General features: G+C 29.8%; 2 protein-coding genes across 3 annotated transcripts; both read right to left on the bottom strand.

Annotated features, from left to right (window-relative positions):
- Positions 1 to 20037: 20037 nt before the first annotated feature.
- Positions 20038 to 30340, bottom strand: LOC111310452 (heat shock 70 kDa protein 17-like). The gene is made up of 14 exons (XM_022909928.2): positions 29510 to 30340; positions 28387 to 28619; positions 27152 to 27311; positions 26131 to 26376; positions 25891 to 26027; positions 25236 to 25575; positions 24934 to 25095; positions 24558 to 24632; positions 24377 to 24477; positions 24184 to 24253; positions 23248 to 23304; positions 23089 to 23150; positions 20767 to 20839; positions 20038 to 20658 (listed from the first exon to the last, which is right to left on the bottom strand). The coding sequence occupies exons 1-14, from the start codon at positions 30266 to 30268 to the stop codon at positions 20461 to 20463; spliced, it is 2673 nt and encodes an 890-aa protein (XP_022765663.2). The 5' UTR covers positions 30269 to 30340; the 3' UTR covers positions 20038 to 20460.
- A 1320-nt stretch (positions 30341 to 31660) lies between these two features.
- LOC111310454 (ABSCISIC ACID-INSENSITIVE 5-like protein 2) lies at positions 31661 to 38390 on the bottom strand. 2 transcript variants are annotated; one of them, XM_022909929.2, is made up of 4 exons: positions 38309 to 38390; positions 36467 to 37425; positions 36259 to 36330; positions 31661 to 32107 (listed from the first exon to the last, which is right to left on the bottom strand). In XM_022909929.2, exons 2-4 carry the CDS (start codon positions 37277 to 37279, stop codon positions 32027 to 32029), a joined length of 966 nt encoding a protein of 321 aa, XP_022765664.1. In that variant the 5' UTR covers positions 37280 to 37425; positions 38309 to 38390; the 3' UTR covers positions 31661 to 32026. The 2 variants fall into 2 exon arrangements, with proteins under 2 accessions (XP_022765664.1, XP_022765665.1); XM_022909930.2 differs by having other exon boundaries at positions 36467 to 37433; positions 38309 to 38386.
- Between the last annotated feature and the right edge of the window lie 19821 nt (positions 38391 to 58211).

A 58211-nucleotide genomic window follows, 5' to 3' on the forward strand; every position in this document is an offset into this window, starting at 1 on the left:
TTTGGTTTCCCTTTCGATAAATTGAAAATTCATTTTCCTTTATAATTGTTTCACCTTGAAATTGTTTTGAAAAAAATTTAGAACATTTTCCTTTCACTATACATGGAACCTAATTATATGCATAACCATATAGGCATGCATCATGAAATTGGTAATAGTCTTATACACCACCGAATTAAAATTTTCATATGGGATTTCAATTGAAATAATCTTGTTTATAACTTCAAAAGTAGAGCACTTACCATTTAGATGAAGCCATAAAAAAATGTGCACATGTGGAAGACTTCGATTTTAAATTTTGATTGTATCTATCACTATAAAGAAAAAAAGTTTTGAATTAATATTATGAGAAGTTCACTAATGTTTTAATAAGAAACCAAACAAACTAAATGAAAAAAAGACAAAAATCAATACAAAATATATCACCAATAGCTTTGCCACAATGATCATGTTTCATTAAATCATCCATTAAATATCATATTTTGATCTTAAAAACTCTGCACATTATATCCGGTTTATCCTTTACTTTTTGTTCAGGGATTAAACTTAATGTTTCTCGAATCTCTACCCATCTAGGATTACATATAAAAGTTATAAACAAATCTGGATAGCCAAAGTATTTGTAAATGACCATAGCATCTTGGTAATTCTGAAATAAACATCGAAGACTTCTTGTGAAAATTATTGGTAGAACAACATGTTTTGCGATAGCATATGCTTGTTCTTTTTTTTTTTTTTTCCATTGCATCCCTTATTCTTTTGCATAGTTCATACCTCAATTGTTTATGATTTTATTTGATATATTAAAGCTTAATTTATTTGACATTGCAATGTGCACTTATAATGCATTGTTGAAAAAACATGCCTCTCATTGAACAATGTATTTTTCTGTACAGACCGTTGTTGAATAAGATAAGCATAACACTCTTATATAGCAATCATTTCCCTTTCAATTCTACTCTTATGAGTAATGTATGAATAAGAGATACTGAGACTAAAACCATTTTCCCTATAAGAAAATAACAATGGATATTGCATGGCCATAAATGAAAGATGTAAATCAAAAATATGCTTTAAATCTTTTGACCTATGCTTAACCACAATATTTTTTTTGCCTATCAAACTCTCTTATATTACCAACAAACAAACCAGCAATTTCATATGTCGTAAGAGCACTATAATTCTGGTCATGTTCACTCTACCTCCTATTAATTTCAAATGCATAAGAACATAATCTGAACTTACAAACCTATCTCATGTCATCCTAAAAGCCTTTACTATTTCATTTTTTTTATCAAGCATCTTGACTAAACCATCAACATTAGGATTTTCATTATTCTATCTCAAAGCTAACGTTTTATTTGATAGTTTGTTTTTTAGTATTATATGTATAAAGTTGAGCAAACCTCTGTCTCTGACCCATGATAGGCAAAAATAAACTAATTCGATGATAATTCTATCTATTAATTTTAAAAACATAAAGTTCTTGTGAATGATTAACAAAATCATCAATTTTACCCCCTATTAAAGTAATATGAAACAAAGAATTATAAAATCTCATTTTCTTTCTAAAACGCACAGCTTTACTACTCCATTATAGTCAAGTAGCTTATCTAAAAATATTGGAATAGCCTTAAAAGAAGGTAACTTAACCATACCTTATTTACAACAAAGAGAGAATGCAGGATGAGATGTATTTTTTTAAATGTCAATCCTCTCTTCATATCACGTATGTGCTCTATAAAAAGGGCAAACACAATGAGGACATCCAAAGCTATAAGGTTTATAACATCTTCATATTAAAGAAATAAAATATGCAAACATAAAAAAGACATTGGTTTGTACACTATTTTATTCTATACTATAATAGCAATATATTGTTTTAAATTCAATTCACTCACTTAAATGACCTCGATTGCTGTCTTGAAGTAGCTGCACATTTGTTTTGTTTGATTGGTCAATACTAGTATTCAATCAACTACCATAACATTCATATAACAAAATAAAATATTTATAAATATTAATAAAAAAGTACAAACCAAAAAAACAAAAGAACAAACTTATCGTTACAAAATATTTACCATGAGATCTTCGGAATGATTCAAAGAAATCAACAATTGCTGTAACACTTTCACAATCTAGATAAAGTACAATGCTATAACCACTGAAACTATGATCAATGCATAAAGGCATGGTTAAAGTATTCTCGCCTACATGCCTATAAATAGGAATTGAACTACTTCCATTTACATTCATACTATGGCTGCTAAAACCAACAAAAAAATCATAACTGTGTGGTCATTAATAAGTAGATTAACAGATGCATCACCTCTTAAACATTCAAATGAAATAATGTTTTTCTTGCCATCATTTCCCATAATAGAATGAAATATTACATGACTTACATTCTAACCAAACATATCAAAAGTAAGCATAGAACCATGGTGAACAGACTAAACAATAACAAAATCTGGTAAATCATCACTGTTGTTGACTTGATCACCAACAACACTAATAGTATGATAGGGGATGTTATCAGCTTGATCGAATATAACATTATTCATATGAGAACTTATTAAACTCTTCTGTCATCTCATTCTATTGGACCTAAGTATATTTAACATTATAAGTCTATTCATGGTCCACTAACTCATAGGGATCAACAAAAATAAGAACTTCATAAAGACTTGACTCATTGACTTGCATTTTTGCTAATCTTACAAGTATATTTTATCTAAGACTATTCTGACTAGCCATTTAACTTAACATTAAATCCTTTCACAAATAGCAAGCAGTAAAAGCTAGCCTAAAAACCTGCAAAGTAAGAAGAAAACAAATCATGGAAAAACCATAAAACTCTATGAAAAAAAGAACTACAAAATTCACCATTTTTAACAACGAATCTAACTTTGAACAAATTTTACAAACACAAACATAAATCATAAATCAACTATTCTATAAGCACTTGCTTATCAATTATAGCAACATGAACAGGTTAATACATAAAACTTTATAAAAGACAAAACATTGAATTCACCTACTTTAACAACTAAATCTAACTTTAAACAACTTTTACAGACTAACATCTATATTTAATATAGTATCTATCAAAATAATTTATACAACTCTATTTTGTATCAAGTAATAAAATTACAAAAACATATTAACAGGTAATTAAAAGAAAAAATAAAATTAAATAACTAATGATTAAACCTCAATTTCAATGTCACAGTAAAACTTCTTGAATAACCTTAAAATCAACAACTTTTTACAAACCACAAAACCATGAATAAAATGAGAAGAAAACTAAAAAAATAAAGCAGAAAACATATAAAACAATCACTTGATAGAATGAAGATAATAACCGACCAATTCCATCAATTACAAAATCATATATCAAATCGAGATAACTATCACAACAATTCTATCAATTACAAACTCACATATCAAACCTTCAATATAGTTAAAAGTAAGTTCCTAATTGAAATAGTATAATTTTCTCCTTTTTTTGTGTTTGAATGATTTCAAGAAGGAAAAAAGACAAATTATGAAAAATGATAATAGCATCAATTCACAACCCACAAAATAGCATGCGTAAAAAAAAATCAAATATAGAACTAATACCCATAAAAACAAACTGAGCAAATATATAAACCAAAGAACAAAAAACTAATTCCATCAATTCACAACCCATAATTCGGAACCCAAGTAAAAAAAAACACAACTTAATAAAAAAAATCATGCATGAAAAATTATCCAAACACAAAACTAATACCAAGAAAACCCCATCACCACATAAAAAGAATAATCCTCATGAACATATATAAACAAACCAATGCGTGGAAATAGAAACAATTAATCAAACATGTATGCCTAAAAAACAACGATGTCAAAAAAAAAAAAAAACAATAAGAAACCATGAACAAAAAATGAACTATGCAAAAAGAAGACCAAAAAAAAAATGAAGAAATCAAACAAGATGAGTCATTTGATCAGGAAAAAAATATAAATTCACCTGAAGGAACAAAAAAAAAATAACAAACAAACTAAAATCATAAAGAGAAATAGATTGGAGAAGCAAAGAAGAAAGGCAATCCCATACTAAAAAGCAAGCTTTTATTCCAAAATTACCCATGCAATTTTTTTTAAGATAAAAATTACCTGTGATTTTGTTAACAAATAAATGACTATTTTTATTATTTGTATTTTTTTTGTCTTTTTTCAATTTATAAGACATTTTTTTAGAATGTTTATAGGAAAAATTTATCTAAAAGTAAAAAAATAAAATTTTGACAAACATAAATCACTTTTCAAATTTGATTTTGTTAACAAAAATGTATCTAAGTTTTTAACTTTAATATTAATGATCAAGTAATTAAACTTAAAAAGATAAATTATAATGTTGACATTTCTTATGGGTGTTAGTAATTTGATATTTAGTAGTACATATAGAGTAAGATTCACTTGAGTGTAAGTATTACATTTTTTATCATTAGAAAAAATTAAATTTATAATTAATTTAAATGGAAATAGTACTTTTAATTTTAATCATTTTGATATAAAAAAGTATAAATTTATATTAATATAAGTGTAAGTGAATCCCTTTTCATACATATATAATTCTAAATAAAAGACTTTTACTTTTTAAATTTGATTTTGTGATAATTATAACAAAATATTAATATGATTTAATTATTATCACAAAATTTCTACTCATCATAAATAAATAGATTTTATTGTAAATATTTTTAATTAAATAAATAGAATTTTTATTTCTCAACTCATGTCAACTTTCCTTAATAACCTTTGTGGAACCAATTCCATAAAATGAGAGACAATTAAATATGTTTGTAAATTTTCAAATTTTATTGTTTATATATTATGATAGCATTTTTTTCTTATGAAATACATATTATAATAATCTAAAAGACTAGAGTAGCATAAATTGTTTTTGAGGGGAAGTATAATAAATTATTCAGTTTATTTATTATTAGTTGAGAATTAAAATTACAACATCAATTCATGAGATGAGAATATTTTATTTTTTATGAAACAATAATTGAGCACAATAAACAAAACTCACAAATCAAAATGAATATACAAACTTTTGAAAAAAAAAGGGTATGCTTGAAAATAAAATATATTATATTTATACTATTTTAAAATGTTTTTACTAAATTAGTGCTACCAATTAAATTTACACCAACTTAGTGAGTGAATAAAAAAAAATTTTAATAAAAATTTATGTAATAATAAGGACAGATTAATATTTTTTAAAAAATAAGATATGAATTTTTATATTTTAAAATTAGAAATTTTGTGCTTTTTTTTCTTTTAAAATCTAAATCACTTAAATTATTGTCACTTATTTCTCTTCATAATTTTAAATAATTGTAATTTATTATCGATATTTCTTTTAACCTTTATTTAACTAAACATATTTATTATTCCATCCCCATAATAGTTGTATATTGGACTAATATATAAAAAAATTTTATGTACATGACATAAGTAAAATAGTTGTGTTTGATAAAAAAATCTGGAGTGAGCATAGGCACCTGAAAAGGGTAACAATGATAAAAAATAAAAGTTAAAAGTAATTTTAACGTTTATACTTTAACACTTAAGTTATGGGGTTGAAAGAGGAGATAGACAGCAACAATAGCAAATGAATCAAAAGAAATGAGAGAAATGAATGGCTTGGGGTCATTTGGTGGAGAAAATGATGCATTTATACTTTGGCTGACTTAGTTGAGTTTAGTCTAATAGGAAATAAGTTTGATCTAATGTGGCTTTGCTATTAGACTTGGTAATTTATGTACTTTTGTCATGTAAAATATTACAAGTCACAATTTACATGAAAATTATGTGTCACAATTTATGTCGACACAGAAAGTGAAATACATTTTAATATTTTGTTAAATTCTTATATGATTTTTGCTAAAATTTTAAATTGTATAACATTTGTATCTTTTTTTCATATTGTCTCGACGTCTCGAGACTTGGAGGCAAATTGACTTGAAAGCCAAACAAATGAAAAATTTTTGGAAAATCGAGGGTTAAAATAATATTTCAATAAAAATAAAGAGAAAAATATCGTCACCGATCTTTTTTAGGGTGTGATTGATCATCAAAAAATTTTTACTCTTTTAATAAAATATTTTAAAGCAAGTTTAAAATTTTTTTTAAAATGAACAAATTTGTGGTCTGCGAAATAAGAGTTGAGTTCGCAAATCGATTATGCATGGGAAAGGAGCAACCTCGCAGCGCCCGTCGAAGACGATACTAATTGATTGTATGTTATCCTTTAATTTTAATTAAAATGGTCATATTTACTTAATGTTTAAAATTAATTCTTTTTCTTCCTTTTTCTTTTCTTTTTTCTTTTTTTTTCCTTTTTTTTAAAATAAGAAATAAATCAAATTTAAAACAAAATTTTCTTTTCTTTTCTTTTCTTTTTCTTTTTTTCTTCTTTTTTTCGAAACAAGAAATAAATCAAATTTAAAACATAACATTTTTCTTAAAAAAAAAAAAACAAACAAATCAAATTTAAAACAAAACTTTTTTTTTTAAATTTTTGGATAAAAAAGAAAACATTTTAAATATTGATATACTTTTTCTACTCTCTTATAATTAGATAGAGTTTCAAAAAAATCTTTAATTTAGAAGTTTTCAAATTTTTCCACAATATCAAGATAACACCTCTCATAAATAATAATTATCAAGACTCTTCATATAGTTAGGCAAGACCACAATGATTATATTTACTTAAGGTATTATCTTATTTTAAAAACATTTTTCTTTCGAAAACTAATTTTTTTTAAAAAAATATAAATGCATGAAATGAATGAACATAATAAAATGATGAATGCATGATAATATAATATGAATAAAGTATAAAATACATGATCATATAAGAATGTATGGGATGACAAGATAATATGACATGCAAATGCATGCACGATTTAAAGCCTAAGGGTTGATTTGGGGTTTAGGTTAGGGTTAAGGTTTTAGGGTTTGAGGTTAGGATTTAGGTTTAGGATTTAAGGTTTGAATTTGGGGTTTAGAGTTAGAGTTTAGGTTTAAGGTTTGAATTTGAGTTTTAGAGCTTGGATTTATGATGGAGTTTAGGGTTTGGATTTAGGATTTGGGGTTGAGGGTTTGGAGTCAAGGTGGGATTTAGGGTTTGAATTTGGGGTCTTACAAAATTTTTTTTAGTTTTATGGAAATTGATATAAAATGAATGTAAAATTACTAGAATGCTATAAATGAATGCATGTGCCAAATATATGACTTAGAAACATAATTACAAAATAGAGTATTTTGTAACTTAATGACACAAACATGTAATACATAAAAATTCAAAACAAAAATGGATCAAACATGGAAAACTTTAAATCTTGGTTTGAATGTCCCACTATTGTTCATCCTTTAACATAACTAAACAACAATAAAAAATTCAACAAAAACTACTTTCAAACAACATATTTTTCTTATGAAACTTTTTATCAAACATGTGAGAAAATTGCCAAACGTCATAAAAACATAGCATGAAGCATGGATTAAAGAACCAAAAATCCATAAAACAAAAAATATGGTTCGGCCAGCCCAAAACCTACCATGGTCAAACCTTTTAATCTATTTTCTTAGTATTTTACTTCATCTTATTTCATCCAAACAAGCATGATTTATGTGAAATCAAAGTAACAATTTCATCAGACACATAATGAACTAATATAGCTTGGAAATCTCATGAACAAATATATTATCCAAATAATAACAAAATCTTCATTAGAAACATGATCTAACCATATGGAAACTTGGAACCCTTAACTAAAACATTATATATCAATTATGAACCAAACAACATATATTTAACAAACCAAACACATTCGACTAAAAGAAAATTTTCAATGGTTGAACCTTCTTTGGATTTTCTGTAAGCATACTTTCATTCTATTTCATCCATAAAGCATCATTTACTCATGCATTTATCATACAAAGCATTTGTGTCACCAAGGAACATGTATCAAACATGAAGTAAACTAAAAAATCCAAAGAAAATATAAGAAACTTAAACATGAACGAAATACGCACATATTTCAATCACCAAACAAAAATCTATACAAGACTTAAACTAACCAATCATTTAAACATCACAAATAAGATTAAGAAGCAAGTGAAATAACCAAAAAACCAAGAGTAGGTTTAAACAATAAGGAGGATATCATGGTCGAACCTCCAACTTAGTTGTTTCAATGGTGGATTTGATGTTTTTGCTTGGTTTCAAACCAACTATAGATTAATTAGATGAAAATTGGTTGAAGCTTTTTACAGGAAAAGTAAACTACAACTTTTTAAAAATCAAACAAGAAATCAATGAAATATGATGTAGAAAGCAATGAAAAAAATGAGATGGAGATGTTGAAAATGCAAAGGATGAATATGGAATGGATACCTTCAAGCCAAGCACAAAAAATTTTTCTTTTCTTTTTTTTTCTCTTGTTTCCTCTATTTTTTCTTTTTTTTTTTTTTTTTCACTTTTTTAGCTCTTTTTTCTCCCCTATTTTCTACATTTTTTCTAGCCTTCTCTATTTTGGTTTTCTCACATTAATGGCACCAAGAAAATGATGAAAATACCTCCCATGCAAACCAATGTTAACCTTTAGATTAAAACACATCTAATGGCTCAAATTTCATCTTTTTTTGGTTGTAAAGTGTGATTTTTTACCATTGGATTCATCTTCTTAATATGATCTAATGGTCTAGAATAAACATTGCCAAGGTAAGATTTTTACAGCCCCTATATCACATGAAAAGACTATTTTACCCATAGTGCAAATTTTTTGTATTTAGGCCAATTTCTTAGAAATCAATATTCTCATATTTATTTTTTGGATTTTCAAGCATAAAAAATCATGAAATATTACGAAATTAAGATTTGAAAGTTTTTGTGAAAATTCGACCTTCAAAAAGTCAAACTACGAAAATACCTCTAAAAGGGTATTTCAGTAATTTCATATCTCTTGGCATACTGTTGTGATTTCGAATGCACTAAAAATCATCAAATATTATAAAATTATTATCTGAAAGGTTTTACAAAAAATCAATCTCGAGAAGATCAAACTACGAAATTACCCTTAAGAGCATTTTGGTAATTTTATATCTTCTGAGGTACAATTAAGTTTTCAAAATTTTAAAAATCATCAAATATTACAAAATATGATTTGAAGAATTTGCGAAATTTCAACCTCGAGAAGGTTAAGTTTCAAAAATACTCCTAGAAGGCATTTTAGTAATTTCACACTTTTCAAAGTATGATATGGATTTTCAATGATCAAAAATCACAAAAAAAATCAATTATGATCTAAAAGTTTTCACAAAAGTTTGACTTTGAGAAGGTGAAATTACAAAAATACCCTTAAAGTGTTTTGGTAATTTTACACTTCTCGAAGCTCAATATAATTTTTTAGTTTTTTAAAAATTACCAAATTCAATTTTAAACCACATTAATTTCACTTTGGTTGTGAATTTTGTGGGTTGGCTTGAGTTCTATCCATTTGTATTGAGTATGACTAATTTTAACTGTTGATTAAGTTTGACCAAAGTTGACTTTAGGGCATTTCGATTAAATTGGTCCAAATTTCAATTTTAAAACCTTATCAAAATTAGAGAGATGTTGAATTTGAATCGGGTTGGAATTTAAGCACTTCACAAATGGTCAAAATTTTATTGGAATAAAATTAAGTATCTAAAAATATCATATTTGTGTCGTATCACCATATAGTATTTTAAGTTGCTAAGTCTACTTGCAATGACCAATATTAGTGACATGCATGCATGGTCTAGTAGAATAAGTAAGGTGTGACGTAATTGTCCATGTTAGCCCCTTGGGAACCGTAGGTCCAAGAATCTCAACTAATTCCTTCTTAATAGTTTTTTCATGTCAGGTCGACCAAGATACTAAAATATCATGGAACCTTAAAATATGTCAGATCTATAAAATTATATTTTCCTTTGAAGTCTAAAATATCTATAATTAATGAAAGAGTTAAATACTCATTTGCCTCATGTACTTTACATTTCTGTTAGTTTGATACTTAAAGAAATAAAATTATCAATTTGATACTCAAACTTTTATTCCTTTATTTTTTAAAATTTTTAAAAAAATTTTAGAATTTTTTTAATTTTTTTAAAAAAATTTAGAAATGCCAACATGGTAATTGATTATATGGCGTTGACAAGATTTTTTTATAGTTGTTAGCATCTTATTAGATGTTCATACCACGTTAGCAAGCTGATTGACGATATTAATCTTAATTATCAAAGTAGATGACGAAATGAAAGTTTAAGTACCACGCTGACAATTTTATTTCTTTAGATAGCAAACTGACAGAAAATGTATAGTACAAAGGCCAAATGTGTATTTATCCTTTTGTGAAAACGATTTGTTGGATATTTTAATGCTTTTGGAGTTAAAATAGTAAACTTTGACTAAACTTTTAATAAAATATTTTAGTTGACAGTTTTTATCGATTTTATTAAGATTTTATAGTTGATATATCAAGATTTTATGACCATTATTTTTTATTTTATTTAAACCTTATAATCATTGGATATTTGATTTTACCTTCGAAGAAAAAGAATTATATGAAATAGTTACTTCATATCACTATATGTCCCTTCTATTCAAATCATATTACATAATCACATTAATGAGAAAAGTTAATCATTTATTATACACCACATAGATGAGTCTGTTGAAATAAATATTTATCATTTAATTATCATATGTGATGTATAATAAATAGATAACTTTTTCTAATAACATGATTATATGGTACAATTTAAATGAAAGAGATATATGCTGACATTGAATAATTGTTTCATATAATCCTTTCTAATTTTATTTTTCTTGATTTCCAAAAGTTTTTCTCTCCATAGCTCTTTTACATCACCTCCTTAGCCTAAAAATAAGGAAATCCATTGTCATTCCAAAGCATACTAACACAATTCTTTCTCATCTTTTAATATTGTCCCTTTTTTTTTCCTACTATTTACCTTATTTTTTACTGCTACATTTTTATTAGCTATTTAAACTTTTTGCACCAAATTTCATACTCTAATAAATGAAGTTTATCTTTAAGAATAAACTTAACAATTTAAAACACAACACAGTCACTCAACATGAATGCAATATGAGAAAAAGATAAAAAAATAACACAATTTAAAATTTTAGCAATAACTATATATGCGTTTAGCAAAATAAAAAAATGCATTTCATGTTTTCGTGTTGACACGAATTGAAACATGTAATTTTGTGTAAAACATGGTATGAGTATATGAATTTTAATATTTTACATGATGTAAATACACGAATCGTTAGTTAACTTAAAAGTCATATTTTCACGCCACACTTGGACAATTTCATGTTTGTAACTTTTTGTTACTATTTATGCAACATTATTAACTTTTTCTTTTTACCAAATATTTTTTTATTGTTAAAACAAATTCTTATTAATAATAATACAACATTTTAACAAAGTGATGAATTTTAATAAAAACACTTAAGTAACATAATTATCTTAGCAAAATAATAGCTTGAATAACAACTAATAATTAATAGAGTTCATTATTGATGGTATTATTTCATTAAAACAATCCTCATTTATAAAGCTAATTAATATGGTTTTTCTAAAAATGCAAGATAAATTTTAAAAAAATAAAAAATTTTAAAGAGGAAAAATGGAAAATAACTTTTAAAACATTCAAGAACATTAAAAGCAACAAAATGGGTATAACCCAAGGGCAACCTAAGACATGACACTACCTAACTTGTTATTACCAGTAGGGATGGTAAAATAATATGTACTCAACAAGTTTTGACCTATTCCGATTTGATCGGATCGATTTTCTGAACTTGAAGGTTAGATTTGAGGCGGGTCAATTTTTTTCTTAAGTTAGGTTTATGTTAGAATCAGGTTTTAGATTACACCATCACAACCCAACTCAAGTGTATATAAAAATATATATTTTTATTATTTATTTAATTTTATATTTTTATATTTGTATTATATTAATTAAAGTATTATTTAATACTTTAATTTAAGATATTAGCTTGCTAAAATACTATATTACCTATAATTAAGATGTAATTTATATTTAAATGAATATTATATTAAATTAATTTTAGGTCAACTTGGTTGTAGTTTAAGAATATACGAGTCGAGTCAAGTAAAAAAATAATAATATTTTGATGTTGAAGTTGGGTGTAAATATTAAGAGATTAGGTCAAAGTTAGGTCAAGCAAAAATCTACCTTGCCTCGATTATTTGCCATCTCTACTTGTCACACATGAACTTATGGTTGTGCCAATCTAGGCTAAGCATTTCTTGGCCAATGGTTTGGCATTACATAACCCATAATAGGCCACAGACCTAACAAAACACAACTGATGGCATAACATAGCTCATATTTTGGATGCAAAGTAAAATGATTGATTCATTTTCAAATAAAGTGTTCATTTAGTTGCATAGCTAAAATGGACCAATCTTTTTCTTAAGTAAATCAATCATTTTTCAAATAAAATGCTCTTTTTTCTCGTATGTTGGTTGCAAAGATAAAATGATCAATCTATTTTCAAATAGAACTTTTTTTAGTTTTAAAGCTAAAATGGGTTGATCCCCTCCTTAAGGGATCAATCCTTTTTAAAATGCTCTTTCTTTATTGTAAAACTAAAAGTGGTTAATCCCCTCTTGATATAGATCAATCCCTTTACCTTTTAATGTTCAAAAAATGTGAATTGCAGCTTGATAAAATAGATCCTTTTATTAAAAGGATCGATCAATTAGTCTTTTAACATTCAAAAATGAGAATTGTAGCTTGATAAGATGGATTTTTTTATTACAGGGATCAATCCATTTGTCTTCTAACATTCAAAAATTTTGAATTATAATGTGAAGGGATTGATTCCTCATAAGAATGGATCAACCCATTGAACAACCAAGGAATGAGATGAATATTTGTGTATGACGAGACATTGGAATGATAATAAATGAAATGTGCAAAAAAAAATTTTTAAGTTTTAAGAGCATTGGTTGATTACATACTGAAAATGTTATTTCTAATGCAATTGTTCAAATCATGAAAATATATATGAGATTAGTGTTTATTTTGTAAAATACAGAAAATATGATATTTTCAAAAATGCTAGTAGTTTATGAAAATAAAATTGTAAAAATTATTGAAAAATATTCCTTCTTTAAATTGATTGGCTACAATTATGGATCTTAGATTAAAATTATAAGATGTAAAATATACTTGAATTTTATTAGTCTAATATGCAAATTATATTTACATAAATGAGATAAAAGAATCTATTAAAGAAAGTTTATTTCTACATATATTTTGTATACTCCTAAAAGTTTAGATAAACCTAAAAAAGAACAAGAAAATAGTTTTACTAAGAATGTAGCATGCTCTTTAATAAGTTAAAGAAAATAAAAATTTAATATCTCTTTTAATGGTGAAATTAATTTTTATTTAGAACAAAATGTTAAGTTTTTAAAAGAATAATTAAATAAGTTTGATATTTTTGTTTGCAATAAAATGTGTGCTCTTTTCAAAAATTGGTTAAATGACAAATATCACTCATAAGAAATTGTATCTTTGAAAGAAAATAAAGATTAATGATATACACTATTTATACTTATAAAATTTATTGTTTCTTAGTTATTTAGTCTATGTAAAGTTTATTAAAAGCTTTCATTTTCTCATGGATGTAGACATTTTAATCAGAATCATGTATAATAAATCGTATCACAATTTTTATTTTTTTTCATAATTATGACACTATATATGAAACACATAAGAAAAAACTTAAAAACTTAAAAAAATTAATATATAAATGAAAAAAATTACTATTAGTCTATGGGTGTTATGGGCAACGTTAAACATAAGAACAACCGATGTTCTTGTCAAGTCATGAGTCATATTGCCAAGATTTTGAAAATATAGACTATTTTGACATGATCTATATTTTAATTAGCCGAACACAGCCACTACAATGCCACATCAAATATTATGACACCTATCTCCACCAACAAACTCATGTTTATAAGCAAAGGAAAGTTTATCCCCGACTTCAATTTGCTGAGTAAATAAACTCTTAACATTTCACATTGGCTGGATTAATGGGAATTTGCTATGTTCACATTTGTTGAGTTAAGGTTGATTAAGAGATTAATAGATTGGCTGTAATTTCTTAAATTTAGAGTACAATTTCTATATTTAAGGAAATTGACTTCATTTCTCTAATTTAAAGGGTAGATTTCAGCAATTAAAAAATATAATGAAAATTCTTTAATTTTAGGTACAAATCCGGCATTCACAACAATATGAAGATTTTTTTATACTTGGAGAGTTATTCCAAGTTATCATATTTATTTTCAATCTTGGTTAGTTCTTAGGCAGACTTTGAGTACTATTTTTAATTTTACAATCTGTTAACAGACTATAGCTTTTAACTTTTTATCTCTTAGGTAGATTTTCCTAAAATAGTGAGTTTTATTTAGTTTTGTATCCTTGATTAAAGTTCTTAGGGTAATGTTTTTATATCCCTTAGTATCTAATATTGGTTGTGAACTTTTATCTATTTATCAATCAATAAAATATCTTTTCCTTATTAACAATTTCTATAAGCCCATATTCAATTTGTTGCTTGTTAATTTTCTATTTCAAACAACTTGTGAAACACTAAACAACATTGTCGACATTACAATGGTATTTGAGCTATGGTTGGTCATTATCGTCAAGCCCAAAAATTTATATTAAAGTAAAAAAGACTAAAAAAATACTGTCATTAAAGAGATATAGCAACAAATTCTATAGCTTGAAAAACAGCTTCATAACCATAAAGAATGTGAGAAGGCAAAGTAGCATGAGGAGAAGAATAATGATGAAAAAGATGAAGTTAACCTTTTCATCATACAAATAGCCATGATTCAAACGATAGCATTCTACCACATTTTAAAAATGTAAAAGATAGCCATCGGAGAAGCCAATCCCTTTAGAGTATGTTTAATCTAAAGATAAAGATTCTTGAGTTTGAAAAGAAAATATAGCCATAAGAGTTCCTTGATTGATTGCATATGGTGAAACGTATATTTGGGTATCATGATGCTCTCAAACAACACAAAGTGAAGTTGGTGGTTATCAAGCTTCAAAAGCATGACTCATTTTTGTTGGAAAACTTGAAAAAACAAAGAAGAAGAGAAAAAAGGTGCAAGATCGCAACATGTGACAATATAAGACAAAAACTAAAGAGGAAATACCTTTTGGACAATTTTTGCCAAGTTGTCTTCTTTAAACTCCATAATTTAAAGCAAATGGATCTTTTGGTATAAGAATACATAGCAAAATTTGATCATCTCATGTTGAACTATGAATTGGTAGAGTAAAAAAAATAAACCCTTGTATGCTACCTTGGTGGCCTAAAGTATAAAATTTCCAACATCATGTTGGACCTTTAATGATATATGTAAGCTTGCCCTTAGGGTGAAAAAGTAACAAAAAGGGATCTGTAACAATGGTTTGAGGTTTAGGTCACGAGAAAGCTACATTAATAAGGAAAACATCTTTAAGGTCAGTGTTTTTATGAAACCCCTTTCAAAGCTACCCCTAAAAAGAAAAAAGATACTTCAAACAAATCACAATCTAGTGCTGCCAACACTCAAACCTGAAGATCTTTCAAGGGGCCAAAGATTTGGGCACATAATTTATTAATGTCTAAATAAGAAGACAGTGATGTTAGTTAAAAAATAAGATCTTGAAAATGCTGAAGAAGAACATGTGAAAGAATTTCAGGATCTTAAAAAATATGTTGAGGTGACCTATAGTGTTACTAAATCTTTACTTGTTATAGAATGTAGCTTGAGTGTAGCGCTTGTAGAGGAAGAAGATTAGTTGTGTAAAAGTACGTTTCACATTAGGTGCATTATTCATGAAAAGATATATAATGTGATTATTAATAGTGGTAGTTTCGAGAATGTGGTTCCCACTCTTATGATGCAACGACTAGATTTCAAAACCATGAAACATTTTTTATTTTTACAAATTATCATAGTTACAGTGAAGAAATGAGATTAAGGTCAACAAATGATGTTTAGTGTCATTCTTTATGGAAAAATATTATAAGGATGAAGTATGGTGTGATATAGCTCCCGTAGATGCTTGCTATTTATTGCTTGAGAAATCATGTCACTATGATCGAAAGATTTTGTATGATGGGTTCAAAAATACATACACTTTTTTCAATGATAATTGTAAAATCATATTAAATCCAATTAAACTAGTGAATACTCCCAAATTTTTTAAAGGAGAGAGAAGCAATTTACTCATTTAAATCAAATGTAGAAAAGAGATTGAGGTGGGTAACATTATGCGTGCTTTAGTTCTAGTGGAGAAAAATGAAACTAATAATAAACCATCTCTGGTTGTGACACCAATTGAAGGAATTTCATAATGTTGTCTAATAAAAGACACCCATAATTTTACCCTTAATAAAAAATATTCGACATTACATAAACTTTGCTCCAGGTAGGATTTTACTAAACAAAATAACCTATAAGATGTGCCCAAAATAACATGAAGAACTATAGCAACAAGTTGATTATCTTTTGAAAAAGGGGAAGGTGTGAGAAAACATGAGTCCATGTGCCATTCTTACCCTTTTAAAGCTTAAGAAGGATGGTTTATGGCATATGTGAATGGATAGTAAGGAAGTCAACAAGATTACAGTTGATTACCACTTTCCTATCCTTCAACTTGATGATTTGCTAAACCATCTCCATGGTGCTATTATCTTTTCTAATATTGATATTCGCAATGGTTACCATCCAATTCAAATAAAATCAGAGATGATTGAAAGATAGCCTTCAAAACACGAGATGATTTTTATAAATTGATGGTAATGTCACTCGATTTATCTAGTGCTCTTAGTACTTTTATGCGATTCATGAATCATATACTTAGACATGCATTAGCAGATTTATTGTGGTGTATTTTGATTATATCTTAGTTTACTACAAAGATGAAAAACAACACTTAAAGCATCTACACAAACTCTTTAACATATTAAGAGAACACAAACTTTATGTTAATTTGAAGAAGTGTAGGTTCTTTACTTCAAGCTTTATATTTTTAAGTTATGTTGTTTCGCGTAAAGGAATCAAGATGGATCCTAACAAAGTGGAAACAATTTTGAATTGGCTAACATCAACTTTTCTCTATGAGATCGACTTTTCTTTATGAGATTTGAAGTTTCATGGTCTTATTTCATTCTATAAATGCTTCATTAGGGGATTTAGTTTCATTATTACCCTTATCACCAAATACTTTAAGGGTAATGTGCTCAAATAAACCAATGAAATTCAACATAATTTTGAACTCATTAAAGGGAAGATAACCAAAGCTCTTATTTTTTCTTTATTAGATTTTGCCAAGGTGTTTAAGGTAGAATGTAATGCTTTTAATTTTGGAATTGGTATTGTTTTAAGTCAATAGGGTAAGCCAATTGCCTTTTTTGATGAAAAGTTCAATGATTCCCAATGAAAGTACTCAACTTATGACAAAGAGTTTTACATTATCTATAGAGCTTTGTTCCATTAGAGTTAGTATCTCCTTGCTAAGCAGTTTGTTCTATATTTTTATCATGAAGTGTTAAAGTTCATTAATATCCAATATAAGCTCAATCAAAGGCATGTAGCTTAGGTAGAGTTTCTCCAAACTTCTAACTTCACCTTCAAGCACAAATTTGGAATTCAAAATGTGGTGGCAAATACCTTAAGCTAAAAGCACTCTTTATAATTTACTATGCAAGTAAAAATGGTAGGCTTTAAAGTGCTTAAAGAACTTTACGAAGAGGATCTTTATTTTGATAGAATTTGAAAAGAATCTAACCATAGGTCACATAACCAATTTATGTTACTTAATGACTATGTCTTTAAAGCTAATTACCTATACATTCCTCAATGCTCTCTAAGCCAAGTCCTTATCTTTGAAGCTCATGATGGTGCATTAAAAGGACATTTTGGATAAGGATAAAACCTTTGCTCTTTTACAAGATAGATTCTATTGGCCAAGGATGGAAAGGGATGTTGTGAAGCATCTTAAGCAATATAAAGTATGTCACCTTGCCAAAAGTCATGGCCAAAACACTATATTATACACCATACTACCTATACCTTGTGCTTTTTGGAAATATATCAACTTGAACTTTGTAATAGGATTGCCAAGGACTCAGTGAAACAAAGACTCCATCATGGTGGTTATTGATCAGTTTTCCAAGATGGCACATTTTATTATTTGTAGTAAAATCATAGATGCTTTTTATGCTTCTGACTTGTATTTTAGGAAGATCGTGAAGTTACATGGTGTTCCAAAATTCATGGTGTTTGACCGAGATTCCAAGCTCTTAAGTCATTTTTAGCGCACTCTTTGAAAGAAGTTTGGCATTAGTCTTAATTACAGCTCATCTCATCACCCCCAAACCAATGGATAAACTAAAGTTATCAATCATAGCTTGGAAAATCTTTTGAAAAGTTATGTGGGAAAGAATATCAAGCAATGTGATCTTATTTTACCACAAGTGAAATTTGCTTATAATCTTTCACTTAGCCAAACTAATGGTTACAGTCCTTTTGAGGCTATTTATGGTAAAAATCCAACAAGTCTTTTATTTAATTTCAGTTCTTACTAACCAACAATTTAGTAGAGATGTAGAAGAAAAAAGCAAGAGTATCAAAAAGTTGTATGAATAGGTTCGAACTAGGATTTTTCAGCAAAATAAGAAACACAAAAATGTAGCAAACAAGCATAGAAAACATGTGAAGTTCAAAGAAGGTGATTTGGTGTGAATTCACTTACATAAAAAAAAGTTTCCACCAAGGAAGTTTAGCGAGTTACAACCTAAGGTAAATGGTTCATTAAGTTCTTCAACGCATTTGAGAGAATGCCTACAAGATAAATTTTTTTGACACTTATGGAGTATCTTTCACCTTCAATATTGCTAACTTATCACCTTAGTCTGGTGAAGGCATAGATTCAGACTTGAGGACAAGTTTTTTCTTTTTTCAACCAAGAGAGATTGACACTGGAACATTCCCACCAACAAACTCATGTTTAGAAGCAAAGGAAAGTTTATCTTTAACTTTAATTTACTAAGTAAATAAACTCTTAACATTGATTGGATTGGAGATTGATTTCATATTGACAGAATTAATAAAGATTGATTTCATATTAGCTAGATTAATGAAAATTTGTTATGTTCACATTGGCTGAGTTAAGGTTGATTAGGAGATTGATGATTGATTGTAATTCTTTAAATTTAGAGTGCAATTCCCATGTTTAAGGAAATTGACTCATTTCTTTTATTCAAAAGGTAAATTTCAATAATCAAGCAATCTGATGGAAATTCTTTAATTTCAAGCACATATTCAATATTCACAATAATCTAAAGATTTTTTTATATTTGAAAAGATGTTCTAAATTATCCTTTTTATTTTCAGTCTTAGATAATTCTTAGGCAAACTTTTAAATGTTATTTTTCAATTTTACGGTCTTTTGAAATTGTGACCTTTATCTTTATCTTTATATCTCTTAGGTAGATTTTTTTAGAGTAATGAATTTTATTTATTTTTGTATGCTTAATTAAAATTCTTAGAATGATATTTCTATAACTTTTAAGGTCTAATTTTAGTGTGAACTTTTATACATTTATCAATCAATAAAATAACTTTCCCTTTTTCACAATTTCTATAAGTTCATAATCAATTTGTTCCTAATTAAGTTTCTTTTTCAAACAACCTAAGAAATACTAAACCACATTGCCGGCATCCTATCAGGCCAAGCCATGTAGACCCATTTGGCCCATTCTAATACCTCCAAATAATGTGAGAAAAAAGAAACGAAAAAAGTCAGGCTTGCATTACAAAGGTAACGAGTGAACCATCTCATTCACCTGTAGTTTGACATAAAACATTTGGCACGAAAAAAGGTGTTATAACTCATAAACCATTTAGCATCCAATAGCCAATACAACCTAGTTCCAAAGGAGATTGGTCCCTTGTGTTTTTCGCTTGAGAATCTAGCTATTTCGTTATAAGGATGATAAATTGTAGTTCCTTGTTCATAACAAAATCCTCTTAACAATTTTTCTGTCTCCAAAACTCTTATAGGGTAACTAGATTACTAAGAAATGCTCCTCACCTATCAGGGAAGCATCATCACTCTGATGGAAGGAACTGAAAATCCTTCGGCACAACAGCATTTCAACAACCGGTGCTGTTGACCATACAAAGCTATGATTTATTCCATAGAGTAAATTCGCTGGAATGCATCATCTCTACTAAGTCAGAAGACTGATAATTAGTTAAAAGAGTCCTGCTTGTTGTGTTAAACTGATTATAACTCGTCATGGGCCTCTGATTCTACACTAACTTCTTCATTGGTTGAGCTATCTGAGTCTCCAGGAGGTTGGTCATTTTGAGAGGTATCCTTCTCAGGAGTTGAGTCAGCATTCTCTGAATTGGTCTCAGTCTCATTCTTTATGGGCTTCTCAACTTTAGGCTTTGGCTTGGGGATTCTGTTAATGCTTGCAGCCTAAACAAATAGCAAATATAGTAAACACAAGTTATGCAAATTTAATGAAGCTACTTACTAAGAATATCGTCATTTCCAGTATTAATCAACTAGAACTGGCAGCCATACCTTGTCTTGCAAACTGAATACCTTCTCATATACTTCTTCAGATGTGAAAGCCGGTGTGCTGAATCCAGACGTCCTGGAGGGATGGTTAGCATGTAAGTCATTAAGTTGAACATGTAAGAACATGATTGGAAAGTAGGACTAAAATAGGGAACCTTGATAGGTGACAGAAAACATATGTTTTACTTGGAGCATGTGATTAACAATTTATCGCTTTATGTCTCAGATACAGAAAAGAAAATATTCAATGATTAAATGGCCACAAAAATTCTTTGCCAACAATTAATTTGAATGCTTGGCAAAAAGAAACCATAACCAGAAAACTATTGACTTTGACTACTTTTAAGCACTCAAACAAAATAATCTAGGGGGGAAAAGAAGACAAGGGGTGGGTTATATGGTTTCATTAAGGATGGGTGTATAGGCAAGTCGTAAATGTGCTGGGTTATCACAGCCCATTTTATCATTATTGTTATTGTTTTTTTACCATTAAAAGTGTGTCCAAAACTCACGTGGAATTTTCAAACTGTCAAGGCCATTGTTTCTATTTTTTTTTTAATTAAGTGAAAAGAAAAAGGGAAACAGAGTGGAGGCAGGAAGAGAGGGCAGGGGTGCTGGCTTGGCAAGGGGCTGAACTGGTCATCCTGGCGGTGATAGTACAGTCGAAGGAGAATCTGGCTTTTCACAGGCCAAATCTGGGGCCTTATCTCCCCCACTTCCATTCTTTGTATCTATTTCTTTTGACTAAGGTAAAAAGAAAATTCTTCGTATCTTCTCCATTAAATTAAAAAATATATAAAATGGAAAAAAAATTAAAGGCCTTGATAATTTAATGACAAAAAATAAAATACATATTAATAAATAAAGCTTTTTAGTTGTTTTTATACACAGAAAAAGACTTCTTTTAAAAGAATAAATAAAGCTTTTAAATTGTTTTAATACAAAAATTTTGAAAATAATAAATATTAAGTAGGCAAGTTGGAACGGTTAGAATTTAGGCTCCATTAATTTCATAAAAAATAATTTTTACATTTTCTTATGTTTATTTGGCAAAATACAGATTAGTTAATGAAAATATTTTATTGGTTAATGAAAATATTTTATTGGTCAATGAAAAATGAAATTATTTTTTTGAAAATTACCTTTCACTTTTATTTATATAACTAATAGTATTTAATTTTAAAATATTAATATAACTAATAAATTGCTCTTTTAAAGTGTTTTTTATATTAATATAATATTTTAATATTAAACACTATTAAAATATAATTTTTTTAATATTAATAATTTTAATAATAAATAATTTTAATATATTTTAATTATAAATAATTTTTAATATTTTAATAGTTATGTTAATATTATTTAAAAAAATATTTTTCAGAAAAACCAAATAATAAAATATATTTTCATTTACTCATCCAGAAAATAAAAAGTCCCTACTTTTTAAGAAAAATGTAAATATTTTCCAAAAAAACAGATTATGGATTTCACAAAACAAAAGGAACCTTATAATACAACTTACACTATGTTTGGATTAAAGTAAAAAATGATATCATTTCCTTCTATGAATAGTTAAAATTAGTAAAGGAAAGAAAAAAAATTATAAAAATCCTCTGTTCATTTAAGGAGTACAAAAGAAAGGAAAGAACATATTATATTATATTGTTCTAATTACATCATTTTTAAATTAAATGTTTAATTTATTATGTGAATAATCTTGAAATTAATCGTTATAAGTAAATTAGAAAGTTACTAAAAGGAAAAGAAAAATAATCTCAATTAAAGAAAAGCATCTTTTATGATATTCTTAGAACATTGAAAAAAAAAATTAAGTATTAAACTCATTTCATAATTATAAAATTTTAATCCTTTCTTCTTTCCTCCATTTCCCCAATTTGAGATAATTGAAAAATAGAATAATTGAGAGAAAGGGAGGAGGGTTGAGCAATCCTCCCTTTATTTTATTTTAGATATTATCCAAACAAAGGTTTCTATATTTCCCCCTCCTTTCCTTTCCTACTCCTCTACCCTGCCCTCAATCCAAATATAGTGTTAGAGAGGTTAGTGTGTTTATTCTATCATGCATATATTTAATAAAAAAAAAAAAGAAGTTAACCAATGTTCATTGTGAAGATCCTATATCTAGACATGCCATATAAATGACTTTTAGCATCATATTGCTAGCAATGTTAGTGTGTTTATTCTATCATGCATATATTTATTAAAAAAAAAAAAAAGAAGTTAACCAATGTTCATTGTGAAGATCCTATATCTAGACATGCTATATAAATGACTATTAGCATCATATTGATAGCAATAACTTACTTGTTCTGCTCAGCCTCCTTCTCATCCAACCAAGTCTTGAACTTGTCCATATTGATAGACAACTGACAAGCAAAACGTTTATAAGTTTTTGCCACAAGCATAAGCAGACACCTAATCTAGAAAATATCACAAAGAAAATTTTAAATGTGAAACAAATACCTCATCTATTCTGTCTTTTGGCAGCCATGGTTTGTCTGTCTCCCACCCACGAATAGTCTACACACAGATACCCACAAAAGTAAATCAACTATATCTTAAAGCCAACTAATGACTAATCCATGTGGCAAACATGACAAGTGTAGTCAAATGCAGAAACTTAATCTAATAATCAATGCGGCACTATGAATTCATCAAAAAGATAATATACTTGAACAAAAGTAAAATAATGCAATCCTAACGGGGAAATTGTTTTCTAAGGGCAGAATGCTAAGCAGCACCATTAATCTGAACTGATGCCAGAAAATTTATTTCATAATTTACAATATTAACTTCTGTTTCTTTTTGGGTACAAGGAGCACCATGGCTCGAAGGTATACGCATACTCCACCCCATCTTTATCACTTAAGCTAAGCTGAAGTGGCTATAAATTCTTTAACATCTATAGAAAATAATAAATCTTTAACATCTATGAAAAGCAAAGCATGGGCAAGGCATAGACAAATGCTATTGTTTAGTGATGTTATCCGATAATATTAAGTTTGGGGTTTGTTATTATATCCATGTTGGAGCTCTCTGCAGTGTCGAGGTAACTTCTTCCTGGAAACTGTTCCAATGGTTGAAGGAAATATGAGAGAAGATTCTGAGTGGAGAGGAGCAAGATTTAGAGGGCGTATCAATTTCTAACATTTCTTATATGGAAATGGACAGTGAAGATTTTCAGACTAATAAGTCAGAATAGGTTTAAAAAAGTCAGATTGGTGAGTAAGGCCATTGTATAAAAATTTTGGATTTTGAACCTAAGATCTGTAACAAAATTAAGGAATTAGTTATATTGAACCATAGATCTCTACCCCCTGAATTGTAACGACTAAATCAAAACTAAGTTGCTAGATAACCTTAGTAAAAGGCATGTTACAGATAAACAATCTGAAGTACCTGTTGCAATTCAGTAAGGTATCGTTGAGCAACTTCTACTGCCTCCGGCCGAGCAGTCAACTCTTTAAATCTAAACATTAGTCACAATAATTGTTTCAGTCCACAATTCTTAAGCCCTTATAATGCATGATTGATCAGAATATAGTTGGCACAATTAAAAAAGAAAAAATAATCCCAAGAAAATAGAGGATACCGGAAAAATATTGGGTCAGCAGTTGCTTTTAACAAATTTTGGCGTTCCTGAAACTCTGGGGCAGGAGCATCTTCACCATCAGTATACAGCCATTCCTGAACCTGAAAAAATAAAAAATTACCTATGTTTAATTTTAATCAGAGTAAACTGACTAAAACAATCTCTGTAAGGCAGGACTAACCTCATCAAGCTTTTTGATAACAGATTGGCGTTCATCATTTGAAGATATTTTTTCATAGTCTTCAGATGTTTCAAGCTGGTATAAGCAATAATGCAACAAAAAATAAAATTAATGTGATATCAGATTAACTAAAATTACTTTTTGTTCTCTAAAAGAAAGATCAACTGCTATGGACAATGGATCACTCATACAATCAATCAAACATGATAAGAATTAAATAAACAAGTGCAGAAACTACAACAATTTCTCGTTATGCAGAAAATCTGAACAGTTTCATTTTAAATAAAAAATGTTCAGGCATAACTCAAAAAACAACCATCATGAGGGAATGCAAATATAACAACTAAATAAAATTTAACAAAACAAAATTCTGCACCTTCTCTTTCGTAGCATATATATATTCTTCAAGGTTATTTTTTAACTCTGCTGTTCTTCTACGCTCAGCATCCTTCTTGTCCAATGCTTCCAATTTATGTTTAGCATCAGAAAAAGATTCTTTTGAAAGAGTCATTCCAGGTCCCATTATTTTCTCCACTATCTACAATGAAAAGAAAATAGCGAAAAGGATAAGATAGATATACAACAAGCTAATACAGAAATATTTTCTAGCACAAGCAAGGCAAACAATGGCATGTAATTGAATGAAGAAATGTTCTGGCATAGTCTGCTTGTTTGCACCTTCAGTGGAATTTTGAAGGTCCGTTTCTTTAGCTTTCGTTCAGTACCAAGATCCACTGTACTTGGTTCTTCAACAGTACTGTTAGATGCATTACTACTCCCACCATCTGACTCCAAGTTATTGTTACTTTGTTCGAAAGTGTTTTTAGTACCAACATCAACAGATACATTGGGGGAAGCACCGGTTGTATTCTCTACAGTCAAATTCCTTTTAGGAACTTCTATCCATTCTGTTATTTGAATAACAGCCTCTGCTTGATCCAAAGAAAGAATTCCACTTCTACTAAGAGAAAAATGCATATTTGTTTTGATGGAAGAAGACAAATTCCGAGATGAGTACCTATGCAAGGCAGATGAACAAAAGAACTTGATTACTTCTTGCAGAAGGGGTTTGCTATTAATTGATAAACAATATTAATAATAACCATAACTGATAAGTTAACATTTGACCCTCCCACTCCAAAAAGTATGAACTAATAAATCTAGAGCAAACTAATAATCAAAAAGGTTTCCATGCCTGAATTCTTTTTCATTTGTTTCAAATATTATGATATTGGAACTTTTATTTGGTTTCAAATCCCCTTCAAAAGAAACTAAACCAAACCATTAACACACCAAGCATTTAAAGATGACAGAGATCTGCATAGATCCTTACTTCTCGGCTGCATCTGTTAAACCAGACACTGCATACTTAGCAAATACAGGGGAGGAAAGTCCTGGAGGTAAAAGATCTTCATGATCATAGGCAAGTGACAATTCAAAATCTTTGCTATGATTAAAGGACTTGAAAATCTGTAAATGGAGAGTTAGACATTACCATTAGTGAAACTACAAAGAAGATGAGCAGTCCAATTCCTACCTCTAAAACAAGGGTTCAAGCAACACATTATTTTACCTTACTGGGAAGCTTTTTCATCCTTGGCACAAGTAACAGCCTGGTGGGCCCATCTTTTGAAAGATCAAGCCCATCTAATTCAATGACAAAACTGTAGGAGGAACCATCAACCATCCCCAGCTTACGATTCAACTTAATTCCATCACTTAAATTTGCAGCTTGTAGGGCTGCACCAAGAACAATAGCTTCATCAGCATCCAGATGTTTGTCCAGATCTTTCCTTCCAAAATATTCCTGGAGCTTAACCTGTTAAGGAAAAAGAAGTTTGCTTTCACATTGTCTTTCATCAACTAATCATAATTCAATCTAAGGAATTGCACAGCAGAGATCCTTTTGGCAAGATCATCTTTCTTATAATTAATTGAGTAACATTGCCACAAAGTACAACTTATTATTATGCAGGTCTCTGAATTTATACCAAAGATGCATCTTGCTTTTGTTGCTTTTTCTTTGGTGGGGGTTGGAGTGGGGTGGACAGCACAATGGTGAACTGTCTATGTAGGCAGATATTTCAAAATGTTAAATGTACAGATATGAACTGAAAAAAGAAAAGAGAAAATAAGATCTCTAGTTATAGCTACAGAAAATTGATAGCCATGCGGTACATTGCAACATTTGAATTTTTCATTTCATGTTGAGAACTCCACCAAACATGAGTTATTTATTTTATCAGCATATAATATATTAATGGAAATGGAAGCTTCCTAAACGTGAAATGAAAACTTCAACTAGCTAAAAGTAATTCCGAGGAATTTCTTGTAAAATTTCCACCAAGATTGACAAGGTTAGACTTGGTTTAGTATTTGTACACTCTTATTAACAGGACTTCAATTCAAACAGGTCAAAGGAAACAAGAGTAAATAGATTTTATATTGCACTTGCACAGGCATAGAAATGTTAACCTTTAAATAAACAAGTGCAACTAAGATAATCCTAAATACACAAGGAAACCCTCTTTCTATGCTTTCTTACCAGATTTGTTTCTGCATATAAGCAAAAGTAGGAAAATTGTAGTACAAACCTGCAACTTTGGAACTCTAGTAGCACCTCCAATCAACTCCACAGCATATATATCATCAGCTTGCAAGCCTGAATGCTTAAGCACTTCTTTCACAGGTATAAGGGATTTATCCCAAAGGTCTGCACAGAGCTCTTCAAACTTCTCACGAGTTATGGTGCTCCTGAAGGGAAGAAAAAAGAAAGAACAAAACCAATTTCAGAGAAGCACATGTATTACACCCAAAGATTACCACAAATTCCAGATAATTTTCCAGCTTATTTCTCTGTGATTGTGTCATGAAATCAACCCTAGGCACAACAATAGGCACCCTTTCTAGCTTAGAAATTGTTTCTTCTTCATTAAAGTTTCTTCATTTTATTCAGCATTCAAATCCAGAAGCTGCCATAACAATAGACACCTAGCTGTCCTCCATCACTTATTCGACAAGAAAATGCAAAACAAATCATAACTTCTAAGGACTGGATGAAAAAGAAAGGGCAAAGTAATTAGGGAGAACTGAACAAGGAAAAATAATGAGCACAGCATCATTAGACAGCCAACTGATTATGATGAGATACAAAAACACAAGTACCATATTCCTTTTTCCCTGCATAAAAACATAAAGAACAATTAATAGATATTTGTTGTTTCCCTGATCATTTATGCAAACTCTACAGAAACTATAATATTTTTTGCAAGAACAGTCACAGGCCCTAAAGGGGAAGATAAAAGAAAGCAACGTTTATTTTAAATTGTCCAGGCTCTAACGTGATATCCTGGCATTAATAAGATAGAAATATGAAGAATGTTACATGAGAATACTGGAAACAGGAACAATTAAATGCTGATCCCAGATAGTAAGCATTGAAACAGCTGAAGTTACATGCAGCTAAGACTAGTCAACAGTTTTAGAGAAACATTTTAGTCTCAAAGCTTGGCATCAATCATGAATTTACTTTTCAGGAAGAATATGTAACAATATGGATCTTGTAGATAGTAACTCAAAATGTTTCAGTTATTTAAAGTGGCTATTTGGTTCATAAAAGGAATTCCTAAGTTACCTCAAAGCACAAATACTTGGAAACAGAAACCATGAGCCCTTACAAAATATACTTTCCCGGATACATTACCGAATTGTACTCCACCTCAAGTTCTCTTTCATGGAACAGAAATATACAAATCTATATAATAACAGGAACATGAAAAGTCAAAAGCATGCACTAAAAATTAGATAGGATGATTTAAAGACTACAGACCTGAAGTCCTGATCATCGTAGAGGGATTCAACAGATATTGGAGCCGCTGTATTTGCACTTAAAATTTCTTTTGTACGCTTAACCTGTTTCTTCAACTTAGCCATTGCCTTGGGATACTTCCTCACATCAAACCCATTTCCAAGTTGTTTATTGAACTCATCAGCAAAGTAATCCACCAGCCGTAATTCCATGTTCTGTCCTCCTAGTTCTGAGTCCCATCTAACATCCTTCACCTGGAAAAGATGTTAAATGTTAATTGCCATGATAGCTAAAGCCAGCAGTAGTGTAATGTCATATTAAAGAATCAAAGCAAATCTGAAAAACGAGCACCAGCCAGTTTGTTACAGTTATTTGAAGAGTAAATACAAAGTTCAATTGATTATTATCATGGGCATAATGAAGATGCAGGAGCACTTTTCCTTTAGGAACAGCTATCAGTTCAAAATCATTTCCAAAAGTGTTGGTGATGTGAAAAGGTTTCGTATTAAGTGGAAACATAAGCCAGCCACAAAGAGCATATGGATTACAATGATGAAATTGCAGCAATTTGTAACTTTAGCAAATATTTTGCGAGTTTAAACGCAATCAGACCCATGTTCTTCTCAGCATGGAAGGTGTTGGAGTCATAAAAAAGGAAAGCCTCATCACAAGAACTTTTTAAAGCAAGAAGAAGCTATATGCTTGCTAGAATATTAGACAAGTCATTATTTGTTTAATTACAATAACTAGTTTACTTATTTAGAAGATTGATAACTATTCTTTTCTAATATTTATCAAGCAAGGTTATAAAAGAATAGACTAAAAGAACCTTTTGAAACATTGAAGCCTAAGAGCAATCTAAGTTTTTAGTCTCCTGGTATTTCTAAATATAGAATCACTGGTTAACAGAATAAAGAAATCAGTGAGTAATCTAATTCACTGATTTAATTACAGATTGTCAACTATTGCGATTCTATTGCTAGCAAATGCATTCATTACAATCCCTATAACATATTAACATATATACCAACTAATGCCAATTGATTTCAAGTCGTATGCTTAACAGAATAAGGAAAATAGCGAAAGTAAAATTTTAAATTGCAAGGAAATTGCCATTGAAGATTTTTTTTTTTTTTCTGTTTACCTGAAATTGGTTGACAGAAACAGTTTTCCCAAACTCCTTAGCATTATAAGCCGAATAATAAACAAGAGCTGCATAAGTACTACTCGAACCCATATCATAAAAAATCACATGCCTCGACTCATTCGAGAAATCCTTATCGATCCCATACTGCAATGCCGCCCCCGAATGCTCATTTATCAACGAAATCACGTTTATTCCGGCCAATTCTGCCGCCGTCAACAACCCTTTCCTCTCCGCTTGTCCAAAATACGGCGGCACCGAAATCACCGCATCTTTAACCTTCACTTTCGAATGAAACACCGCTAAATTCGCTGCGTACTTCAAAATCATCCCCAACAATTCCTCAACGGAGTAACTAACGTCGTTCGAAACTCGAATCCTTGCGGCGCCTCTAGAATCTTCTACTATATCAAACGGAAGGTACATTGAATCGGCGAATCGCTTGACGTCTTGATAGGGCTTCCCAACCATGTCTCGAAGATTGGAAAACACTTTATCGGGATAACGAGCTACGATTCCGGCCGCTTCTTCGCCGAGTAAGCGAGTTTCCGACTGGAATGCGACTAAGACTGGGGATTTTCGCTTGGACATCTCGTTGATGGCAATGGTGATTGGACTTTGGCCTGGCTTTAGATTCACCACGGCGACTTTCAGCCATTCTGAACCCAGATCTATGCTTGAAACAGCAGATTCCGACTTAATTAAGAATAACGATAGTAGGGATAAGAATATCCCTAATCTGAATAACATATTCCTCATAAGAATTACTTAAAATCTTGTTGAAATAGAGGATCTGAATTTTTGTAAGAAATAGAGAGAAGAGGCGAAGGTACTTGACTCGGGGGTTTTGGCTTTTATATAGAGCTGACGAGGGAGCGATCTGAGGTGGAAAGTACGAGAGAAATGACCTATAAGAAGAGGCCACGTGGAAGAATGAACACGTGGCGAGTTTTGAGAAGCTTAGAAGTGTTGTGCTTTCGTGTTTGGTACTCGGTTGTTTAAAGTCAGTCAGTCATTTGCGGCTTCGTTGGGGCAAATTGATTTTGGCCAAAGTCTACCTTCTAATTTCATTAAATAAACTTTATTTAATATCTTTTACTTTCATTTTCTTTTACATGCTCAAGAAAATTATGAATATTAATGCAATAATAATATGATTACCCATTTTTTCTTTATAATGCAGTCAGATTATTTTTAAATTTTGTCGAATTTAATCTTTTCTTAAATAATTTTAAAAACCTATTATCCCATATCGATTTAATGTATTCATGATTTTATTTTTAAAATTTTTTCGAGATATAATTATTTTATAAAAAATTTTAATTAAAATTTTTAAATAAAATTTGTTCAATTTTATATTAAAATTGATTAAATAAAAATTAAAATCTAATAAATAGATTGAAAATTTTTATTGTATAAATCAGTAAAATTTATAAATATTTTAATAAATTTTTATATATTTTTCAGATAAATATTATTACTAAAAATTTCTGTTGAATTTTTATTATTGAATAAATTTTTATCAAATTTAAATTATAAATGACATTTTTAATAATTTGTTTATATATTATTAACTTTATTTATTAAACTCAATCAATCAATTAATTATTTTGAATTTTAAATTAAAATTTTTATTGAAAAAGAAACTTCACAATCTTCAACCAAAAAATTTCATTCAAATTTTAATTTTACAAAAAATAAAAAAATAAATAATTGAGGTATGTATAATTGTACCGTTAATCAAGAGTAAAATGCACCAATGATCTTTAATTTTTAGACAAAAAATTTTACATTCATTCCTAATCTCTTAATTGTTTTATTTAAATTACAAATCTTCTTAAATTGATTTAATCCTTTATTAAATAATTCAATTAAAATGAACAATATATACTCGAATGAACAACCATTTTTTTTAAACAATTTAGTTTATTTCATTTATTTTAAAGGAATTATTTAGAATTATTTAACAGTAAGATGGATTTCCAAATCATACAAATCTCTCATCAGTCTTTGATATTCATGTTCAAATCGAATAACCTACATCCACTCACAAATTGTATGACAAATCAAACCCAAAATTATTCTTTCAAATTCATGTTCAAACCAAGCACATTAAAATTTGTAAATCGGGGATGACTACGATCGATAATGTATACATAACATAATGTATTTATGTATATATGTGTATGTGTTTTGTTGTACTATAAGCTTCACTAAAGTGGCGAAATGTTCATATCAAAAGAGGGAATAAAAACTCAAAACCTACACATTTAGCTACAAATCTTAACACTCAATGGTTAGAGAGTAGAAAGTGACATGAAAATTTCTAGTTGAATTGATTTCACAGTAAAAAGGTAGATACATGAAAAACCTCTAAGAAGGGAGAAGCAACCATCACCAGCATATGAAACAACAGCTGCCTCTGGAAGATGCAGATTGTGGGTGGTGCTCACTTAACTTATGCCTCAATTGAAACTAGAAACAAAAGCCAGAAGCTCGTGGTATATGCAAAACTTGTTAGAATGGGGCTGATGTCGTTCTACGAAGCTGATATTTCGGCTCGGGAGGTGGAGTACATGGCAGCATCTGCTCCAGCTCCTAAGAATATATAACAAGAAACCAAGAATGACAATGAATCTTATGTCGAAGCACCAACAAAAAAGATCGTATTTAAGACTTTTGAATACGTAAACATGCATTATACTTAAAAAATATTTATATATGAAACCATGAACGAAAACTTTATGAGAACCAAACATTGAATTGAAGGAGAAGGCTTTTGGAATGAATAAACATGCATCAAACACCTTCAGTCTTTAGTTCACCAAAACCTTCTTCCGTATCATTTCTTCTTGTCTTACTAACCAAGTGATAGGAAAGCTATGTCTTACAATGATGATCAAACAAGAAGAGATAACATCAAATAGAAATTGTGGTGACAACAGAAAGAGGGAAAATCTTGCTTTTACAAGAGGAAATCTGAACGAGCATTGGAAAGCATATACTTCTCAAAGTGTAACAGCACCCCATGCCTATTTGAGGTCAGTTTCTATTTTCTTTATTTATTTACTTGCTAGACAGAGTTTATGTAAAAGATATAAAAGATAGATGGTATATAACCAAAGTGGAGTATGGCGAACAACAAAATATGGCACACCATCCCTTGAACCCGCTCAGATTCAGAGAATGATACAATGTTCAAATGATGCTGGCATGATATAGCATTGCCGAGGCTAATTATCAAGAAAATCCTAAAATGACATGGGTATGAAGGTCCAACCCACCAAATATATGGAAACTTCAATAAAAAGTTTGAACATCCCATGTCGTACAGATCCTGTATATGACACTCACCCCCAAATCCAAGTAACATAGTTGCCAAGAGCTATGAGTATAAGACTAACTACTAAGAAAAAAAGATCATAAAAAAAGCCGGTTCATTCACGGAATCACTAGTTTTAAATCATCACAACTCAAAGAAAACCATGAACAAGTGAAGAACATTTGGAAAATGAAGATACAAACGAATTGAGAAAGAGTATCTGAATTTACCTTGCTACTGTTAAAAAGGATTTGTCATGTTTCACTGACAGCAATACTGATAATTTGAAAGCAAAGAGTTGCAATATCACGAGATTATTCTACGGGTTAGCCTTGTACTTGGGTTGGAATCCAGGGGGTGCCTCTTTAGTGCTTTTGTTTGCTCATTTATCAAAAATACAAATAGACATTACGAGATCACTAAAACTCTGAATTCTAATCATTTCAGTTGATTGGGCCAATTTAAAATGCAAGTTAAATGAGGACAGCTTAGGCAGGAGAATTGTGCAAGAAGAATGAAAGACAGGAATAATGCAAATCAACAAGTCATCATATTGTCCATTAACAAGGCCATTTATCAAGCCAAAACCCCCAGGTAAAGAAGCTGTTTCCACACAATTGATGGAAATTGTAGTTTTCAATGATTTTATATTTCCAGGGAGCAAGTGCAATAGGACAGCTGGCAGGGAGTGGGGTGCCTCAAATCAAGGAAAGTTGATTATACAGAGTGTACTGTTCAGTATGGTTTTGAGCTTAATTGGATGAGAAGAGAATATACAAGTTTGGCAGTAAACTTAAGATGGGAAAGGTTGAAGTTTGAGGGCTGAAAACACACAAAAAAGAAAACAAATTCAATTGCTGTCTGGAGATGTTTCTTATACTTTGCACAGTAAATTAAGGATCTCAGCGTTGTCTGTTGGCAAATTGATTTGAGCAGCATATAAGGGTTTATAGGAGGGATTCAAGGTCAAGGAATTTCTGTATGATGGTGAAAGGTTAGAAGATAAGAAGGTTTGGAGAGCTTTAGCAGGCTTCATGTACCGTTCCAATCCCTTCCTTTCCATTAAGATGTTCTCCAGACAAGGATATTCTCCCTCCCTTCCCCTCACAAAGCATAAGACTTACTAAGGTCTCAAAGGGTTCACAGCTAGGCTTACAGTTGCTTCATATGAAACCAAAAAGTATATTAGCTACTGAAATTCTGATAAACCTGTTTGCCATTAGTTGAAATAAATTAAATGCTTATTTATTGTCCTAACTCCTGAGTATCCTAACCTTCCATGGACTTGAGATTTGAGATTCAAATAGGAAATTAAGCCTAATAACATTAAAAAAAAAATTATATCCATTAGACTCCAAATTCGCAAATTCCAACAACCTAACATTAAAATTGACAAGATGCCTATTTCACATAAAACTAAAAAAAATGAAAGCAGAACAACACCTACAACCTTGAATCCTAGAAAACAAAAGAACATGACTCAGATGGATTTAGCGTAGCTTAAATGATGTCATAAATCAGTCCAATGGATTGGCTGCACATAAGATTTGGGACTTTAGAGTTTGAGACGGAGATTAATAGTCCATGAAGGAAGACCAGGTTAGAAAATGTTTACAGCTGATAGAAGAGAATAACATTTCACAGCAGGTTTGGCTGAGCCTGGTAGAGGATATGATTGAGGGTTCAGAAATGTTTCTTTTTTATGGACTATGAGGAGTATCCTTTAACATTGTCAGAGAACAGTAATTAGGATTTAGCAAAAGGTAGGATTAGGACCCAATGAAGAACATGATTATGGTAGAGTTCACATCTTTAGACCAATCAAATCATCAGAAAAAACTTTGAATTCTCATAAACCAACAACCCTAGCTAAATTGAAGAATGCATCAAACTTAAGTTAGGATACTAAGATACAGCATTCTCAACTAGGAGTAGAAGCCCTACATCAGGAAGTGATAAAACAAAAATAGTGCACTAAATTGATCACATTAATAACAGCCATGTAAATTAGAGTACTAAACCTATCAAACAACTCATTTTAGAGATGTCATAGTTCCTGAAACAACAATGCATACAGAATAAAAAAAATAAAACTAAGCAATTGGCAAAATGCTGTCTTGCAGCAAGATTATCAATCTTCTGGTAAAATTCATCTAGGAGTATCTCTAGCTACTTTTAAAGAAACAGTTCCTGCTAAATCATCATGATAAAGGTCTCTATTAAGTGGTCTATCCACATTAGCTTTTTTTGGCCAAATCCATATTAGTTTAATTAGTGGTAGGCCCTTATATTCACCCCCCCCCCCTTGCTATTTGGTTTTAAGTTGAACACTAAAACATGAAATCACAGCCAAGATTCTTCATTGCCTCGTTTTTTGCTAGTTTTTGCTGCCTTATTTCTGTAGTCTAAATGTAGGCCTATTTGTCTCAATTATTAATTTTGGGCCTACATGTAAAGGGGGGTGTTGGTGTTAGGAACAGTAGTTAAATTTGGACATTATTCTGGCCTTATATTCAGGTTGGTCTCTCCACCTATACAAAATTGGTTTGAGGGACACCAAGCATGGGAAACTGACTATATTTCTTGATAACAAATGCACTGACTAAAATTTTTCACTTCCCTTTAACTGGCATCGGGATTTATATTACAGAATGGAACATATTTGCTAAACTAGCTTTCTAACAGAAGTTTTCAACATAATTATTACACGCATAAGAATTGAAGATATATGGATAGAAAATGGTTAAAAACCTTGCTCTTATACCACACACTAGTTTATCATAAATGAAAAGTTCTACATCATGCGCACATCATGATATTGAGAAGCAACCTTAGATATAACCTAGCAACAAACAAGCTGGATGCAAAGACTTTGCAGCTGCCAGGTACTATATGATAAGGTAATGACAAGGAATGTGGGATAGTGTTTGCATAAAAGCAGGTTATTTGTGATTTAACTGCAACCTGAATCTTAGTTCCATTCGGGTTTCAGGCTGCAAACCAACTAGGCAATCCCAATAATATCATACAACTGATATCACATACATAGACAAGGAAATCATAGAGTGAAAAAGCAACCATTCACCATATTTAAGTTCTAAGTGTTATGTACACATTTGCAAGAGCCATGGAAATGAAAGTACTTCATGCAATAAAATAGTTTAATAGTCTATGACTCAATTTAGAATAGAGAATATGGACATAATGTACACAGGCTATCAACTTAAAAACATAAGTAAATAGATTTTGTGAAACACAAACACAAAAATATTAAATTTGACTTTTGAGTAAGATAAAGTCTTTCCTCTTCTTCAAAGAACAGGATGAAAAAAAGTTCAACTATTATACTTCAAAAACAAAATGGTGTTTCAAGATAGTTAATTGAATGGAAATGAATCAGGAAAGTATCTTATAAGACAGATCTAACCTTTCGTTTCCTCAACCTTTTATTTTCCTCTTCTAAACACGAAACTTTGTTCTCCAATTCATTAGTGTAAGCCTGTTTATGAATATCATTCACGTCATAACATAATTTAGGAAACAAGATCGTAAACATTTAAAAGAAAAAAAAGAAGAGATACAAAACGAACAGCATCACTGTCAATTTTGATAGATAGAAACAAATGAAAGCTGACCTGCTTCCTCGCTCGTGAACGTGCCGCAGATTCCCTGTTCTTTATCATCCTCTTCTGTCTCCTTTCAACATTTTTTTCAATCATGTCCTCAGGGGCACCCCTTTTCCTTCCAGATGCCTGTGAATCTGATAATGTTCCCATCAAAGGTGAAGGCAATGGCACCTGGTTCTCTGGGTACGAGACATCCATTACAGCTGTAGCCCCTATGGCTAAAGGTTGTGGCAGAGGCTGGGTTGGCATATAAACCCCCACCATACTTTGTTGTGGATGCTGATATTGTGGCTGTGGGTACTGCATCCACTGACCTTGTTGTGCAAGCTGCGGTGCAGCACTTAGATCAAGCCCAGCAACATAAACACCACCTTTTTTATCCATAGATGCTTCAGCAACAACTCCTGCTTTCACAAGAAAATCCTCCAATGTCATTTCTCCGAGGGTAGGCTGCCTTTCTCTAGATTTCTTTTCCCCATCATTTTTGCTTTGTTGAATATCTCTCCAAACCTCATCAACTGTCTTCTTGCTCAAAGCACTAGTCAACGACAAACTCGCCTGATGCTGCAGAGCAGTTTGATTGGTCAGTTCAGTCCCTTCAGTTTCCATACCAAAAGCCTGGTTAGCCTCAGCTGTCCATAAATTCTTGAGAAGCTCATCTAAGTTCATGCTACTTAGAGGCTTTCCTAAGTCACCCAACTGATTTTGAACCTCATCCAGTGTGAGACTATACATTGAATTTTGCTGTGTCAACTGCTGAAACTGCGACTGTTTGCCATTACTATCACTATCACCTTGGGACCCCATTGTCTGAATTCCCATGTAATTAGTTTTACTTAAGCCACTTTTTCCAAATTCCCAGACAAAAATTCCTTGGCCAGTGACTATATAAATCCTAAAGTCCACCTGATACCCCACCCCAATGGCTGAACACCTGAAGCTTCACCAGTCAACCCAAAAACTAGAACCTGAAACACTGAAATCTGAATTAGACCCAGCCACTCAATTCAACTCCCCTCAGTTCAAATGATCCAAAAACAACTTTATCATGTACCTAACAATATTATATGAAGACAATCTAAATAATTCCCTTCTTCTCTTAAAGGTGAATGAAATTATCAAATACATTTTATTTCGAGAACAAATGCACACATGCATAGGGCAGACCACAAACTACCCTCTAATTCAAAGTTCTTCAAACCCAAACGCTCTATTTGAATAAACTAGAAACCCCAGAAGCCTAGTATAACAGATCCCACCTCAAAAAACCAATAAAAAGTACATTTTTCCCTAGAAAACAAAGGAAAACAACACAAAATCCTAAAATTACAAAAGGATCTACATTTGAACAGTCATTTGAAAAGAACACAGAAGGCAGAAAGAGATTAAAGAAGCAAATAAGACCCAGTAATTTACTGACATAAGATACACTAAAAAAAAGACTAAAGAAATAAAATTAATGTGAAAAATACTAAAAAAATTTTTTACAAAAATGAGATGATTAAAGGCTATAACGTTATAATCTGTTCCATGCAAATGTAAATGAATCGTAGGATTATTACACCATTAAACAGAAAAGGATAAACTTATTGCATGAAACAAATATCAAATGCTTTAAAATGAGAGGTAAAAAGAAAAATATCGAAACAAATCTGAATGGAAAGACTAAGACAAACCCAGAAGAGGATCAAAGCTGAGGATTTTTCTTTATTACAAGACAAAGACCGAGAATAATAAAAAGAACAAAGTAAAGCAACTGTCAGCAACAAAAACAGAAAAAATAAAACCTTAAAAAAACAAAGTAAGTAAAAATGGAAGGGAGAGTTTAAAAGAAAAAAAAGGAAAGCTTACTTGGATTTAGAGAGAGTGGAGATTGAGAGCATGTGCATTTGCAGAGGAACAAAGCTTTGGTGAAATAAGAGTAAAAAGGCAATTCCCAAAAACTTAAATAAATAAATAAATGCCAGATTTTTTTAATTTTTTTTTATAAGGGCCCAAAGTGTTTTAATTGGCCCAATTTTTTTTGTTTTCTTTTTAAAATATGATAATTGTCACGCTTAGCCAAATGGCAGTTTCAAATGCAATCCCTTAATATATATATTTTTTAACTTTCCTATTCCCAATCTAAAAAACAATCCAAAAAAAATTAATAAATTGAATTAATTTAGAGTACACATGGTGATTTAAAATGCAATGATAGATACGAATAAGATATGAAAAGATATAAAAATAATATAATTTTAATTTTAATAATAATTATATATAAGTTTAATAAAATTAAAAAATATATATTTTAGATTTTTATGTTCATATAAATTATGATAGATAATTTTTATATAAAATATTATATAAATACATAAACTTAATATTTTATATAATATGAATATACAAATGATTTTAATTCATATAATTATTCTTAATAAGTGATATACAATAAATTTAAATTTTAAATTTTAACACTTACAATTTTTTTTAATCTAAAAATAATATTCATTGTACAAAAAATTAAACAATTATTTTATTATTTTAGTTTTTAAATATTCAAATTTTATTTTTTATCTACAAAATTTGGGAATGGAAAAGGATTTATTTGATAATTCAAGCTTTTTCTTACTTTCTTTACTCTTCTTGTTACCACTAAATCAAGATATAGAAAGTTTTTTATTATTTATTTTTATGATTTTTTTATTTTTTAGCATTAAAATCTTAAAAAATAAATTTTGTGAAAAATTTTATATTTTAATATAAAATACAATAATATCAATTGTTTTAACTCCGTATAAATCAAATGAGACAATGAATTTTTAGGGGGAGTATTACTTTGCTGAAATTAAGAATTTTATGGAGCAATTTTTATTAAAAGTGATGCTATTTACAAATTAACTACTCACAAATAATACCAAGATAATAAATAATAATTTTAAATATAATTAAATTTATTAGCTTAAAAAATTAACAATTAATAAAATATTCTATTAAATTTAGTTATAAACTTTTGAAGAGATAAGGTCTTTAAATATAAATATTAAATTTGATTAATTATTTTAAGAAAAGCAAAATTCAACCTTATCTTATTTTTAAATTTCAATGTTTACTATATAGGATTAATCTTTGCATTAAAACAATATAAAATGTTAGCTTCCTTTGTTGGCATTCATGATTGGAATCAATCATATGTATGAAAAAAGAAAAAGCAAAGAAAGCATATTTTATTACTTATATGGAGTAACATTTAAGTAGTGCATAATTTCCATTAACTTAAGACTTCCACTATTTTAATTATTTTAAAACTTTCTTTTCCACTTTTTCTATGCAATTAAAGTAAATAATAGAGAATCATATTATTTTAGTACTTACTTCATACTATATTTCTCTTTCGGCTTTCTTTTCTTTTTTTTTTCAATTATCATGTAAATGTGGGCATGTGGTATAAAAGTATTTAATTTACATGTGGTATAAAAGAATTTGGATTGAAAGTGAAAGATTAAAGAAAAGAGTGAAAGTGGTACGATGGAAAATGTGATATTGTTGAGATGTGGTGTATTTAGAAGAAATAGAAAATTATATTTTAAATGTGAGCTGTATTTAGTAATAAGGTATAAAGAGTATTTTCATGGGTGTAAATAAAATTTCCCTTCAACTAAAATTACTCATCACAATCAAGTCATTTCAAACAAAATTACCCTCTAACCCTTTAATCTCTTTCATTTTTCACTTTTGCCAAACCTTAGCTTTCTATCCTTTCATTAGTTTCCATTTTCTTTTGATCAAAATTTTAAAATCCTTAATCCCAATTTTGAGGTAAGGTTAGGACAAAATCGACAAATTTGAAGCAAAATTGAGGTATAAAGTAAGGTTAGGACGAAATCAACAAATCTAAAGCAAGATTGAGGCATATTTTTTCTTATTTTGAACTATATGTGGCTGAATTTGTTGCAATTTTGCAAAATATTATACAATTTTGAAACCATAAAGATGTTTATTATCGTAATACTTAAAAAGCATACAAATATGCATACTTTTATATCATTAAACATATGAAAATTGTGAAATGAGGGTATGAAAATGGTAGTTGTGAAAGGGGATGTGAAAACAACTAAACTAAACATCCCTAGAAGGCCACCATGTTAGAGAAGATTATATTTTAGTGTTTCAACATGTTAGGCACCTTAATTTCTCATTTCTAAATGTATTCACAAGATACATACTTCCAAAAAAATTTTAAACTTTTTGAAAATACATATCCAAAAAGTGTAAATACTTTTCAACAATGCATATCCCAAAAATTTAAAATTTTCTAAAATTGTATATTTCAAAAATGTTTTTAACTAACCAGATATGCATATTTGAAAAGTCTTTAAACTTTTCAAATATGCATATCCATATGCATTATAAAGTAATAATAAGTGGTACTGTTAAGGCATAAAAATGTAATTTCAATGAAAATATAGTTGCATGAGCAATTTTTAGGATGCATTTAGAACTTCCATTTATTTTGTTGTTCTTTTTTATTATCCCTATCACTTCATTAATTATAAAGACAATTAATAATTATCCGCTGCAACTATCATTCTTTGTAGCATTACTAAGTTTTGAATGGAAAAATAATATTCATGTGAGACAAAATAATACCCAAAAAACGATCAAGAAGATGATATATATAATAAGAGATCAACTTACACAACATAACTCATTTTTAGTTTTACATTTTTTTTAACCATTGATTTCAATAGACCCAAGGGATGAAATTAAACTATTTTTTTATTTGTACTTGATCCAAAGGATGATATTAAACTATTTTTTTCTATTTGCACTTGTTTTTTCATCCTTTAGATTTATTAAAATCAATGGTTAAAAAAATATGTAGAACTTTTTTGGTTTTACACTTTGTAAGTTGATTCCTATATATATATATATATATATATATATATATATAACCATATCAAAGTAGCATAAATATAAAAAAAAAGAAATACAAAAACAAAAACAAAATTTAACACAATAAAAATTATTGAGGCAAAAAGTCAAACACCATAACAGCTTCATTATATCATTAAAACTTAAAATCATCATTAAAAGGAACTCCTCTTGACCAATTAAAGCTTAATTATCTCTGGAACCAATACTTCAGTGTGTTACTCAAACCTTTATTGTCATTTTTTCTAAACCCCATTCTCTCTTAATTAGCTTGATGATTATCTCTCTTTTTAACTCGTTTTTTCATATTTCCAAATTATTCCTTCCATCACCACTTGTTTTTTTTCCTTCTTATCAATTCCACTGATTTTTTTTTTTTTTACAATTGCAACAATTCATGTAAATGGAAATCTTCATTGACATAAAAAGTTTCATAAAGCTAAAAAAAAAAATCCTAATTTACTTAAGTAAATTTTAATGATGGTCATTAAACTATCACTAAATTCTCAAATCAATCACTAATTTTAATTTATTTCGATAAAATTAGTAAAATTTGTTAAGTGTAGTAAATCTGATATCCAAACCAATAATGAAAAAATGACATGGTTACCACATAAACTACCACATAAATTATCATGTCATCTAAAATCCATGCCAAAATATTATTTTCCTCATTTTCTCTTTCTTTTTTTCTTTGGTTAAATTGCCACTATTAGCCAAAGCCTTTCTCATTAAAAAAACCACTATAATATAACATAAACATTTTTTTTTCATCTTTGCATGGCCATCATTGGTTTTATCTTTTCTTATCTTATTTATCTAAATGAGCTATTATTAGAATATACAATACTTAAAGAATACAAAACAATGTTTACTTGATGTTTAACTTGTAATATACTTGTAGCACCTTTCTTTTGCAAGTTAAGTAGAATAAGTGGAACCCTTCAATCATGAATGTAGATGGCTTTAAGGCACAATACAAATGTCATTTTCCTTAATGATTATTTCACCTTTACCAATTACAGTATGCAAAAAAGGTTGAATCAAAATGCCTCCAAGATACAATGAAACTTATGTTTAGTTTACTTTGCACTAGAAAAACCAAATCACTAAACACTCATTGATAAAAAATGAAAATATCTTTTCTTTTTCAATAGCAAACAATGCCAAAGAAACAAATCTTTAACTTGAGTAAAATGAGAAAGGATAAGAAGAAAAGTAATTGTGAATTATGTTAACTGAACTTACAATAATCTTTGTTTATAAAGATTTAATCCTAAGGTTATAACTCTTTGATTATGTTGTTTCAATCAAATATCACTTTCTTTATTTACAAAAGTTTCTTTTATTTTACTCTTGTGAGTTATCTAGAGTATTGTGCAAAAGCTTATTGCTACCCATCAAGAGTCCCACAAGTATACAGGTCTCAAAAGTAATAAAGATTGAAAGTATTTCAAATTATCGTCTCCTCAGGGATTGAGAGTTTCAGACCTATGAGTAATTACCAATACTGACACTTTGGATATATCTGATTTAAAGAAATTTTTTTCTAGTGAATTAATTAACCTAAATTAATCTAAATAAAATTACCAAATATATTAAACCTAAATTACTACAAATTATAAAGAGAGTAAAATACCTAAAGATTAAACCTGCCAAAAATAAAACATGCTAAAAATGCGAAGTTTCTAAAAATAAAAAATTTAAACAATTTCATAAAATTTAACAAAGAATGAAAAATAATTAAACAAACTTAAATAAGACATTAAACATGAAAGCATAACAATTTAAAAGCAGAAAAATAAAATAAAACAAAAAATTAAACTTGTAAGTGAACTAACTAGAATTCCTACATGACTTATGTGACTAATTACCACCTAAACATGTGTTAAATGCAAATAAAAATAAAAATTGTTTTACATGGTTAATCTCGACCTAAAATGGAACCAAAAACCTATAGAAACCTTATGCGAAAACCAAACATAAATGAAAATAAAAATTTATGCAAACCGAAATACTAAAATGCATGAAAACTAAGACTTATAAACAATATGCTAGGAAAATGCAACCCTACCTAAGGAATTTGTAAAAACTGTTTTACTAACTTAAAATAGACATGAAAACAAGCCAAAAAAGTATAGGACAGCTTTGCCTAAAACTAACCAAAATTGCTTAAAAAAATTACACAACTTGGAGCATAAAACATAACCTAAACTATGGATCTAATGAGCTAAATGCATTAAATCTTAAAATAGTTATGTGATAACTAGAAATCAATGACACAACATTAAAATAGACTAAAAAATGAACAAGACATATGTAGGAGACCTTTTCAAAACCAAAGGAAACATGCCAAAAAAATTAAATTGAAAACTGAACATGGAAATGAAAGAAAAATGGCTTGAATTGAAACATTTCTATTTAAACATTGCATCAAACATTTAAGGAACTTTTAAGTATGAAATAAGAACAATAATACAACATAAAATAGTAAATAAATAGAAAATAAATGTACAAAACTGAAATAAAATAATCTGAGTAGAAAACTAAATAGCATAAACACAAAGAACCATAAATTGAAGCACACAAAGATCAAGCTTTTGCAGCCTTATGATGAAACCGTCACATTAGCATTCGAAGCCATCCTTTCCAAGATTCAAAGAGCTTGAATTCATGCAAAGATTGCTAGAAAATAAATAAGAAATAAAACTAAAATCTAGAAACAAAAACTGACAGCGTCAAATGTAAATCGAACTTGTAATATAACAAGAAAATACAAGAAAGTTTCAATGTTTGCAACGAATGAAAATTAAACAAACTAAAGAAAAACTTAAAAGGCAATAAAAGTGTTGTAAAGTAAACTAAAAATAAGAAGAAAATGGTGTCTTAATGAAGATTTGTTCAATCAGCAAGTTTGCTACTAACAACCTTGGAAAAGATACCTAAACTAAGAAGAAAAATAAAAATTGAACAAGCTTCCTACAATCATTCTCCCGAGCATAAGTCAAGCCTTATTAAATACATGCAAACAAGATGAAATCATTCCCCAAAATTCATAGCAAAATCAACAAAGGTTGCATGCTAATCACATTGATGCTGGAAAATGCAAGAAGAAAAATCATACTCTAAACAATCAGGTTCGGCTCCCCTTTTTTATGCCCTTAAATGTCCTATTTTTCAAGCCTTATCCTAGGTCTTTCTTAACCCATAAATGATTTATTGTGCCATACAAACCAACAACCATGCTTGACATTTATTTTTCATTGTGTTCCCACTTATAGTTTGACTTACAATTTGTTTCATTTGCTCTCTCCTTCTTGCCAATTATTCTTGGTCAAATTTGCTTTTTTTTTTAGCTAGCTTTTATCTTATTTCATATCTAAACTCATATTGAAGCTCCTCCAAATCAACTTGTACAGTAGCTCTTCTCAAGCAAGCCATTTTATGCAAGAAAGAAAAGCTCCACATGTCTTTGTTGATGGCTCACAACTAGGGCTTTATGATCATTGCTTGTCATTTTTTTCCTTCTTTTTCATGGCTCCATTTTCTCAAAGAAATTAGCTCTCATAATCTCCTAAAGGTCCTTGAATTACCTTGGCAAATTTCTCACTAAATATAGTCATTGCTTACATGATGATACTAGGTGCGGGCATGGTGTTTCGATTTTTCCTACACTTGAAATTTGAAGAATTTAGATGGATAATGAAGCAAAATTAAATCAAGTTAAAATTTAACCAATTAAGTGCATGATAATTCTTAAAAAATAGAATTATCACACCCTTAAACTTGACTTTTTACTTGTCCTTAAGTAAAATCAACTTATGCTATGAGTCAATTTCACTTCCAAAGATCAAATAGAAATTATTTTCTAAAAAATTCCATAATGATTATAGCTAAAGGTAAATTTTAAACAAGGGCTAGTTCATTGTGTGCATCATACATCATATATCACCACATGTCATTTAACTATGAATATGCAACTATAAAATTAGCACAACATAATCGAAATGCACATACATTCAATAAGTTTGCCTTTCACACCTTTCTCCATTAATGTTGGACAACACTAAACTCAAGAGCCTTAAGTTTTTGCTTGTTAGTAATGTTAGGGTAGGGTAGAGGTAAGATAAAAAAAAATCTTTAAGTTCAAATGTCTTAATCATGCACTATTATCTTATGATAAATTAGAAAGCTATTCAAGACTAATAATACCCCTAAACTTGATCTTTTTTTACTTTCTTTATTTAGCACACTTTTATTTCTTTTATTTATTTATTTTTTCTTTCTTCTTTTTTTTGAATTTTTTTTTTCAAAGTTTTATTTCCTTCATTTCCCAAATGTGACATAACTCTTTAATTATATCATGTGTGATCCTTATGCACATAAAGTAGGTCAACAAGGATGAAAATGTAAAATAAGGTCTAAGTTTATTGATATGGGTGCTTAACAAAGAAAAGGTAATATAAGGCTCGAAAGGGGTGACAATGAATATATGCATTAAGGTCAGTTTAAAAGGCCCAATCAATTCAATGATGGCCTAAGTCATGTCACTAATTTAGTGTAGCCTACAATTTCGCCTCGAGAAGTGATCAAACAAATTCTAGAACATAAGCACAACTTCAAAGATGAAATGCAATTTCTAATATTAACATAATAATCGCTAAATAACATGCAATTCAATGATTAACAAATTTAAAATTTCATCTCACGGTTTACCCAAATTTTTTCTTTTCCTAAAGCTATAACCAAGGTCAGTCATGGTATCTATCATAGGATCAATAACAATCAACCAAGGAAGCATACTAAAAACTCATAGAAATAGCCAATTAAGCCCAAAGTTGAAAATATTTTTTGAAAATTGTTTAAAATTTGGCGAAAATTTTTTCACCCCCAAATTTAAAATGCATATTGTCCTCAATGTGTATATGAATTTAAGCATACAAGGTGAATAATACTCTTCAACTAGCTGAGGCTTTCCTTAAAGTTTCCATGATCAACTTTTATTTTTCCTACAAACAAAACAAATCAACCTAATTGAACATTAAACAAAGCAAAAAGTAAAAATATAGTGTAAATTGCAAAAATTAAAAACCCCTTTCTAATATTTTGGATGTAATCATATGAGTCCAAAAGGTACTTTTATTCATGTCTACAAGGCACAGAAAAAAAAGGGATTAACAAACATAAACTAAACAAAAATAGTGAAGAAATGAAAACAAATGATAGAAAACTTGGGTTACCTCCTAAGAAATGTTGAATTTAAGTCTATAGCTTGACATTCTTTTGAAGCTCAAAATGGGTAAAAGAGTAGAATTATAGACTTGAGATGATCAACAGCTTTACTGAAATAGTGCTTTAACCTCTGTTTATTCACCTTAAATGGCTCTTTTGTATTCTTATTCATAATCTCAATAGTTTCATAAGAAAATAAGTATATGACCATGTAAGGTCCTAACCATCTGGATTTCAATTTACCTAGAAAGAGTTTCAATCGAGAATTAAAGAGCAAAACTTGCTGGCCAAGCTTGAAGCTCTTTTTAAAGATTTTTTTCTTATGCCATCTTTTTATATAGCTTGAAACTTTCATAGGCTTGTAATCTAAACTCATCAAGCTCATTAAGTTGCAGCAACCTCTTCTTACCAATAGCATTCAAATCAAAGTTCAAATTTTTTAAAATCTAGAAAGCTTTATATTCTAACTCAACCGAAAGGCGACATGCTTTTCCAAATACTAACTGGTATGGGGATATCCCTATAGGAGTTTTGAAGGTAATCTTGTAAGCCCAAAGTGAATCATCTAATCTCTTAAACCAGTCATTCCTTGAAGAATTCATCATTTTTTTAAAGATGCTTTTAATTTTCCTATTTGATACCTCAACCTGACCACTAGTCTATAGATGGTAGCTAGTAACAGTCTTATGGGAAACTTCATATTTCATTAAAAGTCCTGCAAAGTGTTTGTTATAGATTTAAGTTTTTTCATCATTGATGATTGCCCTAGATGTCCCAAAATGAGTAAAAATATTTTTTCTTTTAAGAAAGTTCACGACCAACTTAGCATCATTAATGTAAGGCCAATGTTTCCACCCTCTTAGAAGCATCAACCACTATTAAGATGTAGAAGTTGCCATAAGATAAGATGAAAGATCCCATGAAATCAATACCCCACACATTAAAAATTTTAACTTCAAGTATGTTGTTCAAAGGCATTTCTTGTCTCTTTAAGATGTTTCCCACTTGCTGACATTGATCACATCGAGAGACAACCTAGTATGCATCTTTAAATAGCATGGGCTAGTCGAAACCAAATTATAACACTTTTGTTATGATTCTTTCTCCTTCAAAATGTCCTGTATAATCTAATGCATGACAATGTCTAACTATTCTCTTTACTTTTTTTACGGGGACACACCTTCTAAGGATATGATCTTTGTATTGTTTGAACAAATAAGGTTTATCTCAAACATAATACTTGGTATTGTGTAAAAATTTCTTTTTCTACTAGTAGGACAATTTCAGAGGGTAAACTTTACCAACCAAATAATTAGCATAGTTCGCATACCAAGGTAAGCTAAAGTGACCATAAGCAAAGAGTTGTTCATTAGGGAATGTCTCATTAATGACGATTTTACTCACTCCACCATTCTCTAATCTAGAAAGATGGTCAGCAACTTGATTCTTAGACCTTTTCTTATCCCTAATCTCTAAATCAAACCCTTGAAGAAGAATGATTCATCAAATAAATCTAGGCTTTGCATCTTTCTTTGTAATCAAGTACTTGATGGTAAAGTGATCTATGTAAACTATCACCTTTGTACTAATGAGATAGGAGTGAAACTTATCAAATGTAAAAATAATAACCAATAGCTCCTTCTTAATGGTGGCATAATTAACTGAGTGTCCAAGAGAGTCCTATTTATATAGTAGATGGCATGGAATAACTTACCTTTTCTTTGTCTTAAAATTACCCTGACAACATAGTTGCTAACGTCACACATAAGTTTGAAGAGGGTTTCAGTCAAGAGTTATAATGATAGGTGCAATAATCAATTTCTCTTTTAGGGTCCTCAAGGTAGTCATACAGGACTTATCAAATTTAAATTACACATTTTTCTTAAGCAAATTGCATAAAAGTTTAGAGATCTTGAAAAAATCATTAATGAAACTTTGATAGAAACTTACATGTCCAAGAAAGCTCATAATACCCTTAACTATGATAGGAGGTGAAAGTCTCTTAATAACCTTAATTTTGGCTTTATCAACCTCAATGCCTTTGAAAGAAACCTTGTGGCCTAGTACCACTCTTTTTTACACCATAAAATGGCATTTTTCCTAATTTAGCACCAAGTGGGTTTGTTCACATCTCTTTAAAACCAAATTAAGGTGAGCTAAGCATTGTTTGAAGTTGTCTCCAAAGATAGAAAAGTCATCCATAAAAACTTTGAAAAAATCCTTTACCACGTCTAAAAAGATGGCTATCATGCACCGTTGAAAGGTAACAGGTGCATTACATAATCTAAAAGGCATATTCTTAAAAGTAAATGCCTTATATGGACACATAAAAGTTATCTTCTCATGATCTTTTAGAGCATTGGTGATCTGGTTATAATCAAAGTAACTATCCATAAAATAATAAAATTCATGTTCGGATAATCGAACGAGTATCTAGTTGATAAAAAAAAGTGGGAAATGGTGTTTTCTAGTCACTTTATTGAGCTTGCAATAGTCTATACACCCACATCAACTCGTAATAGTCCTTATAGAGATAAGCTCATTATTGTCATTAGAGACAACTTTACCTTTTTTTGGCACACATTGCACCAGGTTAACTTATAAGCTATCAGAAATGGGATAAATGATACCAACATCAAGCTATTTAATGATTTGTTTTTTCACCACCTTTTTCATCATAGGATTAGGCAACACAAGTGCTCTATGGTAGCTTGATGGTCATTTTAGAGAAGGATCTTATGCATGCATATAAAAGGATCGATACTTTTAATATCGATAATAGATCAACCTATTGCTCTCTTATGCTTCTTAAAAACTCACAGCAGTTCACTTTCATGAGTAGGATCTAAAGTGGAAAAAATAATAACTAGTAAGGTGAAGTCTTTTTCCTAAGAATGCATACTTAAAATGATTATGCAAAGGTTTTAGTTCTAATAAATGAGGCTCTTTCATGGAAAGTTTTAGAAAGCTAGCAGACATAGGCACTCTTAATGGCTCAAATCAACCTTAAGGACCATAATTGGTGGTTTTAACCCATTTGACACTATCATAAGACTCATCGTCAAAAGAAGAATCATGGGGTTACTAGGGTGATGATCTAAAAAATCATTATAAACTAATATGTTTATTGTGTCCACCCTAAAATAGTCATCTGAGTCTCTAAGATATTTCATTACTAGAAAGACATTAAACTTTACCTCTTTCTTTTAGATTTGCATAATGAGTTCTCCCTTCTAAACATCAATGATAGTCCTACCAGTAGTAAGGAAATGTCTACCTAGGATGGTCGATACTTATTTATTCTCCTTCATCTCCAAAACCACAAATTAACTAGGAAGATAAAATCTCAACCTTGACCAATACATTCTCTATGATGCCTTTAGGGTATTTTAGGGACCTATCGACTAACTAAAGTGTTACTCTAATAAATTTGGCTTCATCTAGCCCTAATTTTTTAAAGATAAAAAAGGGCATCAAATTAACGCTAGCATATAAATCACAGAGCATTCTATCAAAGAAAAGATTACTTATGGTGCAAAGTATAGTAAAACTACCAGGGTTCTTAAGTTTAAAAAGAATGCTCCACTGGATATGGCACTACACTCCTCAGTAAGTGCAATGGTCTCATAATCTTCTAACATTTTTTCTCAAAATTATTTTCTTCATGAACTTTGCATAGCTAGGCATCTACTCTAGCACATCCATAAAAAGGATATTGATATGTAATTTCTTAAAAATTTCTAAAATTTTCACAAATTACAGCTCATTTTTTTGCTTTTGAAATCTTTGAAGAAATGGTATCGGAGGTCAATAGGTGTCTGGCTTACTAGGTGAGGGAACAAACACACTACTTTATAAAAAAATACGATAAATCACATCATCACCTACATTGTCTTTTTTCTTTGACTATTTTTCTTTTTCTTGCTCCTTCTCATTAACAAAGCAAGCTAAGTGGGTGAAATAAAAAATGTTGTAGCTGTAGTAGTGTGATCAGTAAAGTGCCTCCCACTCCTAAAGGTAATTACCTTGCAATGTTTTTTTCCTTCCCTCTTTGGATTGGTTTCAATGTTGCTAGGAAAGCTACCTTGAGGGTGAGTGTTAAGGGCATTAGCAATCTACCCCATCTACAACTCTAAGTTTTTAATGGTAGTTACCTGACTCTGAAGTGCAGTGGCTTACCCTTGGATGAGATTAGCTTGATTCATTAACATATTATTTTGGTTTTGAAGAATGGAAGAAAACATGTCTTCAAAGGAATTTTTCTTTTCCTGAGGTGGGGAAAGGTGTGGTGGGTATTGGGGCATTAGATGCTGAGAGAAACTAAGAGGGTACTGGGATTTAAAACTAAAAGATTGACCTTGAATATTTAACCATGAAAAGTTTGAGTGATTCTTCCAACCAAGGTTATATGTATTGGAGTATGATTATGTTGTTGCCTAGTAGGCTAAGTAATAGAATAGACAGGCTTTATCCTAATAGGACAATGATCCACTAAATGGTTGCCTACACATATTTCACAACTTGAGAAAGGACTAATGGATTGAACTAGGTTGATAGAATGGACTGAGTTTTGAGTATGGTTAGATCATAAAGCATCCATTTTCTTAGTAAGAGCTATTATTTGAGTAGTCAAAGAAGTAATGGCATCAATCTCATACATGTCAGTAGGTTTTTGAAAATTTACCTCTCGGATGTCCACTAATAGTGGTTGGTAGCCATTTCTTCAATCAGCTCATATGCATCTTTAATGGATTTCCTCATCAAAGCCCCACCAACAGCAGCATCTATGATGGATCGATGGTGTCCTAAAAGTCCATAATAAAAAATATGAATCTCAAGCTACGGTAGAATATTGTAATGGGGACACCTCCTGAAACTCCTTATACCTTTCATATGCCTTATATAGGGGTTTAGACTATGCCTTATATAGAGGTTCAGACTCTTGTTGGAGGAAAGTAGTAATGCCGTTCCTCATTTTTGCTCTTTTTGCAAGGGAGAAAAACTTTACCATGAATTTATATGCCGAATTATCCTTTGTAGGGTTTGATCCAAAAGGCATAGAGGTCAGCTAGCTCTTGGCCCTATCTTGTAAGGAAAATGGAGACAACCTAAGACAAATGACATTATCAAAAATGCCATTATGCTTAAAGGTGTAACATATTTCAAAGAAGTTCCTAAGATGGGCGTTTAGGTCCTCACTAGTTAAACCTCCAAATTGGACAGAGCTTGAGATCATTTGGATGATGGCAGACTTAATTTCAAAAGTAATTGCTTAGATTCTTGGCCTTCTAATACTAGCTTGGAATCCATCAATGTTGGGCATAACATAATCTTGCAAAGTCCTATGATCAAGTGGGTTGGCCATGGGTTGTTCGGGGGTAAGGTTGCCAAATATTTCCCTCTTAAGGTTTTTAAGAGTCTTTTATATTTTTGGGTCTAAAGGTAGAAGATTGAGACTCCTAGACCTACATATTTAACAACCATGCAGAGCAATAGAGAAAATACACAAAAATAAAAAATAAAAAAAAATTATAAAAGAATTTACAAAAATACCAAACTACACCCTAACATGTCTCTATCGATATTAACCATAGCCTAAATGCATCAAATCCCTAGCAACGGTGCCAAAAACTTATTGCTACACATCAGGAGTACCACAAGTGTATGTGTCACAAAAGTAATAAAAATTGAAAATATTTCGGATTATCGTCCTCTCAAGGAGTTCTAAACCTAGGAGTAAGTACCAATTTTGACACTTTGAATATATCTGATTTGAAGAAATTTATTTTAGTGAACTAATTAACCTAAATTAATCTAAATAGAATTACCAAATATGTTAAACCTAAATTATTACAAATTATGAAGAGAGTAAAATACCTAAAGATTAAACTTGCCAAAAATAAAACATGCTAAAAATATGAAGTTTCTAAAAATAAAAAATTTAAACGATTTCATAAAATTTAACAAGGCATGAAAAATAATTAAACAAAATTAAATAAAACATTAAACATGAAAGCATAATAATTTGAAAATATAAAATTAAAATAAAACAAAAAATTAAAATAGTAAGTGAATTAACCGGAATTCCTACATGACCTATGTGACTAATTACCACCTAAACATGCATTAAATGTAAATAAAAATAAAAACTGTTTTATGTGGTTAATCTAGACCTAAAATAAAACCAAATACCTATAGGAACCTTATGCAAAAACCAAACACAAATGAAAATAAAAATTTATGCAAACCAAAATACTAGAATGTGTAGAAACTAAGACCTATGAACTAATATGCCAGGAAAATGTAACCCTACTTAAGGAATTTATAAAAACTGTATAACTAGCTTAAAATAGACATGAAAACAAGCTAAAAAGTATGGGAAAGCTTTGCCTAAAACTAACCAAAAATGCTTTAAAAAATTACACAAGTTGGAGCATAAAACATAACCTAAACTATGGATCTAATGAGCCAAATGCATTATATCTTAAAATAACTACATGATAACTAGAAATCAATGACACAACATCAAAATGGACTAAAAAATGAACAAGACATATGTAGGAGACCTTGGGCAAAACCAAACAAAACATGCTAAAAAAATTAAATTGAAAACAGAACATGGAAATGAAAGAAAAATGGCTTGAATTGAAACATTTTTAATCAAACATTGCATCAAACATGTAAAGAACTTTTAAGCATGAAATAAGAACAATAATACAACATAAAAAAGTAAATAAATAGCAAATAAATATATAGAATTGAAATAAAATAATCTAGGCCAAAAACTAAACAGCATAAACACAAAGAATCAAAAACTATAGCACACAAAGATCAAGCTTTTGGAGCGTTATGATGTAACAATTACATTAGCATTCAAAGCCATGCTTTCCAAGATTCAAAGAGCTCAAATTTCATGCAAGGATTGCTGGAAAATAAATAAGAAATAGAACTAAAATCTAGAAACAAAAACTAGCAGCATCAAATGTAAACCGAACTTGAAATATAATGAAGAAATATAAGAAAGTTTCAATGTTTACAAGGAATGGAAATTAAACAAACTAAAGAAGAACTTAAAAGGAAACAAAAGTACTATAAAGTAAACTAAATAAGAAGAAAATGGTGTCTCAATAAATATCTATTTGGCTAGTAAGTGTGCTACCAACAACCTTATGAGAGATACCTAAACTAAGAAGAAAAATAAAAATCGAACAAGCCTCCTACAATCTCCTTTCTAAGCATAAGTCAAGCCCTTATTAAATACATGCAATTTCCCTAAATTCATGGCAAAATTAGCAAAGGCTACCTGCTAGTCATGTTGACGTAGGAAAATGCAATAAGAAAAATCATGCTCTAAGTAATCAGTTTCGGCTCTCCTTTTTCATTCCCTCAAATGTCCTATTTTTCAAGCCATATCCTATTTTTTTCCTAGCCCATAAATGGTTTATTGAGCCATGCAAACCAATAGCCATGCATAACTTTTATTTTTTATTGTGTTCCCATTTGTAGTTTGACTAGCAATTTGTTCCTTTTGCTCTCTCCTTCTTTACCGATTCTTCTTGGTCAAGTTTGCTTGATTTTTTAACTTGCTTTTTATTTCGTTTCATATTTAAACTTAGCTTGAAGCTCCTTCAAGTCAGCTTGTGCAGCAGCTCTTCTTAAGCAAGCCATCTTATGCAAGAAAAGAAAGTTTCACATGCCTTTGTTGGTGGCTCATAGCTTGGAGCTTTATGTTCATTGCTTGGCATTTTCTTCTTCTTCTTCATGGCTTCATTTTCTTAGGAAAATCAGCTCTCATCACCTCTTAAGGGCCCTTGAATTGCCATGGCAAATTTCTCACTAAATTCAACCATTGCTTGCATGATGCACTAGATGCAGGCATGATGTTTTGGTTTTTCCTACACATGAAATTTGGAGAATTTTGGTGGATAATGAAGCAAAATTAAATCAAGTTAAAATTTAATCAATTAAGTACATGATAATTCTAAAAAAATACAATTATCATATTGTCCTTAGAATTATATTCTAATTTGAAATTATATTTATCAAATACATATATCTATATTCAGTAACTGTATTAATTTGTATTGAATAGTTTGATTCTATTACCATGAACTTAGTGTATATCCCATAAATATACATTCAATTCTCACTTCACCTAATTTCTTTTATTTAGTTTCAAAAATCCTTACAATAGCTTTACAGCCTATATTTTAAAATAATTTAAGTTAGGCATTCTTTTTTTTTTATATAATTCATATGAAGTTAACTTCTTCTTTCTTTTTTTAGGAACTCTATTTTGAATATGGCATGAAGTTAATAATGCCTCAACCCAAAAACTTTATCCTAAATTGGAGTAAGACAATAAGGCATTAACAATTTTGGTTAATGATATGTTCTTTCTTTCAACCATAGCATTTGATTGTAGACTATAAGTGCAATCACCTCTTAGATAATTATTTTATTTTCAAAGTAGTTAAGATCAATATATTCACCTCCTTTATCAGTTCTTAGAACTTTAATTATAGAATTAAAATGCAATTCTACTTTATTTTAGTAAGTATTGAATTTATCTAACACTTTTATCTTTAAAATGCATTAAGTAAACATAACAATATCTAGAATAATCATATATAAATGTGACAAAGTATTTTTACCACTTATAAAATGAGTACCATGTAAGTCACATACTACATCACTATGTCTCAATTCAAAAACTTTAGAACTTTTTTTAACTTTATGAAAAAGTTTTCTAGTTGTCTTTTTAAGCATGCATGTTCTACATTTTCCATCATTCTTTTTAATATTTAAAATTGAATAAGATTTAGACATGGCATCCATTATAGTGTAAAAAACATGCCTTAGCCTATAATGGCAAAGATCAAAAGAACCAAGCAAGTAAGTAAATAAACTTATCTCTTTCAAAAACTAACTTAAAACCATACTTATTAGGCAAGCTAGTGGATACAAGATGTTTCTTAAGTTTCGGAATATACAAAACATTTGTAATTGTTAATGTTTTTTTAGATGTAAATTCCAATTCAATTGTTCCTTTGCTTTTAATTTCAGTTGTTGAAGAACTTTTCATGTAAAGCAAATTACCTTCCCCCTCTTCGAAAGTTTTAAAAAAAGCTTTGTTGGAGCAAACATGCTTTGTGATATCGGAATCAATCCATCATGTCTCATTGTCTTCTATGACATTTATTTCAGAAACCATAGCTCAAAATTTTCTTAGGTTGCTTTAGGTGTTTTTTTTTTCTTTGCAAGCCAATCTTTCATGAAGTGACCTTCCTTGCCACAATGAAAATATACACCTTTTTTTTTCTTGAATTTCTTGGCATTTGGTGAAAGTTCTTTTCTCTTTGTGGATTTGGATGGCTTAACATCTTCCACTACATTGACCTTAGAACTACTAGCTTTTTTTTTTGTCATTTTTCTTGAGATATTACTATTCTAAACAAAAATGACTTGCAAATTTCTCACTATTAACATCTTTTTTTTTTTTTTTTATGTTTCAATGCTTTTTCGAAATCATTCTATGATGAAGGAATTTTGTTAATTATAGAAGATACAACAAATGTTTCATCCATTTTTATCTTGTATTGTTTGAATTTATTCAAGATAGTCTTAATTTCAAAAAATTAATCAATGAATGGTTTAGAATTAGGGATTTTGTATATATTCCATCTTGAAACTAAAAACTTCTTGGATATAGCATCCTTTTTCTATGTACCTTACATCCAACTTATCCTATACTTTCTTTTTGTCGATGTGCATGTAATATAGGTATCAAATAAAAAGTGGAGCATACCATTTAAAGCCCATGTATGTATAATCATCACTCTTCCACTTTTGCCTCTTGCGAGTTTCATTATGAGTTTCATCCTTTCTTTTTTGGCCTTGTAGTAGTGAAAACATATGCAATCTTTAATGCGGTAAAAAAGATATGTATCTTTTGTTGCCACCTTTAAAAGTTGCCTCCATCATACTATTTAAATATTTGAAACTTAGTTGTCATCTCTTTTATAGAATTAAACTTAACTTTTCCATATTACTTAAAATAAGCCTTAACTATGTCAGAAATTATAAGGCTCAAAGAATACAAAACAATATGAACTTGATGTTTAACATGTGATCTTCTTATAACCTTTCTCTTTTACAAGTTTAATAGAACAAATGGAATCCTTCAATCACAAACAGAAATAGCTTTAAAGATGCTGCAAACGCGACTTTCTTTAAGATTTATTTCATCTTTTTCAATTATTATAAATACTTTATTTTATCTTAGATCTTTTTAATACTATTGAGACTCAAGTTTTAATTGGATATTAGATTTTTTCATTATCGTTCAATTTTGCAATTGGTTTTAAAAGCCCGTTTTTATTTTTTATTTTATTTCTTTTGTTTTTTTATTTTGTTTATCGTTAAGTTATTTTTATTTCCTTTGAATTTGTTACTCAAAGTTTTAAAAGTTAGAAAATAAAAAATAAAAAAAAAAAAATTTGGAAATCGGAATTAATAAGGACTGAAACTCTTCTAAAATACAGAATTTTTTTTAAATTTGGATAAACACAAAATCTTTCTTTGTAATAGAGTTCCTTTTGGGCTAAAATTCTTAACTAATTGAGAAATTTTCCTTACTTTAGAAAGCCATGATGAAAGATAGTGGGGGTAGTTCAACAAAAAATCTTTGCTGAGTTTCAAAACCAATTTCCAGAATATCTCAAGAGGATCAGAAACCACCAATTCGACCTATCATTCCCTACAATCATCATCAACACCCCGGCACCATCACAAAACCACCACCAACACACAGCAAACCCGAGATAGAACCAACACACAGCAACATAAGGATCGGACCAACAACGGAACCTCTATGCCATACTCCTCTATAGCATCCCATTATCGCCACTGTTTTGGAACCACCTTAGCCACAACTAAATACCCAACAGTCCACGCCAATACAACAACCCAGCATATTGAAAGAAACCCAGTAAAAAACTCAACACGGTAGCCTAGGCCTATTCAGAATCTAATTCTAGGATAGGCAGTAATCAATAGCAAGAACATGGAAATTAGAATCACCACCACTGGCAACAAAAATCGACGTAAGTAGCTATTGGCAAAAAAGTGAAATTTGGCTAAAAATTACTGTTACAAGGATTTTTGAGCTTGGGCTTTCTTTTCAGATTTTCAGAATTGAAGGGTTGGGGTTTGTTTTCAAAATATAAGTAGAAGTTATGGAGTCTATGATGGGCAAAGGCGGTAGTGGCGATGGCTAATGATAGCTCATAGCGGTGAGGTTTATTTAGGAAATATGAAGCAGTGGAATTGGAAAGCAGAAGAAGGAAAACAACTTATTGGAGTGGTTAAAGGGGTGTTCTGGGAGGTTTAAAGATACAGGATGTTTTTGTAGATCTAGGATATTTTGAGCATTTTCAAAAAAATACCTAAGTTGAAAAAGGTAAAAAGAATGGCGAGAGGAGCTTAGAGTTGAAATTTAGGGACGAAACGAAGCCGACAAGTGACGGAAGATGGTGGCAGGCGACAGTCGATCGTCGATTTATGGATTTCTTTGAATCTTCTAGTCGTGTTCTTAAAGAAATAA

This window comes from Durio zibethinus, chromosome 19, assembly GCF_047325235.1.
Source record: "Durio zibethinus cultivar Kanyao isolate XHJ-2024 chromosome 19, ASM4732523v1, whole genome shotgun sequence".
NCBI classification, from domain to species: Eukaryota; Viridiplantae; Streptophyta; class Magnoliopsida; order Malvales; family Malvaceae; genus Durio; species Durio zibethinus.

What these genes read in the sequence shown, in the direction of transcription:
- LOC111310454 (XM_022909929.2), bottom strand. Translation starts at nt 37,279, where the DNA reads ATGGGAATTCAGACAATGGGGTCCCAAGGTGATAGTGATAGTAATGGC. An exon ending in GTTCACGAGCGAGGAAGCAG is followed by an intron (nt 36,331 to 36,466) that starts GTCAGCTTTCAT and finishes ATTCATAAACAG; the next exon opens with GCTTACACTAATGAATTGGA. An exon ending in AAAGGTTGAGGAAACGAAAG is followed by an intron (nt 32,108 to 36,258) that starts GTTAGATCTGTC and finishes ATATATTCTTAG; the next exon opens with GAGCTGGAGCAGATGCTGCC.
- LOC111310452 (XM_022909928.2), bottom strand. Translation starts at nt 30,268, where the DNA reads ATGAGGAATATGTTATTCAGATTAGGGATATTCTTATCCCTACTATCG. An exon ending in CTAGAGTTCCAAAGTTGCAG is followed by an intron (nt 26,377 to 27,151) that starts GTTTGTACTACA and finishes TTTCCTTAACAG; the next exon opens with GTTAAGCTCCAGGAATATTT. An exon ending in CAAAAGACAGAATAGATGAG is followed by an intron (nt 23,151 to 23,247) that starts GTATTTGTTTCA and finishes TTTGCTTGTCAG; the next exon opens with TTGTCTATCAATATGGACAA.